Consider the following 66597-nt stretch of genomic DNA (forward strand, 5'->3'; position numbering starts at 1 on the left):
AGTGTGTTACAACAGCATGGTCAGACTAGGTCAACAGTAATGTGGTACAACAGTATGTTCAGACTAGGTCAGCAGTGGTGTGTTACAACAGTATGTTCAGACTAGGTCAGCAGTTGTGTGTGATAACAGCATGTTCAGACTAAGTCAGCAGTGGTGTGATACAACAGTATGTTCAGACGGCGTCAACAGTGTTGTGTTGCAAACAAATTTTGCAAATAGTGATAGTTTTTTTCTATTATTTGCTGTAAACTGAAATCATTGACTATGCAAAATTATTTCACGGGCAGCTAGAAGAGTTAAAGGAATTTTCCGATTTGCTGATGGCAAAACGATTACAAACAAGCATATAAAAATTTTGAATTCAGTAAAGAGGCAGTTTCGGCGGCTCAGAAATGCTGCCTGTTTTATCTTATTATTGTGAGAAGCTTTGAGCAGACAACGAAACTTATGCGTATCCCTGTAAAAATGTACCCAAATGGTAGCATTATAGTAAATATTCATTATTGTTGGGTTAAGCACTGCTGACAGCACATCTGTGTCCACCTCATTGTGGAGTGAATAAAAAGTATCCAGGTTTCTACTAGCCCAGAGCATGGTATCACGTGTTTATACAGCATACATATGCTGTTATTTCAACAATTTCGAAATCTTATTATATATAATACTGTCAAAAGCGTTATTTCTACAAAAGTATAGATAATAAGACAAAATAAGAGCAAACATATTTACCTTCACTTCGCCCAAACGCACAACTAAAACATGAAAGAAACCAACATTCAAAAACAATGCTTGGTATAAAGAAACACTTATTCACTATTTAAACATACACAACGCCTTGATAGCTCGATTACAATGAGATAAGATAGACATTTTTAGCTCAAATGAACTACAATCTCAGAATATTTAAAGGAGGATAAGGTTTTTACAGTGCATTGTCGAAATCAGTTCTTGTTTTGACCATAGCAGCTTATACATGGTCGGTACACCCAGTGAGTGATTAGTATGTACTTACTCATGTTTGATTTCCTAGCAGCAACATTCTTACATAAATGTTTTCAGTACCAGATGACTTTATTAAAATTCAAAATTGTTTCTTCCCGTCATTTATTGATTATCATGAATTAACATTCTCAGGTCATTAACTTTCTACTAAACACCATCATATTGTTGTTTTTAAACTTCGAACCAGAATTGAAGGTCAACAATGTGACCATTGTTTGTAGTGAGTGCGTCAAAAGAACCATGGCACATTTTAACATGTCAATAGCGAATAAGTAATGATAAACTACGCTTTATAGTAACAACAATAACACAATATACACTATAGTGCAAACATAGAAATGTGTACATCAACATACTGTCACAATTATCATACTTACAGACTGATAAAGAGGAGACAACTTAGAAGTAAATAGTTTTGTGTGCAGTTCAACTTCATCCCGCCAAAGGCGTGAAGTTTAAAGCAGTTGTGTAAAAATAGATTGAGAATTTAAAAGCAACCCCAATGCAACCAACAATCCATGAACAATGAAAGGTATTCTAACAATAAGAATTGTTTAAATTTCAGTCGTAGACTAATTGTTATACGCTAGGAGCTTGCATTGGCAAATTGTTTATTAGACAGTTTGGGTTGGGGCCAAAGGGAGAGCTGATGTACATTCGCACCTGGATATAAGTCACTAATAACATTTGAAATAGGTCACATATAAATATGCCCAACTGTCACTCAACTGTCACCAACTTTTAACAATAAAAACACTTTTTTCTAACATTGAAATTACCACTTTTTACAAGCATTGTAATTCCTCTCATAGATGCAGTTCTTCACGATACTAAAGTAGACAAGAAATGCAAGAGCAGTAACCAGGCAGGAATGTGAAGCAAAACATAGTTCATAAAGTGCAGTTCGAAGCAGTAGCTGGTGTTTAATTCAAGTACATTTTTATTTAACTTTTAAAATAGACCAAATGTTTTTTTATTCAAGTCATAGGCTGCTAAAAACTGTTAAACTGTTAAAAGTTGCAGTACATAATGCATGTATGATCAGCGTGGCAGCTCATGGCACTGCCTGAGGTCTCAGCAACACTAAACCACGATGTATGTATAAAACTGCTGCTATAATGGGCCAGGATTGAACACAATTAGTGCAAATACAAAGATGGTATATTTAATTCATCAAAACTGCAAACAAAAACCTGATAGTGCATCAAATTGTTCCAAGGGCAAAATACCTGACATTCTAAAACAAATATCTAAAAAACACAGAATTCGGAGCTCATGTAGATATATGTAGTATAAGAGATTGAAGCCACATGAATTCAAAATATTTTCTTCTACATCTTCTTGCAGTTTCAGCGGCTTGTGTTACTAGTTTTCTGTTTACTGTAGTTCACTGTTCTAGTTTTACTGTATGTTTAGTTTCTAGTTTACTACATGTAGTGCCTACTGTATGTAGGGACTACTGTATGTAGCGACTACTGTATGCAGTGACTACTGTATGTAGCGACTACTGTATGTAGCGACTACTGTATGTAGCGTCTACTGAATGTAGCGACTACTATATGTAGTGACTGGTATATGTAGCGATTACTATATGTAGCGACTACTGTATATAGCGATTATTGTAGGTAGCGTCTACTGATTGTAGGGACTACTGTATGTAGCGACTACTGTATGCAGTGACTACTGTATGTAGCGACTACTGTATGTAGTGACTACCGTATGTAACAACTACTGAATGTAGCGACTACTGCGTGTAGCGACTACTGAATGTAGCGACTACTGTATGTAGCGACTACTGTATGTAGTGACTAATGTATGTAGCGACTATTGTATGTAGCGACTACTGTATGTAGCGATTACTGTTTGTAGCGACTATTGTATGTAGCAACTACTGTATGCAGCGACTACTGCATGTAGCAACTACTGTATGTAGCGACTACTGAATGTAGCAACTACTGTATGTAGTGACTACTGTATGTAGCAACTACTGTATGTAGCGACTACTACATGTAGTTACTACTGTATTTAGCGACTATTGTATGTAGTGATTACTATATGTAGCGACTACTGTATATAGCGACTATTGTATGTAGCGACTACTAAATGTAGCGACTACTGCATGTAGCGACTACTGTATGTAGCAACTACTGTATGTAGCAACTACTGCATGTAGCGACTACTGTATGTAGCAACTACTGTATGTAGCGACTACTGTATGTAGCGACTACTTTATGTAGCGACTAGTGTATGTAGCGATTACTATATGTAGCGACTACTGTATAGTATATAGCGACTATTGTATGTAGCGCCTACTGAATGTAGCGACTACTGTATGTAGCGACTAATGTATGTAGCGACTACTGTATGTAGCGACTATTGTATGTAGCGACTACTGCATGTAGCGACTGATGTATGTAGCGACTACTGTATGATCAACAACCATGATCATATGATAAGAGCTGCTCCATAAAAACCAAGGTCTTACAGCAATCATGATATGCATGTATAATAGAGTGCGACCTCCTAATATACATACATCACGGAATGACCCCATGATATACATACATAATGGAGTGACCTCATGATGCTTATTTTCAAGGTACTATTAACTAGTTATAAACGAAAACCTGCCTATCGACTTAGCATAAACAAATTCTCCTTCCCTAGCATATGATGAGTGAATCCAGTAAAGTTACTACAGCGATTCTCTGCTGTAGGACTTTATAGAGACAAATTCCTACTATCAGTCGAGATCCAGCTGTAGTAAATTACTAGACAGATCCTCGATGCTTACCAACTGAATAGCTGGGGTTAAAAATCATGATTGATTTTTTATCATATTATAATTTTTATTACAACACCTAACCAATCTAATAGACATTTCGTAATATTAAAACACTATTGTATTAAAATAATCCCACAACCAAACACTCGCTTCGCTCGTGTTTGGAAGCTTTATGGTAAATGCATATGCGCACACAACTCCTGAAAATTTTTCATCAATGCTGTACCCAAACCCCTGTACCGAAATCTCATCAAAAAATTTAACCATTTTTGTGTGGAGTGGTTGAAGTATAATAACAATACAAAACACATATAAGCCTATTTAAATATGTTACCAAGTCTTTAAAAAGTGTAGACAATATCCTAAAATTTACCCATCTGATCAGATAATACATAACTAGACAGATTAATTTGGCCTAAAATCGCCATTAAAACCTGACAAGCTTTTTTAATCAAAATTAAGACCGGCCAACAAAACGCCCATAAAGCCATGTGACAGATAGTGGAACCATAAAGCTGTCCGCATTTCATGAGAAAAACGTGCACATTTTACCAGTCTATGGCATTTTTTCGATGCCGAAAGGTTCTGTAATTAACATAGAAATACTGAAAAGTAATCTTTTTTTTGCCGATTTTAAAGTTAACTCTGACATTTTGGACAGTTATAATGAGTACTTTGGTATTCCAACTGATCTCCAAAGCAGTGAAAGTAAAGGAAATTATGTTTTTCTAACGATTCTTATAAGATTATTACAATATTTAATCATAAGAATAATTATTCGTTTTTATAAGATTATTATAAGATTTAATTATAAAAATAATCATTCGAATTTACAAGATCGAAGTATATAGTGAGCGATGGTGTTCAATATGTTACTGTTGTTTTTTTTCCACAGATTTTGTTGATAACGCTATGGCTGTGCCCAATATTGCGGTACTGCTAAGCCATTTTTATTATCTTGCAAAAATATTTAATTATAAGAATAATTATTCGATTTTATGTAAAGGTTTTGTGCGACCTTCACTTTCCTCCACTAGTACAAGACTCAGCGCATTAGTTGATACATATATTTTCTGCTTAGTTCATAAGTTGTACAAGAATGCTCAAGTAACAGGCAATGAACAGGCCCAGATCAGCTCTGCCCTCTAGCACAAATGTTCAAGCTTATATAGCGGGTAAGCCTCGCCTCTCATTCTGCTTGGCTGGACTGGACCCTGCTCGGCTTTGGCTTGGCTTGGCTCTACTCAGTTCGGCTTGGCTCTACTCGACTCGGCTTGGCTCTGACTATCTTAACTCTCACCTCGTTATTTTGCCTGACTGAACACAGCCTGGCTCAGCTTAACTCAGCCCTAAGCTCAGCTCTCAGTGGATCACATTCCACAACACTCTCTCTTCATTGGTGACCACAGTCTCCAATCTAGACCTTGGGAGAGAGCTTATGGTAGCCACTCGACAGACTTCCTCTTCTTCTGTCAGGGTTTTGTCCAGGTCCTCGTCATCCACTTCAAAGACAGCTTTTCCGGGGCAGCTCATGCTGGTCTTGGCAGTGGCCTTCTCCCATTTCTGATCTCTCTTGGGTGTTGCCACACCTACCAGCTCCAGTGCACCCAGTGCTTCCTCAGTTTCTTTCAAGCTAGTTGTGACTGAAGTCAATAAATCCTGAAGCGAGGTGCTACCTTCGCTGTCCATCTTTTCAAGTGCCCTATCGTCATTCAGAGAAAACGAGTGTTTTAAGAGGAATGCTTTGGTTGCGTTCGTGAGGACCATTTTACTGCCTTCCCGTTCAACCTCCTGACCGTTTTCCGACAATTCCATAGAGTAGCATACCCCATTTCTGTACTGTTCCGGCTTCCTAATGGTCCAGGCCGGTCTCAAATTGTGCCGGACTAGAGCTGATGGGATTTCTAGATTTGATGGGATTTCTGGAGTCACAGTTTCTCCGGCTTCCTCATGGTTTAATTCCGGTTCACCAGGAACTTCTTCTCTTAGTGGGACCGGGTTAAGTTTCACTGAACTTGGTCTTTGGCGCTCTCCTTCCTCCGGTCCAGCCGAGTTTTTTTTTTGGGAGTTGTCTCCTGTCTTCGCTTTTCTGTGGTTTTTATCAACAATTTTTCCCAGTTGCCGGGCAGCATCATTGGCACTGGGTCACTCCTGACTTCTTCCGGATTTTTCTCTGACTTGCTGTGTCGAGCCCCTTTCATGTTCGGGCCCTTCTTTGGCTCCGGAGTGGCCGGGGCTGGTCCCAGTCTCTCTGGCCAAGCATGGTAGGGCTTCAGCCTTGCCTCGCTCTAGATGGAAGAATGGCCCTGTTGCTCTACCAGATATGTGTGGTTGCCCCAGGCCATCAGGGCCTGGTATGGTCCCACGAACTTCACCTGCAGGTTGGGATTTTCTCCCCGTCTTCGGCGTTTGTTTGTGAGCTATACCCAGTCTCCTGGGCGTACAGCAGTGGCTTTTTCCGGTTCTCCTGTCTCACTTCTATCTGGCTCTGTTGTAGGGCCTCATCTACTGCTTGTAGCCTTTGCTGCACCTGGCAGGAAAGAACTCGGTCGATGAGGGTTGACTCTCCAGCTGGTCTGGCAAGCTCAGCTTCCATCCCAGCATCAGAAGGTTGGCTGTTTCTTCAGCTGCGAAGTTGGGGTGCCACGGTATGCCCTCATCAGCTGGGGAAGCAACAGATCCCATTTGTCCTGTCCCCGGGCCAAAAGTAATGCCCTCAAGGATTCTCCGAGTCTCCGGTTATTCTGTTCCACGATTCCATTGGCCTGTGGGTGGTAAAGAGGTGTATGTGTCTTCGCCACGTTTCATTGTTAGCACAGTGCGGCATTCAGTTGGCTTTTGAACTGCGCCCCCTGGTCTATGTGGATCAGCTTTGGAAGCCCCAGGTAGCAGAACACTCACTCATCCAGTGCGTTTGTGACCACCGCGGCCGTGGTGTCAGATAGTGACAGTGTTTCCTGCCATCAGGTGAAGTGGTCGGTGAGGACCTGCACCCACTTTTTCTCTCTAGACATTGCCAGAAATGGCCCCACCAGGTCAACGACCACCTTCTGCCAGGGTCGTCCGGTGTAGAGCCTTCTTTTCCCTTCAGCGGCCTTTGTCCTTCCATGCTTTTTGGCCTGGCCCACCTCACAACACTTGATGAGCCGTCTGACTTTGGGCATCAGTCCGGGCCAGTACCAAGTCAGCTGGAGGCGAATTATCGTTTTTCCTACCCCAGAATGAGTCAGGGCGTGCGTTTACCACACCATGGTCTCTCATGGCCGGGGGCAGATGGTGCACCATCTGGCGTGGCCCTGCGGGGCCATGCGCAGGGAGCCTCGCATGTGATGCATTATATCCAGCTCTCTGCTTCCGAATTCCAGGTGTTTCGCTGGCACCTCTTTTCCTGTAGTGATGGCACGGTACATGATGGCCAATGGTCCTTGTCCGGTAGCTTGTTTCCCTGCCAGCTCGCCCTTTAGTCCTGTCATCCCTGGTGTGGCCCGTAGCACCTCGGAAGTACCTTCGGCACCCAGGTTCAATCCTACCACTGTTGGGATGGGAGTCCCGTGCGAATTGCCGCCGGCCCTCTGGGGTATGCGACATTTCCCAGGGTTGATCCTGCCCCATCAAGAGTGGGAGTCCCATCTAAGTAACTGGTCGGTACCGACGCGGCTAATGGCCCTTGTTCCCTTGCCAACTCCTTCCGTGAGGGGCCCCCGTCCCTCTGCTCAATGCTCACACATTGTCGGCAGTCTTCGCAGGTTTGCCTGCTCAACCCATCTGTGTTCTCATGGCGAGTCCCTGACCGATGTTCTAGAACGTAGTGGAACTCCGCCAGCATCTTGAGCCCCGGGCTACCTGGTTCGAGGGTTCCCTCCTCCTACATAGCCACCAGAGTGAAGCGTGGTTTGCTCGTAGAAGGAACTCCTGACCATACAGATAAGGCCAAAAGTGCTTACCTGCCTTGACTACCGCAAGCAAATCTCATCAAGTGACGCAGTAATTGGGTTCCGAGGAGGTGAGGGTTCTGCTGTAGTAGGCAATGACCCTCTCACAGCCCTCTTGTATGTGAGACAGCATGGCCTCACTCCACATCTGCTGGCATCCGTGTCCAGGATGTACTGCCTCCGGGGTCCAGGTAGCCCAAGATCGGAGTGGTGTTGATACTGTCCTTCAGCTTGTCGAAGGCGACCTGTTCCCCTTCCGTCCATCTCCAGAGCTCTCCCAGTCAGCCGGTGCAAAGGAGGTGCTATAGTGGCAACCTCCATGATATACTGTCAGTAGTAACCGACGGTCCTGATGAATCCTGAGAGTTCCTTTACTCCGCGCGTGTTCAGCCACTCTGTGACTGCCTTTACTTTGTCGTGGTCTGTAGAGACTCCATCCTGGCTTACTATGTAACCCAGATAGCGGACCTGGGTTTGCAACAGTTTGCATTTAGATGGTTTTAGTTTCAGTCCGGCCTTGTGGAGTCTCTAGAAAACTTCCTCCAGCCGATGCAAGTGCGTATCGAAGGCCAGGGCGGTGACTATAATATCATCCAGAGACAGTAGCAGCGTTCTCCAGTGGAGGCCATGTAAAATGCGTTCCATGAGCCTTTGGAAGGTGGGTGGAGCGAACGTCAGTCTGAAAGGCAACACCTTCCACTTCCACAATCCGGACCGTGTTGATAAGGCCGACTTCTCCTGCGCTTCTGCATCCAGTGGTACCTGCCAATACCCGCTCACCAGGTCAAGCATGTTGAAGTAGCGCCTGCCAAACAGGGCAACCAGACTGTCATTAATCCTGGGTAGTAGGTAGGCGTCCTGCTCGGTGACGGCGTTCAAATGCCGGTAGTCTATGAAAAAGCACCCATTCCCATCCTTTTTTTTAACCAACACTGCGGTGGAGCTGTAAGCTCCACCGCAGTGTTGGGCTTCACCGGCTTGAGCTGTAAGCTCCTCCAGCTGGTTCAATAAGCTCCCTCTTAAGCAGATCCTGGACATGCCTCTCTGCCTCTGCCTCCTTCGCGGATTCGAGTCTGTGGGGGTTGCCGAACCGGCCGAGTGCCCTCTTTAAGCGGAATAGAATGTTCTACCTTGGAGGTCCTTCCTACATCGTCGTCACCTGTGCTGAACACAGTGGCATATTGACTCAGCAAGGAGGCCAACCTCGCCATCTGGCCTGTCCCCTCACAGTTCAGCCGGGCTGCCTAGAACAACTCCTCAAGGTGAGCCGGCACTCCATTGATTGACGTTGGACCGGCTTCATACAATAAGGGGTCGTCCTCTTCGACCTGCGGGGTCTCTACCGCCATGTAAGTGCCGATAGTGGCTCCGGATCGAAAGGTCAATGGCCGCTCTGTAGCATTCATGCAGCGGGTAATGACCTGTTCATTGGGTCCCAGCTGATTCAGGCGATTTGCTACCGGGGGTCCATCAGAAAATTCTTCGATCAGTTCCATGGGACAGTAATTCCATTTGGTGATGCGACAGTGTATCGCGATCTTCATCTGGGCAGGAACCACCACCCCCCTGATCACCTGTACCTTGCTTTGTAGCAGCCGTTTATGTCAATCTGTGCAGACTAGCTGCCTGCCATTCACTCGAACCACCGGTTGCTCAAACTCGAAAGAGCACTGATGGGCTACAAAGAATGGCATTCCGAGTATGGCATCCTCGCTTAGACGACTGACCACAAAGACTTCCTCCGCCCTTATGTCCCTCAGGCAAATGGTCAAATGGATTATCTCGTAAAAGGGAAGCCCTGTGGAGAGAGTGTTCCATCAGCCAAGAACCCGTGGCTGTCACTCTCCTCGAGTTGGTCCCGTATGGCTCCTGGCAATCAGTCAAAGACCTGCTTATTGATCAGGTTTGTGATGCATCCTGTGTCTAAAAAACACTGGATTGACCGCCCCTCCACTCTTCCTGGGAGGAAATAGCTGGTGGAATGAAGCCGGCTGATAGCTTGCGCCCTAGTGGTGGCTTCCAAGACATCTTCCGTGAGGCCTGAGAGACTTCCTTTTCGCGGTGGTGTGAGATCAGTATTTTGGGCCGTTCCATGTCTGGGATAGACCCGCAGCTCCTGTGATTGCCATCCCCAAGGCAAAGAAGGGGTTGGTCCTGCCACTTTTAAGGCAGGCTTCTGACCATCCGGTCCAGTGGGGGTGGTTCTCAATGTCTGCGGTGGAGAGGATTTGGGGGTCACCTTCCTTCGTTTTGGGATACATCCTTGCCTCTCACACGGAGGGGCATAGGCGGTATCCAGGATAGAGGAAGTGTCCAGACTGGCCTCACTCAGACTGGTAGTAGTTTCATGTCTCTACAGGTTTTTCTTGTGCACGAATTTCCTTGGCCTAGTCTTTGCTGGTTGAGACCAACCGTCGGCTGTCACCGAATCCTGTGTAGTCCCACTGCGTTTCCGGGGTTGTTTGGCCTTGGCACAGCCAGTAGTCAGAGCTACTGCTGCGGCCTCCTTTCATTTCTCAAAGCCAGTTTTGAGTAGCTAGGGCGATTTTCCGTACGTGCCCTGGTTGGCCAAAGCCTCAGCAAAGGGTAGCTGGCTGATTCCTTCCCTCTGTTGTAGTGTGTACCTGCTTCTGGAGCTGTTCCACCTTTTCCATGAGGGATTGGACTAGCCAGGCTAGTCGTCCAATGACATCGGATTCGGCTGAGTTCACCTGGTCAGAGGATCCTCTCTCCAGGGCCCGTACCAAAGATTCAGTGGGTTTGCACTTGCCTCTTTGGATCTGGAAGTAATCATTTCCGACCCATACAGCATCAGCTAGTGTGGGCATATGTACGGCCAACAGATGACACTGCAGGGCAAGGTCCTTTAGTAAGCTGCAAAAGGTCTCCGTGGCTATGCTATTCCAGTGTCGATTTTGGCAGGTTCCCGTACGCGATGTGTACCAGCTTCTCGACCTCCATAGCATGCTCCTGAAGCGTCATTCCTTTCTCTCGCCTAAGGGCGTTAAGCTGGTTTAGTGCCTGCCTAGCGGATAGCTCAAATCTTGCCTGGAAGTCATTGAAAATGGCCTCCTGGTCCTCGGCCCGCCCGCAGTCCTCAGCCTGTTTGCCCAGTGCTTCTCGGAGGTGCAACAGGGTTGCTCCTTTTGTCCACTAGTTGGCGTCAGCTACTTCCATAAAGCGAGCAATGAAGTATTCCACATCTCCCTTTCCAGTGTACTGGGGAGTCCTGAAGGGCGGTGCTGGTTCCTGCACTCTTGGCAGCAGTAATACCCGTTCTAGTGCTTCAACTAGTCAGTCGGGTCCCAGATCAGCGCTTTTTGCTCTCCTATTGGCCATGTTTGGTTTTCAGTAGGTTTCTGCTCCCTTTCCAGAGCAGTGTCCTTACTGAGTCCGTGGCCGTCGGCTCCTTTCTGGGTTTCTTCCTGTTGCCAGGAAGTTCTTCCAGTAGGAGCAGTGTCGCCATTTTTCAGGCAGCCCAGTTCATCCAAAGTCCAGTGATCCTGATGCAAGTCCTGTGGTGAAGTTCTTGGGATCGTCAGAGATCTCACTGCTGCCACCAGTGTAAAGGTTTTTGTGCCACCTTCACTTTCCTCTACTAGTACAAGACTCGGTGCATGAGTTTATACATATATTTTCTGCTTAGTTCATAAGTTGTACAAGAATGCTCAAGTAACAAACAATGAACAGGCCCAGAACAGCTCTGCCCTTTAGCACAAATGTTCAGGCTTATACAGCGGGTAGGCCCCGCCTCTCATTCTGATTGACTGGACTTGACCCTGCTCGGCTTTAGCTTGGCTTGGCTCTACTCAGCTCAGCTTGGCTCTACTCGGCTTGGCTCTGACTGGCTTAACTCTCACCTCGTTATATTGCCTGTCTGAGCACAGCCCGGCTCGGCTTAGCTCAGCCCTAGGCTCAGCTCTCAGTGGATCACAATCCACAACATTTATAAGATTATTATAAGATTTAATTATAAGAATAATCATTCTAATTTGCAAGATCAAAGTATATAGTGACCGATTGTGTTCAATATGTTACTGTTATTATTTTTCTAAAGATTTTGTTGATGATACCATGGCTGTGCCCAATATCGTGGTACAGCCAAGCCATTTTAATATCTGCACGACTAAGTAATAGGCCTACATTTTTATAGGTATACCACTATTTCTATGACAACCAACTAAAATCTGTTTAAACTTTTTAAATTTAACATATTTTTTTGCATGTAAATACAAAAATCTAGATAAATATCACAACTTCTGGATATTGGTTGCAATGACGTTTTGAAATGTATACAAAATTGTGCATTGGTTTTCGTTTCGCAAACTTTAACACCAGTTTTCTCAGCACTATGTTTTCGCACTAATGGCAAACATGCATTCAGTTTATTGACCATAAAATCTGCTGTAATTAAGCTAGAATCAAATTTTTTTTGCAAATAACTGAGAATTTTTTCCTTCTGCTAGTGTAGATAACTCTAAATCTCACACACCCAACTTAACCATGGTTTCTGTGATCATGACCCATTTTTTCACTTTGGTTACAGATCGCTGTCAAAACCATTCTACATTCAACACAACCAACTTTCAAACTGTGTATATTCCACAGCAGCTTGCCATTTTACTTCTAATATTGCATTTCTTCTATTGCAGGGCAGAGATATAAACATATAATCTTTTTTCCTTTCATTATTTCTTTTTGTTGTACATAATAACACCCAGCACATTACAGCTACCATTGCTGCTACCATTGCAGTTCTCCTATTGCACTGCAGTGCCATTTGACTGCTAATATTGCATTTTTTAACCAGCAGTACCCTTTCTTTTTCTCAATATCACTTTGGTCGTGAGCTGTATGAAAGGGAAGTTTCTAGTATAATATCAGAATATTACATTAAAATCCATATTCAACAAGTTTATTTAGTTGTTATGAACATAGTTTAATAAATGCATTTTTAATGCTATCAATGGCTGCCCAAAGTATCTGTCATTAGATTATTAAGCTTCATAGCTGGTCAAATAAAACACAGTGTATGTTTCAGTGTATCAACATTATTGTACTTTTATGACATATATATTAACGCTATGCGATATTCAATGCATAGAGTGTTTTTCATAGAAGTTCTCCTTAACTTGAGATACCTGCATGCGCTGACCCAAGGTATGGTTCAGCATACAATTCTGATTAATATTTATATTTATTCGGGCAACCATCCTAGTTGATGATTACATTGTCTTATTATTACTTATTATATATATATATATATATATATATTATAAATATATATATTTATATATACATATTTATATATATATAAATATATATATATACTCATGCTACAGACAGTACTGTTTCAGCTATTGAAGCCTCATCAGTGCGGCTCAGAGCTTAGGCAAGGGACTAATATATGCATAATAATATGGAATAATATATGCAGGAATATGAGGTAGATTTGCAATGATCCGAAATGCTCTTTTTTGCAACAAAAATAAATCCTTTGCGACAAATCTCGGAGCTAGATTATAATAAATGTGGATACCATAGACAATATGGCAAAATATAAACTGATAATAAAATACAATGATAAGTTTTGAGTTCATGTATGGCTTGCAAAACTGGCGCAGATTCAATGACTTTGTGACCTTAGTACAAATAGTGTCAACATGATTACTCCAAGAAAGTCGATCCGTCAAAACAAATCCTAATAATTTTGTCTCATGTCTACAAGTGATAGATTGACTGTTGAACTTGAGAGTAAAGTTCTTTCGAAGGCTTTCATTAGTATTGTAAAGAAGGAAATGTGATTTTTGTAAATTTATTGTCATATGATTTGAAGTACACCAGTTGCTGATAATTTGTAGGATGGGAATGCAGTTTGCAGCAAGAATTTGCATATTTTTTTTGATAACTTACAAAAACAGTATTATCTGCGTAGGCAAAGCTTTTTGAAATAAGTTTAAGTTGATCATTTATACACACTTAAAAAAATACTTGAGCAACAAGAGATTCCTGTGGAACACCAACATCTATTTCTTTTGTCAATGATTCCTTGTCATTCATGACAACCTTTTGAGGCCTTTTGTAAAAGTACGATTGAAGTATTTGCAACGATTTACTACTAAAACCAGCAACATTCAGTTTATGATATAATATTTTGTGATTGACACAGTCAAAAGCTTTGCTGAAATCCAAAAACATTTAGCAAATATTTTCACTTCTGGTTTCTAGATCTAAACAGTCTGAGATTAGTTTATGAACAGCATCAGTGCATAAATGACTTTTTCTGAAACCACACTGATAAGGATTTAAAATATCATTTGTGAACAAATGAGAGTAGATGCAGATGTTTGTGCTTTTCAAAAACTTTAGATAAAATAGGGAGTTCTGAGATAGGGCGGAAATTTGGTGGGTTGCTATTATCTTTTTCTTTAAACAGTGGAGTAACCCGTGAATGCTTCCATGTTGAAGGAAAAAAGCCATCAATCAATATTCTGTTAAATGTATCAGTGATAATAGGTACAATGAATCGAAAAGTTGCTTTTATCATTTTCACAGAAATATTGTCTAAGCCTGATGCTTTTGAATTTGGTATGTTACTGATATATTTTACAATATCATGAGGAGTAACTTTTGGGAATGCATTCAATGTGGTTTTCAACTCAGTGTTTGACAAGACAAATAAAGATTAGATGGCGGTAAAATTGAACTTGAAAGTTTACTTGCAACAGACACAAAATGTGAGTTAAGTTCTGAAGCTGACAAACAACTGTCACAGCTTTGAGGTTTCTTAGCTTTCACATTCAAAGCTTGCCAAAGCTTACACGTATCACCAAGCTTTGACTGTTTAACAAGTTTGTCAATACATTTTGTTTTTTTTTCTTTTGATGAGATTTGTGAAAAAATTGCGCTGCTTTTCGTAAGCAGTTAAATCTTTGCAGTTTTTCAGTTTTTCTCCCAACTTCATATTTCGCTGTTCCTCTTTGTCAAGCCAGATAGGTAAATATTCTGACTTGACTTTTCTAGTTTTAAGAGGTGCTAATTTATTGACAGTCAAAGAAAACTTTTGATTAAATAAGTTAATCATGTCATTAGTGTTCTTTTTAATCAGAATATCATTCCAACTGATAGAGAAAAACTCGTTTGAAATATTATCAGGAACAAATCTGGAGTAATCTCTATAAGTGATTTTCTGAGGAAAAGATTTAAGTGCAACGCCAATGTTTCTTACAATAAGTACTAAATTATGATGACTCATAGACAATTTAAGTACTCTAGAAAAATTGATGTGAGGTAAAAAAATTTTATACACATGATCAAATAATGTCGAGGTGTTTTCAGTTACTCTTGTGGGTTCGCTAATCAGCTGTTTTAAAGACAGCCGATTACATATTTTCCTTTTTCCTTTGGAACTCTCTCTTTTATGTTCAACAAATTGATATTGAAATCACCCAGTACCAAAGTTTCTTCAGTGTTGCTGCAACACTCTTTCCCAAAGTCTGAAAAAATTTTTATCCAAATTTTGTTATCTACTGTTGAATTTGGAAGTCTATAAACAAAAGACACTATGTAAGGTCTCAAAATAACTGGAATGACTTTAATGGGAAGACTATCAGCACCAACTTCATTAATAGCAAATTCAAAATGCTGGAAATTAATGGAGTGGTGAATATAGCATAATAAGTCACCACCCTGGGTATAGTTCCTATTATTTCTTATCATATTGTAACCAGAAATGTTAAAGTAATCATCACCATGTTTAGCTCCAAGAAATGTCTCAGAAAAACAAAAATAACTTCAACTTTATACTTAAAAGTCAAATACTTGGCTTCATCCATTTTGGAAGATAAACCTCTTATATTCAAGTGGGCAATGCAAAATCCTTTAGAGAGATTCATCATTTAAGAGGTTCAGCATGACATAAACATTGAGTTGATGGTAGACTTATTCCATGTGAGATGGCATTTTGGTAGAATAGAGAGGAAGAAAACTTGAACTTCAAGGACCTCAATTTTTCATCATTATTAAACAATGTTTCTATAGAAGCATCAGGATCAGTATCATTGATATCTTGATTTATTTTGATGTAATCTGCATCGAGTGGGACACCTTTAACAATAACTAAATTCTCTTCCCGAAAATTTAGATCAATGAAGAGTCTGCAAGATGATCCATCAAACAGATCAGATTTCCAGCAATCTGTAACTCTTTTAGCGATGTCCCCGGATCGAAACTGAATCATAATCTTAGGATTGTTTGATTTGAAGTCGTTATGAGTAACAAGTTTAATGATGGTTGGCCCGTACTGACTGTTTATAGTTTTCCGTACCTTGTATTGATTAAATAATTTATGGAGAGACAAGTTTGGTCGAATTCAAACCACAATGCTGTTGATTCCAACAAAAGCAGTTTTCTGTTGTTTAGATTGAGCTGGTCGCTTGACAGCTGTTGCTGGAATACGCTGATCAACATCCATTAGGGTAATATTTGAAGTTGAAGGCATATTTTGCTTGTTGCATGATTTGCTTTCTAGGTTTGAACACACCGTAAGATTGGTTGAATGTTTCCTTGGTGGTTGATGCTGGAAATGAAGATTTTGTCTTGGTATAAAAACCTTAGCATAAGAACTCTGTTGTTCCTTGAGCTCATCAGATAATAATTTTTGCATAGCTAAAAGTTTGTTATCAAAATGATTTGACGACCATGATGAATACCTGATGAATTCATCCTTATGATTTTCTGTGAAATAGATGTTGACAGTAACGTGTCAATTTTTCTTTCCAACTTAGAAACTCTGGTGATTAAGAATTCTACCGTAGTACTCAATTTTGAGCAGATTTTACATGTTTCTGTAGCTTTTTCTGAAGTAGTCTATAATGAAGCACCTGTTGAAAGGCTTCATGGTTAATTGTAGACAGACACAGAGATGATGATTGAATACATGGTGAAGAATTAAATGAAGACAGTGTTGAAAGCTCATCAATGCACTTTTTTTTATTTGCACATTAAGAGCCCCCTCATGATCTTCTGTAAAAGTGGTTAATATCTGTTCATAGTGGAAAAGGAAAATGTCAAGATTTGTAAGCTTGTTTACAAGTATTCTACTCGTAGTGTTGTCAAAGTCCACAGTATACAAGGCTGAAACACTCGAGTGCACTACTAGATTAGAAAGGTATATATTCTCCTTGATCGATTCCACTTTATAGTTAGATGCTGGTCAAATCACGAAACTACGTTTGAAAACCTCATAACCAGCAGCAGTACAATTTATTACCATCTATGGATTTTCAGGCTTACCCAGAATGACATACACTGTAGGTATTTTTAGTGCTTTTGGTATGATATATTTTCTTGTGAAGAGATTTGATCTTGGACAAGATGTATGGCAGCAGATTGGATTTTATTACTCTACTTGTTTCTTCTTCAAAAGTCTGACTGTCCAATTCGTCTATTTGCCCTCCTTTAATAGTCGTTTTAACCTCTTTTGTGACTTATTATCCATTGCTTTTCAGAATGATTTAAAATTTAAAAAAAGCAACAGAGAGAGCACAAATTTTGCAGCCTGTCGTGACTTTGCGCCAAACGCAACTCTTGAACGCAATGAACTCTTCAACTTTTTCAATGCAATGAAAGTCAACTTTATTTTTGCCCAGTGCATGAAGCCAACAAGGTCATAGAAACTATGATAAAATGATAAATATACTAGAAATTCCACTGTCATACAGCCCACGACCAAAGTGATAATGGAAAAAAGAAAGGGTACTATGTTGGTTGTTGAAAAAGTAGTTTTCAGCAGGAATTAACAGAGTATAGTGTAAATGAGACTTGTTTGAAATAGAAATTAAAATGTTTTAGAAATAGCTTGAAAATCTTGGTTTAATACAATAATAAATCACACAAAAAATCACACCTAATCTACTTCTATCTCAAACCCGTTTTACAACAATAAAAAAAATATTAATTTAAGCTGTAGGCCTAATCTGTTGTAATGTATGTAATTCAACAACAATAAGGAAATATGTTTATTATAACTCTGAAATGCAAAATTAGAAGTAAAATGGCAAGCTACTGTGTACTATACACAGTTTGAAAGTAGGTTGTGTTGAATGTAGAATGGTTTTGATAGCGATCTTTAACAGAGAGCAAGTATGAGCATTCACGCGTGTGAAAGTTTTCTGCAAACTGCAGCAAAATAAAAAATGTTGTCGCCATAAAGGGGCGTTGTAGTTCAGCCCTAGCTCGTACATAAGTTGTAAAGAATTTCGGCTAGCGTTTAAAATAATGAAACCTTCGGTGATTGGACAAAAAAACATAGGCTGATAAACTGTGTACCACAATTTCGTACCTGTAATTCGGTCTACGTCTCAAACGGTCTACGTTTATTACAGAAACCTTCGAATAAACTCGATTACAAGTAAACAATGCCATAGACTGGTGAAATGAGCACGGTTTTCTCGTGAAATGCGCACTGCTAAATAGTTCTACTATCTGTCGCACGGCTTTTTTGGCGTATCGTAGGCCGGTCTTAACTTTTATCAAACCAAGCTTTTCAAGCGTTTTGTGGCGATTTTTGACCAAATTAATCTGTCTATTTGTGTATAATCCGATCAGATGGGTAAGTTTTAAGATAATGCCAACGGTTTACAAAGACTTGGTATCGTGGACTTTTGTATCGTTATTATACTTTAACGACTCTACAAAACGATAGTTAAATTTGTTGATGAGATTTCAAAACAAGGGTTCGTCTCATTGTTAATGAATATTTTTCGTAAGTTGTGTGCACATGCATTTATCATGAAAACTCTCAAACTTCGAATCTGCTCGTTTGGTCGTGAGGTAACTTTGCTAATACTAAGTTAATTAATTAAAGATTATTACTAGATTAATGATTTAATGCTTCTGGTCAGTGAAGATCATATTTACAACATGTCAACAATAAATTATAATTATTGATATTGGTTAACAAAGAAATTGTTACATTCAACAAAATCTTAAACTTGAGATATATAGCTTTCTTTACTCACAAAACATAAAACAACACAAAATACATGTAGCTATGCCATCAGCTGACCAACTTATAGTGATGTATATGTATTCCTGTATTGTGTTATAAACTCATAACCAACTTATAGTGATGTACATGTATTCCTGTGTTGTGTTATAAACTCATAACTAACTTATAGTGATGTACATGTATTCCTGTGTTGTGTTATAAACTCAAATAAGCTTGTTTTGCGGTGATTTCTACCTTAAGTGAAGATTATAACTTTGAAAATACAAATATTGCTTCCAACTCTCAGAAATTTAATTTCACATTATTTTTATTTCTGGATCGAATGTGTTAAGTTCTTGTGAATTAAATGTTTTTGGAGTTATGAGGAGATAACTTTCATTTATAATGCACACATCACTTCATATTTTATGTAAAGGTTTTAATAATTCCATGTAAAAACAAATGCATTTTCACTTTTATAAAAAATGCAATTATAGTTATCAATCTATATATATATATATTTCTCAAACTATGTCTGTCTGCATTCCGGCTATAGCCATTATTAGAATAACTGTAGCTGGACAACAATGCTGACGCAAAGTTAAGGAGTATCGTCATTAGAAGGCTAGCAGCTCACTTGAATTATCCATTGGCAATGTGCCAGGCTAATAGCTTGAAAGTTACAGTTGTTTGACAAAGTTTTCAAACCTTTACAGTTGTTTTTTATTTTTCTCCTAATTTATTTCAACTACACAAAACACTTCTCTCATGATATGTAGTTTGAAAGTTAGAATGGAAAATGTTGTTACATGTTAAATACAAATCAATTTTGTGTCTAGACTTTTTATTACCCAGGCAACGCCGAGTAGCACAGCTAGTCATTATATAATAGCACCTAATAGATAACAAGTGCAAGTTGTTTTTGGATAAACATTATTAAACATATCTTACATGCTGCCGTCTATTATGAACACAATACGCATAATGACTGAATGGGATTGGGTATTTTAGTAGAACTTATGAAATCTCAGCCACTATTGAGCTACACCTTTTTTCATGGCCCCTTCAAACAGCATGATAAAGATATTACCAGTGCACTGGCAATATTATATCACCCAAAATCAACTAATCAGCTGACACAAATGCTTCTTACCTAGTGAGGTTGCTACACTAGAGGTTGCAACTATAATCAACTAGCCTAGTAGATTATAGTAGAAAACTTCTTCGCATACATCAAAGTATCAAGACCACAGTTAAGAAAGGAACTACTATTAATATCAGCCTGATAGAGTTATTAATTATTATCTATGATGTTGCATTCAGAGTTTTGACAAAAAACCGTAAAGACTAAGAGTTGAAAAACGGACTTGGATACGAACAGAAACAACGAACGAATTATTTGTTGTTGATGTAATCAAATCATTATCAGTACGGTTTTGTAGACACTTTTTTACTGATCACTTACTAATATGGATTCTTAAAGATCAACGATGTTAAATAGTGACGGCCATATAAAAGTGGCGCTCAATTATATATAGTACTTTATTGGCAATAATTTCATTTCACAAATAGAAATTATTTTTAAATTAGGCCATACAACAATAGTAAAACAAAAAAAGGGGAAAAAAGCAACAGTTAGCCATTAAAATTGAATAAATACTCTGGCAAATAGTGTTTAAAATGCCTTTCTCTGCTAAGAGAACGGATATTTAGTGGAAGATTGTTAAAGCAGCTGGCAATGATATTTTCAAAATGATTGTTAGTGATTGTATGCAATCTGTTCATGTCATGTAAGTTGAAATTAGTTGAGAACCTGGAACTGTCACGTAAAAAACGAGGACACAAACCATGAAAAAATCTTGAAACATTGAATTGAAGTAAAATAAATATTTAGCATAGGCAGAGTAAGAAGACGCAGAGATTTGGAAAGATCATTTGTTGGAATAATATATGCAGGAATATGATGTAGATTTACAATGAGTCGAAATGCTTTTTTTTAGACAAAAATAAATCCTTAGTGACATATCTTGGAGCTAGATTATAATAAATTTGGAAACCATAAATAATATGGCGAAATATAAACTGATAATAAAATGCTATAGCAGATTTTGAGTTCATGTATGGCTTGCAAAACTGGAGGAGAGTCAATGACTTCGTGACCTTACTACAAATAGTGCCGACATGATTATTCCAAGAGAGTCGATTTTTCAAAACAAATCCTAACAATTTTTTCTCATGTCTACAAGTAATGGATTGACTGTTAAACTTAAGAGTAAAGCTGTTTCGAAGGTTTTGATCAGTATTATAAAAAAGAAAGCGCAATTTTTGTAACATCTATTTCTTGTGTTTTCTATTTCCAACATATATTTCTTGTGTCAATGATTACTTGTCATTCATGACGACCTTTTGGCGCCTTTGGAAAAAATAGGATTGAAGTATTTGCAACGATTTATTTCAAAACCAGCAAGTTCTAGTTTATGATATAATATTTTATGATTGACACAGTCAAAAGCTTTACTGAAATCCAAAAACATCAAGCAAATCATCTCACCTCTGGTTTCTATATCTCAACAGTCTGAGATTAGTTTATGATCAGTATCAGTGCATGAATGACCTTTTACCAATTAAAGAATGGAGCTCAATTTTTCAATCTCCCATAGTGGCAGACAAATAGAGCGGTGTTCAAATAAAAGTTGCCTTCAAATACAGGTTTCATGGTATACATACATGTATTAGCTTATATTCACCATGTAATAGAGGTTTTATGGTATATATACTAGCTTATATTCACCGTGTAATAGGGGTTTTATGGTATATATACTAGCTTATATTTACCATGTGATAGATGTTTTGCGGTATATATACTAGCTTATATTCACCATGTAATAGAGGTTTCACGGTATATATACTAGCTTATATCCACCATGTAATAGAGGTTTTATGGTATATATACTAGCTTATATTCACCATGTAATAGAGGTTTTATGGTATATATACTAGCTTATATTCACCATGTAATAGAGCTTTTACGGTATATATACTAGCTTATATCCACCATGTAATAGAGGTTTTATGGTATATATACTAGCTTATATTCACCATGTAATAGAGGTTTTATGGTATATATACTAGCTTATATTCACCATGTAATAGAGGTTTTACGGTATATATACTAGCTTATATTCACCATGTAATAGAGGTTTCACGGTATATATACTAGCTTATATCCACCATGTAATAGAAGTTTTATGGTATATATACTAGCTTATATTCACCGTGTAATCGGGGTTTTATGGTATATATACTAGCTTATATTTACCATGTGATAGATGTTTTGCGGTATATATACTAGCTTATATTCACCATGTAATAGAGGTTTCACGGTATATATACTAGCTTATATCCACCATGTAATAGAGGTTTTATGGTATATATACTAGCTTATATTCACCATGTAATAGAGGTTTTATGGTATATATACTAGCTTATATTCACCATGTAATAGAGGTTTTACGGTATATATACTAGCTTATATCCACCATGTAATAGAGGTTTTATGGTATATATACTAGCTTATATTCACCATGTAATAGAGGTTTTATGGTATATATACTAGCATATATTCACCATGTAATAGAGGTTTTATCTACTATATAAACGGTAATTGTTGTCTGCGTGTGTATGTAAGTGTCCGCTTTATAGAGTACCGTATTTTCGGACTATTGGCCGCTACTTTTTTCTGACGGTTTGTTAGCCATGCGACTTATATAACGATGGGGATATTCTGTTGTTTTTTCTTTCACCGGTTGGGCGCATTAATGAAAATCTCCAGTTAGTGCGCCTCTATACATAACCTATTCATCATTTTACACAAAAATCACATGATCTCTGGAGTACTCTGGTTAGTGCGCCAACTGAATCAATATGAGTAGTATAAATAGATTATAGAGTGGTCTTTCCTTTTTCGATTCGGTCGTACGAAACAAGCTTAATTAATATGAGTAAGTAGTAATATTAAAATAGTAGTAAATATTAGTAGTGAATTAAATAAATTTTATTACTCATTAAATAAATTAATGAGTAGTAAATTACATCTAATTAATATTTACTGCCAACGTGTACCGGGAAGGTCAAGTGAACGTTTGTTTCTTGCAACCCCTGGAAAAATGCTGTTCTCACATCTGTTCTTTGTTTCTACATTGAAAAGGTGAGTACTTCTTATTACAATATTATTACAATCTTTTTTCAATCTCCATCTAGAACATTTGTTTTGGTTATATCGTAAATTTTGCCAACATGTTAACAAACACTGCTATGCAAAAATTCATTGTATCTATACTCTGTGCATTGATAAAGCGATGTGAGGCTACGAAGCGATCCCCTACAATGTTCCTTATTCTTACAAAGCCAATACTTTCACTACCATCAGAGTCAGTGCTGCTATTGCTATTTTAATTATTTGTGTAATCACAAAAATCTGAATCGGCTGTAATCGGCAATAGCTCATCAACATAAGTAGTTATTTGTTTTCTAACTCGGACGCGTTTAATGAGCTTGCACAAAAAATCTTCGTTTTTAAGTTGGAAACTCTCAAACAAAGATTTAAAATTAAATTTTAAGCTAATTTTATAGAGAAATCTTAAGACAACACTGTCACTACCATAAAAGTCGTAAAGATCGTTGGTTATGTTACCAACGAATAATAAAATTCAGTTACTAGCAATTGCTGGGAAAGTCGCAAATATGCGTCTATGGCGGTCGACCATAGAAAACGCATAAACGAGTCTACTTCAGAGAAAGTTTTAAAAACATTGGATTTGCCACTGTTTTTGATAGTAAACATGTTCATTTCCTTCCGCAGCTGAGTTACTTTTACTTTTTTTCCAGTTACGAGTACCGCAGAACTACAGAACTTGCACGGGTACTGCTACTGCGTTTTACTTACTAAATTTCTACTTCAAAAAAGCAAACACTTCTCATTCAATGTTGTATTGTCTATGAATTGCCACACATCCACTACTTAAAAACGTTGGATTTGCCACTGTTTGTGATAGTAAACCTGTTTATTTCCTTCCGCAGCTGAGTTACTTTTACTTTTTTTCTAGCTACGAGTACCACAGAACTACAGAACTTGCACGGGTACTGCTACTGCGTTTTACCTACTAATCTTCTACATCGAAAAGGTTAGTACTTATTCAATGTTCTATTGTCTATAAATTGCCACACCTCCACTACTTAAAAACGTTGGATTTGCCACTGTTCATGATAGTAAACATGTTCATTTCTTTCCGCAGCTGAGTTACTTTTACGTTTTTTCCAGCTACGAGTACTACAGAACTACAGCTACTACAGAACTTGCACGGCACTCTGAGCATTGCAATAGGCGACGGTGAGAAGAGAGCGAGCAGCGTATATTACAAAAAAGCACACCATCTCATTCACTTTTAGAAACGCTTGAAGCAGTACAATGCCTCCCAAAAAGCCTATTTCCCAAACACAAGAACAGATTGATTCCCATAGAGAAAGAGACCAAATTCGCAAAGCAGCAGCTAGACGAGCAGAAACTGCAGAGCAAACACAGCTACGCCCACAGCAAAACAGAATAGCTACTGCATCTGCTAGAAGTGCAGAAACTGCAGAGCAAACACAGCTACGCCTACAACAAAACAAAATAGCTACTGCATCTGCTAGAAGTGCAGAAACTGCAAAGCAAACACAGCTACACCTACAACGAAACAGAATAGCAGCTGCTAGAAGAGCAGAAACCGATGAACAAACACAGGTACATCGAGGGCAGGCCAGAATAGATGCTGCAGCTGCTAAAAGTGCAAAGACTGCTGAGCCGACCCAGCATCGACTCAAATGTCTCAGAGCAGCCGCTACAGCGGCCAGACGTGCAGAAACCTCCGAGCAGATGCAGTGGCGACAAGAACTTGATGCACTAGCTACAACAGCTGCTCGGCGAGCTGAATTTTCAACGCAGATGAAATGGCGACAACAGCAAGATGCACTAACTACAGCAGCTGCTACCAGGCGCCGTGTATGGACAGAAAACTTCGCACTTGACTTCAGTTCTGCAACACAGCACAGGGCCACATTTTTCTATGGGAAGAATGTCTAAAAATGCTCCAGATGTAATGCCTTACGTTGGAAAGGCGAGAGGCCATATATGTAGTTTATATAGTAGATTTTATTGATAATAAATTTTATCAACAACCACATTACTGCTGCACAGTTTGTATATACCATGTCAAAACACAGGCTATAGACAAAGAACTGGTGAGTCATGATTAGTGTTTTAAGCATGCAGAAGTCTCAATTCAATAAATGCTGGCAATAGCTTAGCAGTGCAATAGCAAAATATTTTCTAAAATTTCTTAAAATATGTAAAACTTTTCAATACTGCCAGTTTGAAGAACCTCAGTTTGCCTAGCAATGTCAATTTCATTATCAGTTCTATGTACAAAATTAAAATAATTCCAATTTGAGTGGTTCGAGACTGATGCATTGTAGACTAGCTGTAAAACTTATTGCAGATTTCCATTGTTCTCTCCAACATTATTGACATGTACGACTGCATATGTGTATGCAGTCTGATCAACACAAAAATTTCAGTAGACTGCATATTTGGAGTTGTTTTACAGTATGAAAGACAACTCTCAATAAAACTATTGCTTAACGTAAATTTGTTCCCGAACACGAGTAATGCAGCTAGTATTTTATATATATATTGTATATATATTGTAATATGAAATATGTGTAAAATACATTAAAAAGCATAAATTAGAGCAGTGTTTTACTAACAGCAGTAGGATGTTTAAATCCGGCTTAGTTTTCTCAGAACGCTCCCTTTACAGATTCGTATTTAAACTAAAACATGGAGGAACTCTATTTTTTGCACAAAACTATAGATGCTACTCACAGGCATTCGTGTAACTAAGCACCAGAATAATTATGTTGCACTTGAAATATGATAATTTTAACAAGTTATGCAAAAGTTATTAGTTATAATTTGTACCTAAATCAAGTCTAGGGAAGAATTTTTTAACTATTTTATGCTGAGTATTACTAAAACTTTACCGGTTATCACAAATGTTCCGAGCAGACGTCACTAACTGCGGCAACAGATAAATTTTATTAAATTGGCCGCGTATTTACTGAATGTTAACTTGGACATAGCCACTTCACTCAGTTTTTGTTGAGAAAGGTTTAATAATGGAACTGTTAATATTATAAGGTATGATAGAATAATATCTGCACACTAAAAAATAATTCATAATACATAAATGACTATGAGAGAGGATGGACAAACATGTAAGTTTGCACAAGTGTTAATATAATACCAATAACTTGTATTAATGTTAAACAGCTTTCACACAGTTGAACTTCTACCATATTTGCTGTATTATTTACTAAAAGTAGTGGGCACCTCTTTAGAACTAAAAAGATTCATGATAAAATTCGGATGCAGATCGGTTACTGGAGTGGAGGCAGTGAGTGATTGTAGGTGCTAGCAGGTGGTTCATTTTGGAACGAAAATATTCGCTATGTCTGTCTCAAAAGTTGCTATAAGCAGCATACACACAAATCCACAGATCAGTCCAAAGTTCTGTAGGAGGAGTAGCTTCCACGGTCTTTTATTATCATTTTTTTTTATTTCTGGAAGCTACAAAAGAATATACACTAATATAAATCAGGGAATAAATAAATGACGTGTTCAAAGGAACACCCTAACCTCAATTTATGATCACTTCTACAAACAAAGTTTTCAGCACACCAAGTAAAATTTGAACCCACATTTATTTCAATATACAAGCTGATTTCCAAAATACAACGTCCAAAATTGCTCGTAACACTACAGTTTGATAATTGATAAAAAGAATATATGGCAAACATTAAAAATAAAATATAAGAATAATTAAAATTACGTAAATTAAGTTAAAGACGGACTTACTCAAAAATTTTACTAGATTTTATCAGAAAGTATCGGTATTTTTCTATTATTTGCGATTTTTTTATGTTTGATGGGATCTGACAGCCAGGATGTTTATAGATTAAAATCGATAAAAGTTGATCGCGATTAAAATGATCAGAAGTTGATATCGGCTATTCATTGCAGTTGCAGCGTTACAAGTTTGAATTCTGTCAGTCTCTTTGCAACTATCGACATCATAATAGCACTTTCACTTGATCTGAGCTTTTTTTAAAGATGAAGTTTTGCGATTTTACTTTTAAAATACCCTGGTAGTCAGACAATCTCAAACATTGAAAACAGTCGCAAGTGATAGAAACTACCAATACGTTCTGATAAAAGTTAATAGTTTTGTGCAGGTTCATCTTAAACCAGACACTATTTTTATATTATTTGCGATTGATCTTGATGTTGGATGACCACCAGAATGTTTTGAGATAAAAATCGACTAAAGTTGATCGCGATTAAAATGATCATTACAATTAAAAAATCTATTACATTTTTGTGCAAGGTCATCTTTGAGCAGACATTAAAATGGAATGCTACAATATCTGATGGTAGTTGAGATATGAGTAAAAAGGTAGAGCAGAATTGTCAACAAATCAATAATCACCCTCACCATATCTACGAGACCGACATACAAAAAGATGCCTCCTGCAAATGCGAATAACCACTGAGTTGCTGAAGTCACATATCTTATAAGTACGCCTATGATAACGCCGAGGCATTGAAGAGAAGCGCTCATCAAATTACACATGTACGCCTGCTTTATGGACATGCCAGTCTTGAGCAGCATGGCAGAGTCTCCTGTAAAACAGATGAAACGACATTGTAAGGTAATCAGCAGTGTATGGAGCAGTGCCTCGTGTAACATACTATCACACCCTGTAGCATGATATGCTCTTGCCAATATCCCCCTGCCATGATTTTTGGCCGATAAAATCAAGAGGTCAGATAAAAAACGTGAAATCATGGCAGACGGCATAAGGAAATAGAAGAGAAAACAACCATTGGCAAATTCAATTTGCCTGTAAGTTATGGCGACATAAATTCACTATTCTAATTGGTGATGATAGTGATAAGCATTACAGAACTTCAGCTTTACATAAGCTTAAACAGTTTATGTAAAAATATGATCAAGTACATATATATTATGTATATATATTGTATAAATATATATTATATATATAATATAGATATTATATGTATGTATATTATATATATAATGTATTGTACACTTATGACACCTTAACTGGTCATGAGCCCATGACATGAGAATTTAGCTACAAAGAGTGCATTATGTTGCAACAGTACAAGACCCAACTCAAAACACCTGCCTTAAGATATCAGAACAAAAATAACTGCACCGGCTTAGAAGCTTGATCAGCAATATTAATAACTTCAATAACAAGCTAGCGAACAGTTTGACTCGGTTATATTTACTATAATGAGAGCCGTGTTTGTCCGACAGCAGAGGCCACACTCAGGGCATTAGGAAAAACAATGTGTTGTACTGGAATCAAACTCAGACATTCAGCTTCGCAGCCATGCGCACTACTAACTGTGCCGCTTGACCACCCTACTGCTTTGCAAAATAACTGTGCGTATATCTATTACACCTGACGATAGCTCACAGTGCACCGGACTGCCAGGGCGCTAGTATAGTATAAAAGCGGTTAGTTTGTGCAGACTAAAAAACCTGCTTTCAAACATCCAAAATGTCTTTCATGTCAACCTAGTGTTTTGGTAATTAAAATATTCTTTAAAGTTGGAGTTGTTTACACTACATTGACAATGCAATTACTAGCTAGTAGTGGATTAAGAGCGGATACTAACCGAGCTCATGTGGAAGTTCATGACAGAGCACAGCTAGAGATGTACTCATTCCTCCTGAAAAACTTGATGCAAATGCAGCACCTAAAATCAAGGAATGAATTACATATTGCAATGAGCTATTCACAAAAGGTAAGCACACTTGGGCAAAGAGCAAGAACTGACACAGATACAAGCCACTCAAACAACTATTTGGTAGCTAAAAATGTACTACTGGATACGAGCTCTGGCTTGCAAGAAGTTAAGAGAGCAACATAGAGCTCGCGAGTATAAGAGAACGTATAGTCACACGCAGAGCGCAGATGCTCAGAAAGGCTAACCAGGTCAATGCTACTGTGACTAAATGTTTTAACATGATTTACACTAATAGGTAAATAAATACTTATCTTCCAGAAACATGGTCGAAAGTTTAGCATTGTTGACTATTTTCAGTTGTGAAAAGTACATGATTTTAATACTAGGTTTATCGATGTTACTAACTTTTAAAACCAAAACAATGCGCTTCGCGATATTAAAACTAGCCAATGAGATGATGAGCAAGTATCAATATGTTTTGAGCTATTGACAATGCCATCAAATGCGTTGGAGCCAAGCTTTAGCCTGAATAGTCACAGTTTTAGGCTGGTTCATACTATATCGCCGTATCTCGGCACTGATGCCACAATACTTCGGTGATCACTGATGATAACAGTTTTCACACTATCGCAAAAACGATCTGCGTTTGCATCATAAAATACTTCGTGACGTAGAGTTCAAATTTCTCTTTTTAAATTTTCACTAAGGAACCTTATTGTTTTGTGTGCTGGAATCAAAAACTAATCCTGCAGCGACTATCATGAACGGATATGAATAAATCACGCTATCAGCGACCGTGAATTACCATCGCCGAAATGGTTCACATTTGAAAGGCGGTCGTCGATGAAGTATCGGGAAAGTTTGACAGCTGCAAACTTTCTCAATGTGTCCGCGTTGCTTCGTCGGTGCCATCGATTCACGGTTCCCATAATCGACGATAAGTGCTGAAATAAAAATTCTGCCTAACGGCAATTTAGTGTGAACCAGCCTTTAGGACAAACTGAAAGGTGTGATGTGCAGCAGAAAGTATTATATGAACTGGAAGGTACGATGCACAGCCGGAGGTGGTACACGAGCCAACAAATGCCAATGTATCGTATAGCAAAATTTCACTATGCAACTGCTTGGCTATGACAACATATTAAAACTGTTTGCTGAAGCGTACAGAATAGACAAAAATGATAACAAACTCTTAGTATATCAAAGGCAGCGATGATATTCTAGAGGTTTTTGCCACAGCATTACGACAGTGACCCCATCGGCACAATCAATGTCCACTGCAAACACTAGCTTATCAAACAGAGTTGTAGCTAGTGCGTTCTACTTATGATCACTGTTAGATGTTCAGACAGGAAGTGCCTTTTATTTAATCAGGTCAAGGTTACAACAATGTGTACTAACAAGGTCAAGGATATTCAGTATAATAATTGAGTTAGTAGAATAGTAGATGAGTTAGTTATGTACAGCCAACAATCACCATGTTCATAGCGGGGAGCATTGCAATCAGTATCCTCCCCTTACATTACGATTGAGAGCTCATTTACTTGGAAAAACAAAATATTGATATTGCCTTTGGCAAGACATATTGTTTGACTTAGCTAATGCTGGCACGCACTGGTTTGGTGACACTGCAACTGTTAACATGCCAAGGCAACGTGAAGCATGTCATATTTTGGAGACCGCTTGACACTCTCATTCTGACATCATAACAAAATCTATTATCTTCATCGATTTCATAGACATTGAGCTGACAACCAGAACAGGTGGCAGATCTTTATATTATTGTCACTACCTCCCTCTATGCTATTACATCTCGGATTACGATCAAATTTTTGTACGAATTTTCCAACATGATGTAAGGGTAACTGGACTTTTGGGCGACAGTCATTAGGGCAACAGACACTTAGGCGACACTTTCGGTTCAAAAGGCGACAACTTCAGACGGAAAGGCGACACGGCAGACAAACCGGCGACAATTCCTGACTGAAAGGCGACAAATTGGTTTGTTGTTTGGTTGAAGGCAAGGTAATGTACTGACAAACTATGAGAAGCTGTCGTCGTGTGTAATGCTTACGTATATTTTTGAAATGTAACCTTGACAGTGTTATTGTTTTTTTACAAACGTTTTTATAAATCGAAATAGCAACATGTATTTTTAAACGCCATTGGTGGGATTTCTCTGATTATGCTAGCCCAGACAGTTAACAAAATATTAAAGTTTTTCTAAAAATGCATCTAGCTTATTCAATTAAAACACCAAAACTTGTTTTTGTATCAGTGTGTTTGTTCACAACTGTTCGAAAAGTCCGTTCTCGGCTGAAATGTCGTCAATCTTGTCGCTGATTGTTGAAACTTTAGAGGTATCTTACCTCGAGAAGAAATAATTTATGGTTTCGATCGTCGAAATTCACAGTAGCTGGGAGAAGAGTTTGCTCTTTGTGTGAGATGAAAAGACAATTCCCTAGTATTGTGATTTCTCATTTACTTGTGGAAATAATGATTTCCTTCTCCTTGTTTCTTTACAATTATGATAATAATTCAATGTCATTATAATACAGACTCAAGAGGCGGTTCACACTGATCTATGTTTGTCGAGATTTTATTTGAGTATGAAGAATGAAGGCTTTTTCTGACATAGGTGTCTAAGATATATCCATATTTTACTAACTTCTGCAGCTTGTTGCAAGAAGACTAAACAGCATCACAGAAAGCTTATGGAGAAATGATCCATTCCAAAGCATAGAAATCAACCGGTCCTGATGCCATGTTACCTTTAGAGTCACTTGAGATATTTGACCAAATTACCCTTGTCACAGATCCCGATGGCACACACAACCTGTAGTTTGAGACAATGAGGAGTGATCAACACCTCAAAGATCTTTGTGATATATACTCAGTTGCAGGTTAATGCTGCCACGTGCCACATCATATACTATATTTTGCATTCTAACATGCACTGCGAATCTTTTTTATACACGACTATTTTAACAAAGGACAGAATTCAGAAAAGATGGGAAGATATTACATAGACAGCCATCAGCTTGAACTTTAATGACAACTTTATTAAATAGTGGTGTAGCGAATTTCCTGCAATTATTTTTGTGTATGATTGGAAGTGCAAGTGCATTCGAGTACTTGCAAGTTACTGTGTATAATTATACTCCTGTAATTCAAATTATCTTTTCATTTAAGTTTTAGAATTAGCAGAAAGTAATATTCAGTTGCCAATTTATAACCGTGAACCTGATCTCGTTATTCTAGATAGGAAAGAGAAGTTCTATTGCTAGATGGGTTTATCTACATATATAGGATCAATCAGAATAAAGTCATTGTAAAAAAAATTAATGCTGCAAATTATTGATATACGTATTTTTGAAAGTTATATATAATAAAAATCAGCTTTACTATTTGTATAAATATACCAAAAAGCAAATTTATTAAAATGTATCAAGCTAAACTCATATGTATGTATTTATTTTTATACTGCAATCAGAATAAGAATATACATTAATTTGAGAGCTACTACTGAGGGTCCTAATACATGATACATGAGCCAAAGATAGTATAATGACTCATAAACAGCGGTATGCTAGTGATTCAAGAATGCATCGCTTCAAAGGAGTTAAAAAAGTTGGTACCTCTATGATGTCATAAATTAGGCGGTAAGGAATCTCAGACTCTTGCCACACTGATAAGCAACTAGCCAGTTTTTCCAAGCATTCAAGGAAGGAAGTGAAAAAGAAAATAGTGACTGGCTAAATGACTTCTGAGTGTGTAGAGTTGACAGACTCTAGAGTTAAATTTGTGGAAAAGGATGAACAGAAGAATAGTTGGGCGATTAAAAGCAGATTAATCTCAGTAGTTTTTTTAATAATAACCATCTCAATTAAATAATTATTGGGTACATTCATTAATACAATATGAAATTCTACTGTGTGTAAAAGAATAATGTAATCAGATTAATGAGGATATAAGCAGGTAATAGATGCCAAGGAAATAAGGTGGAGCAATGTGTGAAAAATATACTAATGCAAGATTTCCATCTGGGCATCAATAAAGTAAGCAGGTAATAGATGCCAAGGAAATAAGGTGGAGCAATGTGTGAAAAATATACTAATGCAAGATTTCCGATCTGGGCATCAATAAAGTTGGCGTCCTGTTAATGTTCACTACTAATTCACAAACATAACAGGCCATAACAGGACTTAACGTTTTGAATTAATCCTGCCCTCAGAATTGTCGCCTCAATGTCCAGAATTGTCGCCTGTTTGTCCGCTGCGTCGCCCTTCCGTCTGAAGTTGTCGCCTTTCGAACTGAAAGTGTCGCTTAAGTGTCTGTCGCCCTATTGACTGTCGCCCAACTGTCCATAATTCGATGTAAGACTTGAGCAAATTGATCTCGACAAAGCAATTTTAACACATGACATTCAAAGTTTGTAAATTGATACGTAAGCACATTTGTCTTCATATACTCTAGCTTGTCATTGCTAGAACAATATTTAACAGTCTTTCATATACACCTTTTTTACTTCTAAAATAATGGATCTCAAATTGGCTAGCCTGAGAGTAGAGTAGTGAAAAAAGAAAAAAAGAATGCTGTCTATATAATTACAAAGACAAATAATAGAAAAAACATAAGTAAATATCGTCAGATAGATTTTTTTCAAATATACAAAGCCGTGCAGTAGTTATTGTGAAGTGAAATAAAAAACAACAATGAGTGTAGATGGGTAGGCTGGTCATGAGTCTAGATGGGTAGGCTGGTCATGAGTCTAGATGGGTAGGCTGGTCATGAGTCTAGATGGGTAGGCTGGTCATGAGTCTAGATGGGTAGGCTGATCATGAGTCTAGATGGGTAGGCTGGTCATGAGTCTAGATGGGTAGGCTGATCATGAGTCTAGATGGGTAGGCTGGTCATGAGTCTAGATGGGTAGGCTGATCATGAGTCTAGATGGGTAGGCTGGTCATGAGTCTAGATGGGTAGGCTGGTCATGAGTCTAGATGGGTAGGCTGGTCATGAGTGTAGACGGGTAGGCTGATCATGAGTCTAGATGGGTAGGCTGATCATGAGTCTAGATGGGTAGGCTGATCATGAGTCTAGATGGGTAGGCTGATCATGAGTCTAGATGGGTAGGCTGGTCATGAGTCTAGATGGGTAGGCTGGTCATGAGTCTAGTTGGGTAGGCTGGTCATGAGTCTAGATGGGTAGGCTGATCATGAGTCTAGATGGGTAGGCTGGTCATGAGTCTAGATGGGTAGGCTGGTCATGAGTCTAGATGGGTAGGCTGATCATGAGTCTAGATGGGTAGGCTGGTCATGAGTCTAGATGGGTAGGCTGATCATGAGTCTAGATGGGTAGGCTGGTCATGAGTCTAGATGGGTAGGCTGGTCATGAGTCTAGATGGGTAGGCTGGTCATGAGTCTAGATGGGTAGGCTGGTCATGAGTCTAGATGGGTAGGCAGATCATGAGTCTAGATGGGTAGGCTGATCATGAGTCTAGATGGGTAGGCTGATCATGAGTCTAGATGGGTAGGCTGATCATGAGTCTAGATGGGTAGGCTGGTCATGAAAATTGAATATCAAGTAAAATAAATTAAACATGGAATCAAAAATATGTAATAGTTCATCTATAAAGTTTTTTATACACTGTACTTTAAATTAGACAAGCTACGCATTTTACTTACTCATCTCTTATCTCCTGTACTGCCAGGGCTACACCTCAACGACTTTAATATGAGAATGAAGTGACAACACAAATCTCTTTATACTGATGACTACTGTATTAATTCAGTTTTTTTACATATAATTTAGTTTTTTACATTTCGTTTAAATAATTTATTTTATATAATAAATTCCTTTTAATGTTACATGTACCTGCTTAAATTATTATCATCAATTTTTGGCTGTAGAACAAATTAAATGAAACAAAATGCACTTTTAGGTCTGAAATGCAATTTTCTCAAATTTTCCGTTGCATGTTAGAAACATTCGCATGCTAAGGACATCTCGAAAGTCAAGACCTGACATTGGTACCATATGACTTCTCAGTTCTCATCAATCGCTAAGCTATCTGTGAAGTTATGCAGTCCATCTCCCATAACAACCATGTAGGCTACAGAGGACCACGAGTTTAGTACGGAGTGGCTATGACCATGCCCTTCTTCCGTAGATCCGCTATCAACTGACTTGCTCGGGCTAACTGTTGAGACTTCTGCGAGGAGTTTGTTAGCGGAGTTGGGAGAACCACACTGTATGAGGGGCACAGTTGCTTCTCCAGCTGTCATCTACAATCGCACGACACGTATTTACACTGACAAAAGCTACAGCTGACCTTTAAATAGCTGGAATTACATCGCTAGTTGGGCTACAAAATGGACTCTCTCTATCACGCAAATTAATTATTTCCAATGACAAAGCTGAATACCTTGTATAAACATCATGTAATCTTTGTGTATATTTTCACGAATAACCTTTTTACTAACAAAATGAATCTGGCAAATAAATTCGGGTGCTGGTCTCTTTGGCTTTACGAAGTAGACACTTCTATAATGTTAGAATTCTTTTACGTAAACTCCACTTTAGGTAAAGAACATGTGTAAAGTTTTTGCTTCGTGCCAAGCCGTTCCAAGTTCCGCAATTCAATTTGAATAATGGGATTCTCTAGTTAGCGTTAAAAATTTTCCCGTACTTGTGAGAACAAACATCTTGTAGGTGTATCTCTATTACATATAATAGTACTCTGAGAGTTCAGTGTGCTGTGAAAGATCATCATGTGTGTGGATAAAGTGCAGAGAATAACTATGTGCACAGTTATTTCAAAATACTTGAAGGAGGTTGACTTGAGCAGGTGCTAGTGTCTTTGTACCAAGCTGAATGTCACGAGCTGGAGTCTCATGGAAAGCAATATTTTATCCTAACCTCTAACCCTGGTATGGGATGGACGGACGAACAGAAATAACGCTTATTATAATAGTGAAGATATAATTTTGTTTTACTTTGTTTTAGATGTATATAATATCTTTCCTTTCTTCTTTTGCGACATAAAAAATCAACTTAAATTGAAGGCGTGTGTTTTCCTTAACATAGAATTACCGTAATCATTGACCCTAAACCAAGTGAACGTGATAAAAAAAGAAAACGTTGTCAATAAAAACCAATAATACCACAGTAACTGTCAAACCACTAAAATAAAAGAGTTACGTGTGATTTTTTCCATTTTGAAGGGCCATAGAGTTGAGTTTGGGAAAATCTTGGAATAAATTAGGCAATTCAAATTTATTTTTAGATTCTGTTGAGTGAGTGCCTGAGTTTTCTGCTTTGAGTATTCATTCTGAGTAGAGATCATAGGAATCAGTGATGTAGTATTCAGATTAACATATAATGTATTTATTTGTACAACTATCGGCTTTTGCAGTAGGCCCTATAACAGGAAGAGGAGTTAAGTCGGCAGATAATTAATCTAATAATCTGATTGGCTAATGTAGATAAACATATAAATGTAATGATATGGACAATATATGGAGTTGTCTATACGGAGAGGGTAACTCCTAAGTAGTCAGTCAGCTGTAGATTGTCTCCCAATAGATTCGTACCATGTAAAATCCCTTTAACGTAAAAGTTTTCGAAATGAATTATTTATATTGTAGGAGCGTCTACTGTACTTCCCTTACTAAAGCGAGTTGCAAAAATTATGAAACAGTTCTGCACAACAGTTATTCTATCGTGTCACCTGTCTTGTCACAATGTGAAAGCATTGTAACAGCAAATTCGGACATTAAAACATTATGACGCTAAAACATTATGAAATGTTTTAGCGTCCCACATTTTGATTCACTGATAGTTGCACATCATTGACTGTCATCACATTGCACAACAAAGATTGCATTTGACAAAAAGTGAGGCTATTCTAAAAATTGATGTGAACATAAAATGGATCAAAATTGTGTTAGTGTCCACACCATTAGTATGTTATGATCACATGTGCGCATTTAGCAATCACATTCTTTATTCCTTTACACAACAGCTAACTCCTTACCTGCTTAGAGTTTGTCACTGGCTTTTCAATAACCTGGTTTAACATTGGCATGCTGAGATGCTTGGGAGAAGCGGTGTTCTCTGGGATACACTGAAACATGATGGACGAATAAGCATTGACAATGAACCCTTGTGGGAATATCTGAAGATTTAAAGGCACACAGCGTGCCAAACTATCAACTTTTTGTTTTTGTATTTTGTCGTTATCTGTCTGTTCTCATAACGGATTCTTATCCGAAATTATTTACAGTTTTTAATTAAAATTATAGAAAAATTAAAAGATGCAAAAATAGTTAAAGATTTAAATTTAGAATATTAATGTTAACAATGTAACAGCAATTTTAACACATTTAGAAAACAAAATTTGAAATTAGACTTGGAAGACCTGCGAAAATTGACAAAATCTACAATTTGATCAAGGCCCTAAAAAAGTGCGCAAGTGCGCAACACATAAGTGCGCAAACTGCAAGTCACGTGGTAACGTATCATTATGTTCTTATGCTTCGATAAATTCAGAGTTGCCTGCTTCTGATAAATTCGCACCCCACCGTTTCAACGATTCGAAGTTGCACGAAGCATTTAGATCTTTCCAAGATTCGCAATGTATTCCTCAGAACAAGACTTGTTAAAGTAAACTGGCTTTCTCAAAGCGACTGCCTTCGCACAAACTTAGCGACGCAAAATGGTGTCGAATGAGTTCAGATTTTACCGTTTCTATGCTTTGGAGTGGAAGCAACTCTGAACCGATTTGAAACATGGAAATGTAGTATATGTTAGCATCACTGTGCGAATGAATTGATAAAATTACTTCTCAAAAGTATTTGAGTTATGAATGCATAGTTGTTAGTCACAGCCCTGCATACAAACCCCAGACTTACTGGAAAGTGGCAACTCTTGGTTCGTGGTGGAACTTTGCTATGGTGGCCTGCCAAATTTACCAGATCTGTCAAATTTCTGCAAGGAGTACGGGTAGAAACATGCAGATTTTTGTGGGCTTCATTCGCCATTTCTCAAATTTCTGCCACATGGGAATAGATATTACAACGGGAAAAGGAAAAAAGCACTGGCTTAACCTTGTAGTATAATTTCCCAACTTGGGATGGCTGGTTCAATGCTATCAGATGCTTCTTCAAAACACAGGTAGTGATTCAAATAAAACACAGCTGTATTTAGAATTTAATGTACACAGCTTTAAATTTGTTAGTATTGCAAGAAATAACTGTTGACTTTTGTATGCAATTATGGTGTATAAAAAATCAGAAACTAAATGCATTGATTTTTTTAAAAAAAATTTTTACCTGTTTACATCATTTCTGTTCCACATGGTATTACTTTAAAGCACATGTTAGAGCTGCTGTAAATGCATGAATTATAAAATAAACAAGCAAAGATTATTTTTGAAAGTTCTTCTTTCTAAGCATTACAATTCAACAATTTTTTTATGAAGAAAGGAAAAAATGATAATCTATGACACACTATGGACAATTAACAATGACTGACTTACAACAAATGTTAAACTTATACCCAATATCAAACCGAAATTCTATACTTAGTGTTAGCAGATGCTTTACATATGTTCCAATAGTTGGACAACTCCAACTCTTCCCCAGTTGAAATTTTGTTCGTTGAAAGTCTTTTGCTAAGCTCTAAAACGATCTCAGTAATTTCAGAATACCAAATCTCACTCATTTGACTGACAGATGATTAGGTGATGATTAATCGACAGACAACGAAGAAATCATTTGGAGAGACCATGGCATGAACAGCCCAAGCCTTCTCCAGTCCCAGTCGTAAAGTTGATAGAAAATGAGGTGTTAAAAGATTAATAAGACCTATTCAACAGCTAGGCTGCCCTAGAATTAGACGCAGTTACTGTACAAAAACAGTTCATACGGTGTACAACTGAACACTTCTAGACATGGATAGGTAGGATGCAAGGAGTGTACTACAGAATGAAAAGTTGAATGAACAGAAAAAATTTTGTCAACATCTATTTTAGTTAAATAAAAATCCTTACTAATGATCCACTTTGAAAGTGTAGACTAATACAGCTGGTCTTATATCAAATACATACTGTAAATGTAACCTCATCCAGCAGGCATCTTGTTTCACAGATACATCATAGCTATGAAACTGTTTTTGTAAGTCATTTGGCACAGCTTAAAATATTATTTCAGCTATTACACTAAGAGCAAGAAAATGCAAACTTACCCGATTTTCTGGATGACGTTGACACATTAATAGACAATAATTTACCATTAAATGGTTTTACTCTTAAAGTACTAAAACTAAACATATTGCATAAATTTTAAGTAAAAAAACATGCATCTCTTTTCCTTTTTGCTCAGTTTAACACTTTTTAAAGTTACTTCTGTTTTCAATTAACACAGACCCTATGTCAACCCGACTATGAAGATATTCCTTTAAAACAGTGGTTCTTAACCAGGGTTCACTTGAGCCATACAGATTCAGGGAGTCAGTCTCAGGGGTTTGATGGAGGTCTCTCAAAGGCAACAGCTGAAGTCACACTGATTTGCAAGGTCGTCTTGATGAAAAGATATCTAATTTGTTGTAAGACATGTTTGTGTATTATCGTTGCATGTATTGTGTAGGTTCTGTTCTTTGAACACAGTGATGTTAATGCACAATTCATTTTGTGCACCAGTAAAAGATATACACATGTATTTAATGGGATAAAAATCTTACCTTAAATCTGAACCATAAGTCGTATTTCAATTTTCAATAAAGAAGGGGTCAGTGAAAGCGCATAGGAAACTACGGTGTTTAGTATGGCCAACAAGGTTATGAACCACTGCTTTAAAATAATGCTATTAACGTGAAGGAGAAGTAACAACAAAAATTCTTCTTTGAGTATTATTATTTTATTTGTTTGTTTATTTCTATATAAACTAGTTTCCTATATTGTTTCATATCATGTATTTCTAACTGGGAAGGTTTGTGGTTCAATGGTTAGGGCACAGGCTGGTGATCATTAGGTCAGGGGTTTGAGTCTGACATTACTATTGGTGGTATTAGGAAGGGACATTACCATTAGTGGTGTTAGGAAGGGACATTACTATTAGTGGTGTTAAGAAGGGACATTACTATTGGTGGTGTTAGGAAGGGACATTACTATTGGTGGTGTTAGGAAGGGACATTACTATTGGTGGTGTTAGGAAGCCACATTACTATTAGTAGTATTAGGAAGGGACATTACTATTAGTGGTGTTAGGAAAGGACATTACTATTAGTGGTGTTAGGAAGGGACATTACTATTGGTTGTGTTAGAAAGGGATATTACTATTGGTAGTATTAGGAAGGGACATTACTATTGGTGGTATTAGGAAGGGCATTCGACCTATACCAAATCTTATTAGCTAATGGCCACAATAAAACCTATACTACGAGGAAGACCATTTTGCGGTGGCGACGCATAATGACAAACGTATTCTAAATACTATATACAAAGGCCTAAAATAAAGTTCGTATAAAAATATTCGCTCACGCATGTCGCAGTTTTGATATTTGAAAAACATCTCCAAATAGAATAGCTTTGTAAGAAGAGGTTTGACAGTATTTCGTAATCGTTACAGCCATGAGGTTTACCGAACTTTGCTTGGCAAAAATGCGAACTGTGGAACTTATGTATCATGAACAAGTTATGGATAAAACGGGTGTAGCTTTTTATCCAAAATTCAATAAAATTGGTACTCTAATTTAACTCAAATTTATTTGTATTAGCAAGTTCTTTTACACATAAATATCAATTCACACCCAGGCATGTATGGTATGCTTCAAGACATTATTCTCGGCAGAGACCAACACCAGAGCCATCGAGTGTAAGAGTTGTGCCATGCTAGTAACGCAAAAAAAATTGATCACGTGACCATATGGTCGCCATCTTAGTTCCATTTACCGTATTGTACTCAAAGTGATATACGATATTTATTATAATTATCACTTTGATTGTACTGTTCTATTAGGATTTCAGTTGTTATTGTGGAAATTAAGGGCTGTTAGTTCACTCAGCCTCATCTAAACCTAGATTTTTTGTGATGATTGGAACGCTAAGTCATTACTATAGTTTAAACGCGGAGCTAAGTGGCAATTTTGAGCATTATTTGAGAGAGAACTACACCTATTCATACATTGATCATGCTGATTTGTTAATATTTTATATCTCAGTGTAATCGGTGTGTGTATGTATGTGTTGAACTCAAAGTGCAACAAAGAGGTTACTAGAAGTTGGCAGTTTAGTAGTAGCAGCAGTCAACTTTCCTTCAATCAACTTGCTTGTGGCATTAGATTAAATCAAGGAGTTTCACTCCATTAATAGATCAAAATGGTTAACTGCTGGGCAGTAGGATGCACAAACAGATCTGAGCACGGCTACACAATGCATTGCTTCCCAAGAGATGCCCCATTGCGAGTTAAGTGGATACAAATGGCGAGACGAGAGGGTACCATCACTTCTTCATTACGACTTTGTCACGTAAGTATTATATTTACAGAATTCATTGATAGTGAACATAGCTTCCGCATGATTTGACTGTTTATTGAAGTTAACTATAAATACCAGCATAGACATAATTAAGGCCTAACTAATATACAGATATTACTTTTCAGGACACTTTGAAGATCAGATGTATGAGCCTAACCGCAAAGATGGCTTGAAGAAACTTCGGCATCTTGCTTATCCCACTCTGTTTCCACATCGTTCGGCTCCCAAAAGACAAAAGACACCTTTAAAATGAGGTGCAGATGACTCAGGGCCATCGATTGCTTATTCCTCTGACCACGACTATGCAAGCAGTAAGCCATGCCCAACGCCTGAAGAAGAACCTAATGTTTCAGTTCTGGAGGCACCATCTTCTCCTGGTTTGCAAATTTGTTTTGTTCATGTTTGCTTTGACATACAATTACATTTATCTTGAGTAATATGTGTTTATAACATTTTCTGTTAGTAGGCTTGCGATGATCATGCAAGTAAGTATAGTCAGTGGAAATGTGTGTGAGGAGTGCTGGGATTTAATTTATTCTTCTGGATGGGACTTAACCATTGCCTCTGTGCATTACTAATTCTTTGTGTGTCTTCTTTCACATCTAATTTGTACACTTTGCTAATCCTAATATGCACAACTTAACAGAACTCATAACTTGTATAACCACCTTCTGATTATATGTTCCTCTATCTTCCACTCATCAAAACTTAACTACAGCGCCTAGATATACTGAGCTTGCATTGACAAAATTATTTCATTTTACTTTTAGTGGAAATGAATACAACTAGCATTAATGAAGATGACCAGGATACAATAAACACCTTGAAGAGAAAGATTTCTTCAGTAGAAACTCAGAATGCTAAGGTATAAGACTTTTGTAGATTTTATAAGCTATATTTGATACTGATGTGTATTACTTGATGTTTGATGTAATGGGTATATATTAAATTTGATTTACTATTTTTGTGTAAGGTACGAAAGAGATGCTTTGATCTTCGAAAGAAGCTCAAGCAGTCGGAGTCAGCTGTAGGTAAAATGTTTAATGAGGATCAGCTTGAAGCGCTTCGACGAAAGTCTACAAGAGGACTTAAATGGAGCCCGGAAACCATTAAAAAAGGTCTGCAACTAAGATTTGCATGTGGTTCCACAGGCTACAACATGTTGCTTGAGCAGAATCAACCACTTCCTTCTATTAGAACACTCCAAAGACATATGCAGAGAGTTCCATTTTCATCTGGTGTACTCAAGGGGGTGTTTGAGTATATGAAAGTTAAGGTAAAGTTCCGTAATTACAGACTAAGATGTGGTGCTTCGCTCTCTAAAAAACCCATGGTGATTAAATCAAAAATGGCTATTTAAAATTATAGCATTATCTTTGGCTCAAATGTGAAATATTTTTGGTGCGACTAAAGGGCTTTAGTGTTCACAGGTTGAGAAAATGTCTCCCTTTGATAGAGACTGCTGCCTCACACTAGATGAGCTGCAGATTACTCCAGCTAAAGAGTACGATCGAGCTAGCGGAAGCATCATGGGTGATGTAACTTTACCTGGACACAAAGGAAAAGCCACACATGGGCTTGTTTTCCTGTTGGCAGGTATAATCTTAGGTCTTAGATTTATTAACAAACAAACAGAAATCATGTTGCAAATCGTTTTTCATGTCGGTCATAGAGAGTATGCATCCTCGGGTTTTGGGCTAGCTTGCAAGTCAGAAGTCGTAGGTCAATATGTGGAATTTGATTCAAGTCACAATTGTTGACTCGTTTTTGTTGCTTTTATTCCTGTTATTTTAGATATGTTGCAAATTAATTAGTTTACTAAAGTTTGTTAAACAACTATGTCTATGCTTGCAGGGCTAGCAACAGGGTGGAAACAGGTAGTAGCTTATTACTTTACAGGTAATTCTGTGCGAGGAGCTGTTTTCAAGCCAATCATCTTGGACATTATCAGCTATGCTGAGAGCATAGGTTTACATGTAGTATCTGTTACCTCAGATATGGGTTCCTCTAATCGAGCTATGTGGGCAGCCTTTGGTATTATCGTTAACAAGTTTTGTAAACCTTGTACAAGTGTTACGCATCCTAGTGATGCTAGCAAACATCTATATTTTCTTGCAGATGTTCCGCACCTTATCAAAAACCTGAAAGCATCTTTGCTCAGTAATGGGTCATTCAAGCTTCCTTCAGATATTGTTCAGATGTACAATTTGCCTTCTGATAGTGTCTCTATTAGGCCAGTGAAAAGGTTGATTGATTACCAATGCAGCAAAGGGTTGAGGCTTGCTCCTAACCTTTCTGAATCTGCTCTAGAGCCTAGTCACTTTGAGAAAATGAAAGTGTACAATGCATTGAATTTTTTCAGTCATAGTGTATCTTGTGCATTGAAACTCATGGTTGAATATTCGAAAAGCCCAGATTCTGAGCTTAATGTTCTCTATGTAGAAGGTGAGATAGATGAGTTTGAGTCAACAGCATGGTTCATAGAAAAATGTAGCAAATGGTTTGACTATATGTCGAGTAGGCAGCCAGTAATGGCTTTATCTAACAATAATATGGAATCGTACAACTTAGCTGTAGAGTCACTTAAAGAGTTCATTGTAGTTATTCAAGGTTTGAAGGTAGGTGCAGGTGATTGGAAACCCGTGCAGACTGGTGTGATTCTGTCCACAACATCTATACTTGACATGTGTGAGGGATTACTCCAGTCTCACAACTTTCTTCTCACTTCAAGATTTACTCAAGATTGTCTTGAGAATCTATTTAGCTCAGTTAGGATCAAGAATCCAGTTCCAACACCCCTTGAGTTTAGAAATAATTTGAAAATTATTATGACGGCTCAATTTTTGAAAGTCCCTCAAACAGGTAGCTATGATATTGATGAAAGTGACTATCTTGGTAACCTATTAATTTCAGATACTCAGCCCGCACCAGCTGTCGATCAGACAACATCGCAATACATGATGTCATTGTCTTTAGAATCGAACATTTCTGATGATGAGAAGAATTCTCTCTACTACGTTTCAGGCTACTGTTTAAAGTCTCTTAAAAAGCGAAAAATGGTTTGCCAAACATGTTTTCAATCTGCATCAACTTCAGATGCATTAGATGGGGTCAGTAAGTTGGTTCAACTTAAGGACTATAAAACGGGGGCTTTATGCCGTGTTGCTGAACCCGTATATAATGCTATGCTGAAATGGGAAAAGATTTTCAGGGCTAATGTAGAACAAGCATCACATAGAAACATCCGGAGAGCTCTGATCGATGGCTGTGGTAGGGTTGCCAGCATAGAGGACATTGTGCTCAAGTGTCATAACTTACCATCTAAGTTGCTTAGCACTTTTATAGACACTAGGCTTAGGTTTTTTTGTAAAGACCAAACAAAAAAACTAGGTCAAAGTCAAACTGTAGGATCTACCAAGGGGAGCCGCTCTACATTCATAAGGTCAATGGCCAAAAAGGCAAAGTAATCATCCATACGTTTACTTCGGTTCATGTTTCCTAACCTAGTGTCTGTAGCAGCTCTACTAGTAGGTGCTAACTGCTATAAATCCGTATTAACAATATTTATATATGTGACATTACTGTGTTTCTAGGATGAAGGTTTCTAGGAGCTCCACTACTAGATGCTAACTGCTAATAAACCCGTATTAAAAATAATTATATATGTATGTTTCTAGCAACTTCATTAAATCGACCGTATATATTATATACTTGATATATTTGGCCTTATTTGGTGCATTTGAATATATATAATTATGTTGTTTGCAAACCCTTGCCCAACCACATGACATATGTAATTTGTCTGTTTAATTTTACTGCATTTAAATATGTGTGTGTACGTATGCATGTTATTTGCAAATATATGTGCATGTGTAGAAACCTCAACTCAGTTTTTATGGACTTGTGCTCTCTTTTTTGCTTGATTAGAGGCAATAAGGCAGTCAAAGATACTATATCATGTTAACTGAAGTATCATATGTTAGCAAGGGTTGCCTTTCATGCAAACCTATTGGCCAATATTCACTTACGTGACTTTTTATTGGCTAGCAAAGACCATTGCCTATAACAATGAAATGAAACCATTGTGCAAAGTGGAACTAAGATGGCGCCCGTAAATTGTTGGTGGCGTAACTCTTACACTCGATGGCTCTGGAACACCCTAACCTCAATTTATGATCACTTCTACATACAAAGTTTTCAGCACACCAAGTAAAATTTGAACCCACATTTATTTCAATATACAAGCTGATTTCCAAAATACAACGTCCAAAATTGCTCGTAACACTACAGTTTGATAATTGATAAAAAGAATATATGGCAAACATTAAAAATAAAATATAAGAATAATTAAAATTATGTAAATTAAGTTAAAGACGGACTTACACAAAAATTTTACTAGATTTTATCAGAAAGTATCGGTATTTTTTTATTATTTGCTATTGTTTTTATGTTTGATGGGATCTGACAGCCAGGATGTTTATAGATTAAAATCGATAAAAGTTGATCGCGATTAAAATGATCAGAAGTTGATATCGGCTATTCATTGCAGTTGCAGCGTTACAAGTTTGAATTCTGTCAGTCTCTTTGCAACTATCGACATCATAATAGCACTTTCGCTTGGTCTGAGCTTTTTAATAGCGATCAAGTTTTGCGATTTTACTTTTAAAACATGCTGACAGTCAGACTACCTCAAACATTGAAAACAGTCGCAAGTGATAGAAAATACCAATACGTTCTGATAAAAGTTAATAGTTTTGTGCAGGTTCATCTTAAACCAGACACTATTTTTTATTATTGGCAATTGATCTTGGTGTTTGATGAGAACTGACCACCAGTATGTTTTGAGATAAAAATCGACTAAAGTTGATCGCGATTAAAATGATCATTACAATTTAAAAAATCTATTACATTTTTGCGCAAGGTCATCTTTGAGCAGACATTAAAATGGAATGCTGCAATATCTGATGGTAGTTGAGAAATGAGTAAAAAGGTAGAGCAGAATTGTCAACAAATCAATAATCACCCTCACCATATCTACGAGACCGACAAACAAAAAGATGCCTCCTGCAAATGCGAATAACCACTGGGTTGCTGAAGTCACATTTCCTATAAGTACGCCTATGATAACTCCGAGGCATTGAAGAGAAGCGCTCATCAAATTACACATGTACGCCTGCTTCATGGACATGCCAGTCTTGAGCAGCATGGCAAAGTCTCCTGTAAAACAGATAAAACAACCTTGTAAGGTAATCATCAGTGTATGGAGCAGTGCCTCATGTAACATACTATCACACCCTGTAGCATGATATGCTCTTGCCAATATCCCCTGCCATGTTTTTTGGTCGATAAAATCAAGAGGTCAGATAAGAAACATGTGAAATCATGGAAGACGGCATAAGGAAATAGAAGAGAAAACAACCATTGGCAAATTCAATCTGCCTGTAAGTTATGGCGACATAAATTCACTATTCTAATTGGTGATGATACTGATAAGCATTACATAACCTCAGCTTTACATAAGCTTGAACAGTTTATGTAAAAATATGATCAAGTACATATATATTATGTATATATACTTGTATAAATATATATTATATATATAATATAGATATTATATGTATGTATATTATATATATAATGTATTGTACACTTATGACACCTTAACTGGTCATGAGCCCATGACATGAGAATTTAGCTACAAAGAGTGCATTATGTTGCAACAGTACAAGACCCAACTCAAAACACCTGCCTTAAGATATCAGAACAAAAATAACTGCACCGGCTTAGAAGCTTGATCAGCAATATTAATAACTTCAATAACAAGCTAGCGAACAGTTTGACTCGGTAATATTTACTATAATGAGAGCCGTGTCTGTCCGACAGCATAGGCCCCACTCAGGGCATTAGGAAAAACAATGTGTTGTACTGAAATCAAACTCAGACATTCGGCTTCGCAGCCAGGCGCACTACTAACTGTGCCGCTTGACCACCCTACTGCATTGCGAACTACCTGTGCGTATATCTATTACACCTGACGATAGTTCACAGTGCACCGGACTGCTAGGGCGCTAGTATAGTATAAAAGCGGTTAGCTTGTGCAGACTAAAAAACCTGCTTTCAAACATCCAAAATGTCTTTAATATCAATCGAGTGTTTTGGCAAACAAAGTACTTTTTTTAAGTTGGAGTTGTCTACACTACATTGACAATGCAAGGACTAGCTAGTAGTGGATTAAGAGCGGATACTAACCGAGCTCATGTGGAAGTTCATGACAGAGCACAGCTAGAGATGTACTCATTCCTCCTGAAAAACTTGATGCAAATGCAGCGCCTAAAGTCAAGGAAGAAATTACACATTGCAATGAGCTATTCACAAAGGTATAAGCACGCTTGGGCAAAGGGCAAGAACTGAGACAGATACAAGCCACCCAGACAATTTTTTGGTAACTAAAAATGTACTACTGGATACGAGTTCTGGCTTGCAAGAAGTTAAGGGAGCCACATAGAGCTCGTGAGTATAAGAGAAAGTAGAGTCCCATGCAGAGCGCAGACGTTCAGAAAGACGCACCAGGTCAATGCTACTGGCTCCAAATGTTTTAACATGATCTACACTATAGGTAGGTTAATACTTATCTTCCAGAGACACAGTCGAAAGTTTAGCATTGATGACTATTTTTAGTTGTGAAAAGAACTAGGTTTATCGATGTTACTAACTTTTAAAACCAAAACAATGTGCTTCGTGATATTAAAACTAGCCAATGAGATGAGCAAGTATCAACATGTTTTGAGCTATTGACAATGCCATCAAGTGCATTGGAGCCAAACTTTAGCCTGAATAGTCACAGCTTAAGGCTGGTTCACACTATATTGCCGTATCTTGGCGTTGATGCCCCAATACTTTGGTGATCATCGATGATAACGATGTTCACACTATCACAAAAACTATCTGCGTTTGCATCATCGAATACTCCGTGACGTAGTGTTCTAATTTCTCTTTTTAAAATTTGGCGAAGGAACCTTATTTTTTTTGTGTGCTGGAATCAAAAACTAATCCCACAGCAACTATCATGAACGGATATGAATAAATCACGCTATCAGCGACTGTGAATTACCATCGCCGAAATGTTTCACATATGAAAGGCGGTTGTCGATGAAGTATCGAGAAAGTTTGGCAGCTGCAAACTTTCTCGACGTGCCCACTATGCTTCATCGATGCCATCGGTTCACGGTTCACATAATCGACGATAAACATCGAAAGGAAAATTCTGACTAACAGCGATATACATGTATTGTGAATCAGCCGTCAGGACAAACTAAAAGGTGTGATGCGCATCAGAAAGTACTACGTATATGAACTGGAAGGTACGATGCACAGCCGGAGGTGGTACACAAGCCGACAAATGCCAATGTATCCAATAGCAAAGTTTCACTATGCAACTGCTTGGCTATGACAACATATTAAAACTGTTTGCTGACGAGTACAGAGTAGACAACAATGATAACAAACTCTCTCAGTATATCGAAGGCAGCAACGATATTCTAGAGGTTTTTGCACAGCATTACGACAGTGACCCCATCGGCACAATCAATGTCCACCACAAACACTAGCTTATCAAACAGAGTTGTAGCTAGCCCCGTTCCACTTATAATCAGCATGTTCATAGCAGGGAGCATTGCAATCATTGTCCTTCCATTACATTATGATTGAGAGCTCATTTACTTGGAAAAACTAAGTATTGATATTGCCTTTGGCAAGACATATTGTTTGACTAAGGTAATGCAAGCACGCACTGGTTTGGTGACACTGCAACTGTTAACATGGCAAGGCAATGTGAAGCATGTCATATTCTGGAGACCGCTTGACACTGTCATTCTGACATCATAACAAAATCTATTATCTTCATCGATTCCATAGACATTGAGCTAACAACCAGAACAGGTGGCAGATCTTTATGTTATTGTCACTACCTCCCTCTATGCTGTCACATCTCAAATTACAATCAATTTTTTATCTGAATTTTCCAACATGGTGTAAAACTTGAGCAAAAATTGACCTCAACAAAGCAATTTTAACACATGACATTCAAAGTTTGTAAATTGATACGTAAGCACATTTGTTTTCATATATTCTAGCTTTTCATTGTTTAGAACAATATTTTACAGTCCTTCATAGACACCTTTTTTACTTTTAAAGTAATGGATACCAAAATGGCTAGCCTGAGAGTAGAGTAGTGAAAAACGGAAAAGAAGAATGCTTTTTATATAATTACAAAGACAAATAATAATAAAAAATAAGTAAGTACCGTCGGATAAATTTTTTTCAAATATACAAAGCCGTGTAGTAGTTATTGTGAAGTGAAATGAAAAACAAAAGTGAGTGTAGATGGGTAGGCTGGTCATGAGTCTAGATGGGTCGGCTGGTCATGAGTGTAGATGGGTCGGCTGGTCATGAGTGTAGATGGGTCGGCTGGTCATGAGTGTAGATGGGTCGGCTGGTGATGAGTGTAGATGGGTCGGCTGGTCATGAGTGTAGATGGGTAGGCTGGTCATGAGTGTAGATGGGTCGGCTGGTCATGAGTGTAGATGGGTAGGCTGGTCATGAGTGTAGATGGGTTGGCTGGTCATGAGTGTAGATGGGTCGGCTGGTCATGAGTGTAGATGGGTAGGCTGGTCATGAGTGTAGATGGGTCGGCTGGTCATGAGTCTAGATGGGTAGGCTGGTCATGAGTGTAGATGGGTCGGCTGGTCATGAGTGTAGATGGGTAGGCTGGTCATGAGTGTAGATGGGTCGGCCGGTCATGAGTGTAGATGGGTAGGCTGGTCATGAGTCTAGATGGGCCGGCTGGTCATGAGTGTAGATGGGTAGGCTGGTCATGAGTCTAGATGGGTCGGCTGGTCATGAGTGTAGATGGGTCGGCTGGTCATGAGTGTAGATGGGTAGGCTGGTCATGAAAATGAGTGTAGATGGATAGGCTGGTCATGAAAATGAGTGTAGATGGGTAGGCTGGTCATGAAAATTGAATATCAAATAAAAAAATTAAACATGGAATCAAAAATATATAATTTAAGTTCATCTATAAAGTTCCCATACTTTAAATTAGACAAGCTATGCATTTTACATACTCATCTCCCATATCCTGTACTGCCAGGGCTACACCTCAACCACTTTAATATGAGAATGAAGTGACAACACAAATCTCTTTATACTGATGACTACTGTATTAATTCAGTTTATTTACATATAATTTAGTTTTTTACCTTTTGTTTACATAATTTATTTTACATAATGAATTTATTTTAATGTTACGTGTAACTGCCTAAATTATTATCATCAGTTTTTTGCTATAGAACGAATTAAATGAAATAAATTGCACTTTTACGTCTGACTGCACAACATTGCTATATCATTGTTACAGTCAGACCACTAAATATAAATTCAATTTATCCCAAGATCTGCTTCACAGGTTAAAACTACGACAATGGGTCGATTGTTACCATAAAAAACAGACTGTATCCATTTAATTAATTTCACAAGTAAACAACATATAATAATGTAAGTGTTTTTCCGCAGATATTTGCAGAACCTCTCAATTTTTTACATTTTTTCCGAATTTTTGCATTCAGCCCTTTCTCTTCCATTTAGGAGACTGCAATGCTTCAAAAACCGAACATGGCATGATGGAAATTATTTTAGGTGTGGAGTTCAAATTTCCTCAAATTTTCCGTCGCATGTTGGAAACATTTGCATGCTATGGATATCTTGAAAGTCAAGATCTGCCTTCACACCAATCGCTAGGCCATCTGTGAAGTTGTGCAGTCTATCTCCCATAACAACCATATAGGCTACAGAGGACCACGAGTTTGGTACGGAGTGGCTATGGCCATGCCCTTCCTCCGTAGATCCACTATCAACTGGCTTGCTCAGGCTAACCGTTGAGACTTCTGCGAGGAGTTTGTTGGCGGAGCTGAGAGAACCACACTGTATGAGGGGCACAGTTGCTTCTCCAGCTGTCATCTACAATCGCACGACACGTACAGTATTTACACTGACAAGCCAATGCGTTAGGTGACTCTTAAATGGCTGGAATGATATTGCTAGTTGGGCTACAAAATGGACTCTCTCTTTACCATGCAGATTAATTATTTCCAATGACAAAGCAGAATACCTTGTATACCCATCATGTAATCTTTGCATGTATTTTTACGAACAACTTTTTTACTAACAAAATGAATCTGGCAAATAAATTCGGGTGCTGGTCTCTTTGGCTTTACGAAGTAGACACTTCTATAATGTTAGCCTTCTTCTTGTAAACTCCACTTTAGGTAAAGAACCCGTGAAAAATTTTTGCTTTTTATTACGTAAAAAATCCATATAACATAAAGCGCCGATCCCGTGCAAGTTCTCCAATTTTATTTGAATAATGAAAATTTCTAGTGAGCCTTAAAGATTTTCCTCTTCCCATACTTGGGAGAGAATACGTTTTGTAGGGATATCTTCACTATATATACTAGCACCCTGACAGCCTAGTGTGCTGTAGGTGATCATCATGTGTGTAGATAAAGTGCAAAGAATAACTATGTGCACAATTATTCAGAAATACTTGAAGAAATTTGACTGATGCAGGTGCTAGCGTCTTTGTACCAAGCTGAGTGTCACGAGTTGGAGTCCCATAGAAAGCAATATTTTATCCTAACTTCTAACCCTGGCATGGGATGGACGAACGAACAGAAATGATGCTTATTATAATAGTGAAGATATATTTTTGTTTTACTTTATTTTAGATGAATACAATATCTTTCCTTTCTTCTTTTGCGACATAAAAAATCAACTTAAATTGAAAGTGTGTGCTTTCTTTAACATAGAATTACCATAATCATTGACCCTAGACCAAGTGAACGTGATAAAAAAAGGAAAAAGTTGTCAATAAAAACCAATAATACCACAGTAACTGTCAAACCATTAAAATAAAAAAGTTATGTGTAATTTTTTCCATTTTGAAGGGCCATAGAGTTGAGTTTGGAAAAATCTTGGAATAAATTAGGCAATTCACATTTATTTTTAGATTCTGTTGAGTGAGTGAGTGAGTTTTCTGCGTTGAGTATTCATTCTGAGTAGAGATGGTAGGAATCAGTGATGTAGTATTCAGATTACCATATCATGTATTTATTTGTACAACTATCGGCTTTTGCAGTAGGCCCTATAACAGGAAGAGGAGTTAAGTCGGCAGATAATTAATCTAATAATCTGATTGGCTAATGTAGATAAACATATAAATGTAATGATATGTACAATATATGGAGTTGTCTATACAGAGAGGGTAACTCCTAAGTAGTCAGTCAGCTGTAGATTGTCTATCAATAGATTTGTACCATGTAAAATCCCTTTAACGTAAACGTTTTCGGAACGGATTACTTATATTGTAGCAGTGTCTACAGTACTTCCCTCCCTTACTAAAGTGAGTTGCAAAAATTATAAAAGAGTTCTGCACAACAGTTATTCTATCGAGCGCCCTGTCTTGTCGCAATGTGAAAGCATTGTAACAGCGAATTCGGACACATTATAAAATGATTTAACGTCCCACATTTTAATTCGCTGATAGTTGCACATCATTGACTGTCATCAAATAGCACAACAAAGATTGCATTTGACAAAAAGTGAGACTATTCTAAAAATTCATAAAATAGATCAAAATTGTGTTAGTGTCCACACCATTAGTATGTTATGATCACATGTGTGCATTAAACAATCACATTCTTTATTCCTTTACACAACAGCTAACTCTTTATCTGCTTAGAGTTTGTGACTGGCTTTACAATAACCCAGTTTAACATTGGCATGCTGAGATGCTTGGGAGAAGCGGTGTTCTCTGGAATACACTAAAACATAATGTCCAAATAAACATTAACAATGAACCCTTGTGGGAATATCTGAAGATTTAAAGGCACACAGCTATCAACTTTTTGTTTTTGTATTTTGTCGTTATCTGTCTGTTTTCATAACGGATTCTTATTCGAAAGTATTTACAGTTTTCAATTAAAATTATAGAAAAATTAAAAGATGCAAAAATAGTTAAAGATTTAAATTTAGAATATTAATGTTAACAATGTAACAGCAATTTTAACACATTTAGAAAACGAAATTTGAAATTAGACTTGGAAGACCTGCGAAAATTGTCAAGATCTACAATTTGACCAAGGCCTTAAAAAGCTTAATTGCCGCACACATAACTGCGCAACAGCTTAATGAAAGTCATATGGTAACGTATCATTGTGTTTCTATGCTTCGAATGAATTCGGAGTTGCCCGCTTCTGATAAATTCGCACCCCACCGTTTCAATGATTCAAAGTTGCACGAAGTATTTAGATCGTTCCAAGATTCGCAATGTATTCCTCAGAACAAGACTTGTTAAAGTAAACTGGCTTTCTCAAAGCGACTGCCTTCGCACAAACTTAGCGACGCGAAATGGTGTCGAATGAGTTCGGATTTTACAGTTTCTATGCTTTGGAGTGGAAGCAACTCTGAACCGATTTGAAACATGGAAATGTATAGTATATGTTAGCATCACCGTGCGAATGAATTGATATAATGACTTCTCAAAAGTATTTGAGTTATGAATGCAAAGTTGTTAGTCACAGCCCTTCATACAAACCCCATACTTACTGGAAAGTGGCAACTCGTGGTTTGTGGTGGAACTTCGCTATGGTGACCTGCCACATTTACCAGATCTGTCAAATTTCTGCAAGGAGTGCGGGTAGAAACATGCAGATTTTTGTGGGCTTCGTTTGCCATTTCTCTAATTTCTGCAACACGAGAATAGACATTACAACGGGAAAAGGAAAAAACCCTGGCTTAACCTTGTAGTATAATTTCCCAACTTGGGATGGCTGGTTCAATGCTATCAAATGCTTCTTCAAAACACAGGTAGTGATTCAAATAAAACACAGCTGTATTTAGAATTTAATGTGCAAAGCTTTAAATTTGTTAGTATTGCAAGAAATAACTGTTTACTTTTGTATGCAATTATGGTGTATAAAAAATCAGAAATTAAATGCATTGATTTTTTTTGATTTTTTTTTCCAGTTCACATCATTTCTGTTTTACATGGTATTACTTTAAAACACATGTTAGAGCTGCTGTAAATGCATGAATTATAAAATAAACAAGCAAAGATTATTTTTGAAAGTTCTTCTTTCTAAGCATTACAATTCAAGAACTTTTTGTATGAAGAAAGGAAAAAATGGTAATCTATGACACACTATGGACAATCAACAATGACTGACTTACAACAAATGTTAAGCTTATACCCAATATCAAACCGAAATTCTATACTTAGTGTTAGCAGATGCTTTACATATGTTCCAATAGTTGGACAACTCCAACTCTTCCCCAGTTGAAATTTTGTTTGTTGAAAGTCTCTTGCTAAGCTCTAAAACGATCTCAGTAACTTCAGAATACCAAATCTCACTCATTTGGCTGACAGATGATTAGGTGATGATTGACCGACAGACAACTAAGAAACTGTTTGGAGAGAGACCATGGCATGATCAGCCCAAGCCTTCTCCAGTCCCAGTCGTAAAGTTGAAAGAAAATGAGGTGTTAAAAGATTAATAAAACCTATTCAACAGCTAGGCTGCCCTAGAATTAGACGCAGTTACCGTACAAAAACAGGTCATACGATGTACAACTGAACACTTCTAGACATGGATAGGTAGGATGCAAGGAGTGTACTACAGAATAAAAAGTTGAATGAACAGAAAAAATTTTGTCAACATCTATTTTAGTTAAATAACAATCCTTACTAATGATCCACTTGAAAGTGTAGACTAATACAGCTGGTCTTATATCAAATACATTCTGTAAATGTAACCTCATCCAGCAGGCATCTTGTTTCACAGATACATCATAGCTATGAAACTGTTTTTGTAAGTCATTTGGCACAGCTTAAAATATTATGTCAGCTATTACACTAAGAGCAAGAAAATGCAAACTTACCCGATTTTCTGGATGACGTTGACACATTAATAGACAATAATTTACCAATGAATGGTTTTACTCTTAAGTTACCAAAACTAAACATCTTGTATAAATTAAAAGTAAAAAAACATGCATCTCTTTTCCCTTTTGCTCAGTTTAACACTTTTTAAAGTTTCTTCTGTTTTCAATTAACACAGACCCTATGTCAACCCGACTATGAAGATATTCCTTTAAAACAGTGGTTCTTAACCAGGGTTCAATTGAACCATACATATTCAGGGAGTCAGTCTCAGGGGTGTGATGGAGGTCTCTCAAAGGCAACAGCTGAAGTCACACTGATTTGCAAGGTCAAGTCTTGATGAAAAGATACATGTATGTAATTTGTTGTAAGACATGTTTGTGTATTATCGTTGTATGTATTGTGTGGGTTCTGTTCTTTGAACACCGTGATGTTAATGCACAATTCATTTTGTGCACCAGTAAAAGATATACCCAAGTATTTAATGTGATAAAAATCTTACCTTAACTCTGAACCAAAAGTCGTATTTCAATTTTTAATAAAGAAGGGGGTCGGTGAAAGGGCGTATAAAACTACGGGGTTGAGTATGGCCAACAAGGTTATGAACCGCTGCTTTAAAATAATGCTATTAACGTGAAGGAGAAGTAACAACAAAAATTCTTTTTTGAGTATTATTATTGTATTTGTTTGTTTATTTCTATGTAAATTAGTTTCCTATATTGTTTCATATCATGTATTTCTAACTGGGAAGGTTTGTGGTTCAATGGTTAGGGCACAGGCTGATGATCATTAGGTCAGTGGTTTGAGTCTGACATTACTATTGGTGGTATTAGGAAGGGACATTACCATTAGTGGTGTTAGGAAGGGACATTACCATTAGTGGTGTTAGGAAGGGGCATTACTATTAGTGGTATTAGGAAGGGACATTACTATTAGTGGTGTTAGGAAGAGACATTACTATTAGTGGTGTTAGGAAAAGACATTACTATTAGTGGTGTTGGGAAGGGACATTACTAATGGTAGTATTAGAAAGGGATATTACTATTGGTGATGTTAGGAAGGGACATTACTATTGGTAGTATTAGAAAGAGATATTACTATTGGTGGTGTTAGGAAGGGACATTACTATTAGTGGTGTTGGGAAGGGACATTACTATTAGTGGTGTTGGGAAGGGACATTACTATTAGTGGTGTTGGGAAGGGACATTACTAATGGTAGTATTAGAACGGGATATTACTATTAGTGGTGTTAGGAAGGGACATTACTATTAGTGGTGTTAGGAAGGGACATTACTAATGGTAGTATTAGAAAGGGATATTACTATTGGTGGTGTTAGGAAGGGACATTACTATTAGTGGTGTTAGGAAGGGACATTACTATTAGTGGTGTTGGTAAGGGACATTACTATTAGTGGTGTTGGGAAGGGACATTACTAATGGTAGTATTAGAAAGGGATATTACTATTAGTGGTGTTAGGAAAGGACATTACTATTAGTGGTGTTAGGAAGGAACATTACTATTGGTAGTATTAGGAAGGGACATTACTATTGGTGGTGTTGGGAAGAGACATTACTAATGGTAGTATTAGGAAGGGATATTACTATTCGTGGTGTTAGGAAGAGACATTACTAATGGTAGTATTAGAAAGGGATATTACTATTGGTGGTGTTAGGAAGGGACATTACTATTGGTGGTGTTAGGAAGGGACATTACTATTAGTGGTGTTAGGAAGGGATATTACTATTGGTTGTGTTAGAAAGGGATATTACTATTGGTATTGTTAGGAAGGGATATTACTATTGGTAGTATTAGGAAGGGACATTACTATTGGTGGTATTAGGAAGGGCATTCGACCTATACCAAATCTTATTAGCTAATGGCCACAATAAAACCTATACTACAAGGAAGACCATTTTGCGGTGGCGACGCATAATGACAAACGTATTCTAAATACTATATACAAAGGCCTAAAATAAAGTTCGTATAAAAATATTCGCTCACGCATGTCGCAGTTTTGATATTTGAAAGACATCTCCAAACAGAACAGCTTTGTAAGAAAAGGTTTGACAGTATTTCGTAATCGTTACAGCCATGAGGTTTACCGAACTTTGCTTGGCAAAAATGTGAACTGTGGAACTTATGTATCATGAACAAGTTATGGATAAAACGGGTGTAGCTCTTTATCCAAGATTCAATAAAATTGGTACTCTAATTTAACTCAAAATTATTTGTATTAGCAAGTTCTTTTATACATAAATATCAATTCACACCCAGGCATGTATGGTATGCTTCAAGACATTATTCTCAGCAGAGACCAACACCAGAGCCATCGAGTGTAAGAGTTGTGCCATGCTAGTAACGCAAAAAAATTGATCACGTGACCATATGGTCGCCATCTTAGTTCCATTTACCATATTGTACTCAAAGTGATATGCGATATTTATTATAATTATCACTTTGATTGTACTGTTCTAATAGGATTTTAGTTGTTCTTGTGGAAATTAAGGGCTGTTAGTTCACTCAGCCTCATCTAAACCTAGATTTTTTGTGATGATTGGAAGGATAAGTCATTACCATAGTTTAAACGCGGAGCTAAGTGGCAATTTTGAGCATTATTTGAGAGAGAACTACACCTATTCATACATTGATCATGCTGATTTGTTAATATTTTATATCTCAGTGTAATCGATGTGTGTATGTATATGTTGAACTCAAAGTGCAACAAAGAGGTTACTAAAAGTTGGCAGTTTAGTAGTAGCAGCAGTCAACTTTCCTTCAATCAACTTGCTTCTGGCATTAGATTAGATCAAGGAGTTTCACTCCATCAATAGATAAAAATGGTTAACTGCTGGGCAGTAGGATGCACAAACAGATCTGAGCACGGTTACACAATGCATTGCTTCCCAAGAGATGCCCCATTGCGAGTTAAGTGGATACAAATGGTGAGACGAGAGGGTACCATCACTTCTTCATCCCGACTTTGTCACGTAAGTATAATATTTACAGAATTCATTAATAGTGAACATAGCTTCCGCATGATTTAACTGTTTATTGAAGTTAACTATAATTACCAGCATAGACATAATTAAGGCCTAACTAATATACAGATATTACTTTTCAGGCACACTTTGAAGATCAGATGTATGAGCCTAACCGCAAAGATGGCTTGAAGAAACTTCGGCATCTTGCTTATCCCACTCTGTTTCTACATCGTTCGGCTCCCAAAAGACAAAAGCCACCTTTAAAATGAGGTGCAGATGACTCAGGGCCATCGATTGCTTATTCCTCTGACCATGACTATGCAAGCAGTAAGCCATGCCCAACGCCTGAAGAAGAACCTAATGTTTCAGTTCTGAAGGCACCATCTTCTCCTGGTTTGCAAATTTGTTTTGTTCATGTTTGCTTTGACATACAATTACATTTATTTTGAGTAGTATGTGTTTATAACATTTTCTATTAGTAGACTTGCGATGATCATGCAAGTAAGTATAGTCAGTGGAAATGTGTAAGGAGTGCTGGGATTTAATTTATTCTTCTGGATGGGACTTAACAATTGCCTCTGTGCATTACTAATTCTTTGTGTGTCTTCTTTCACATCTAATTTGTACACTTTGCTAATTTTAATATGCACAACTTAACAGAACTCATAACTTGTATATCCACCTTCTGATTATATGTTCCTCTATCTTCCACTCATCAAAACTTAACTAAAGTGCCTAGATATACTGAGCTTGCATTGACAAAATTATTTCATTTTACTTTTAGTGGAAATGAATACAACTAGCATTAATGAAGATGACCAGGATACAATAAACACTTTGAAGAGAAAGATTTCTTCAGTAGAAACTCAGAATGCTAAGGTATAAGACTTTTGTAGATTTTATAAGCTATATTTGATACTGATGTGTATTACTTGATGTTTGATGTGGTATATATTAAATTTGTTTTACTATTTTTGTGCAAGGTACGAAAGAGAAGCTTTGATCTTTGAAAGAAGCTCAAGCAGTCCGAGTCAGCTGTAAATTGTTTAATGAGGATCAGCTTGAAGCGCTTCGATGAAGGTCTACAAGAGGACTTGAATGGAGCCCGGGAACCATTAAAAAAGGTCTGCAACTAAGATTTGCATTAGAGTTGCCCCGATTCTAATATTGGAATCGGTATCGGTGCCGATATGGGTGTTAAGTATCTGAATCGGTATCGGCCGATCTTTTCTTAACAAATCGGAAACTTCAGATACTTTTTACACGTCAACTATTTAGCAGAAAATCGTATTTTAGCCTGCTACACTAATAACAAATCATCAGCTGCAAGTTCCTTCGTTTTACCAAATGAATTCCGAGCCTGTCACACAATCTATTTCATGTCTATAGCCTAATAAACATCCGCACAGCTGAGAAATATTTTGGCTTTAGTCAGAACGTAATCACAAAGTGCGGTATTGCTCAATTACAGCAATATGATTTCTTGCAGCCAATCGCGAACAAAAGAACAATCATGAGAAACATGAATGCGGTGTAATGTTTCTATTTACTAGCATTACGAAAGTAATTTGAGCAGCCGATGCATAAACCCATAAAGTTATCTATCTGTCTATTGATTCTGACTATATGATGTATTGTTTGTATCGCATAAATTAACCTCAGTGGCTTATCGGTATTTAGCCTGTCCTCCGTCATCTGTGGCAAGTGGACCTTCAGTACTACTGGCTACATCGATAGTGATAAAAGATAAAAGACCTCTCACTGAGATAATTGAATCACTAATGGTAATTAAACGAAACATTTATTTGCTCTAAACAGTGCAGGCGCAGCAGTTCGTTCAGCAGTAAAAGAAAGACTCAATTATCACAGATAAAGCTGTAACACTAACAGTAATTACCATTATTAATAACAGATTTCAAGAACCATGGACTGTTTTGTTACTAGATGCATGGTATGGCAGTATATGAATGTATATAGGCCTACATGTATGTCTTTTTTCTATAAATACAAACAAATAGTACATGAATACTTATATTTTCTTTGCATTATATTTATATTTGCATAATAAAATTAACAATTATCTATGCAACCCAAAAGATCTGAATCGGTATCTGAATCAGATTATTTTTTAATAGGAATCGGGATATCGAATCGGTATCTGAATCGGCTGGTGAAATTAGAATCGGGGCATCTCTAATTTGCATGTGGTTCCACAGGCTACAACATGTTGCTTGAGCAGAATCAACCACTTCCTTCTATTAGAACACTCCAAAGACATATGCAGAGAATTCCATTTTCATCTGGTGTACTCAAGGGGATGTTTGAGTATATGAAAGTTAAGGTAAAGTTTCGTAATTACAGACTAAGATGTGGTGCTTCGCTCTCTAAAAAACCCATGGTGATTAAATCAAAAATGGCTATTTAAAATTATAGCATTATCTTTGGCTCAAATGTGAAATATTTTTGGTGCGACTAAAGGGCTTTAGTGTTCACAGGTTGAGAAAATGTCTCCCTTTGATAGAGACTGCTGCCTCACACTAGATGAGCTGCAGATTACTCCAGCTAAAGAGTATGATCGAGCTAGTGGAAGCATCATGGGTGGTGTAACTTTACCTGGACACAAAGGAAAAGCCACGCATGGGCTTGTTTTCATGTTGGCAGGTATAATCTTAGGTCTTAGATTTATTAATGCAAACAAGTAAACAGAAATCATGTTGCAAATCGTTTTTCATGTCGGTCATAGAGAGTGTGCATCTCCGGGTTTTGGGCTAGCTTGCAAGTCAGAAGTCGCAGGTCAATATGTGGAATTTGATTCAAGTCACAATTGGTGACTCGTTTTGGTTGAAATGTCAGCAATCACGCTTTTATTCCTGTTATTTTAGATATGGGGCAAATTAATTAGTTTACTAAAGTTTATTAAACAACTATGTCTATGCTTGCAGGGCTGGCAACAAAGTGGAAACAGGTAGTAGCTTATTACTTTACAGGTAGATCTGTGCGAGGAGCTGTTTTCAAGCCAATCATCTTGGACATTATCAGCCATGCTGAGAGCATAGGTTTACATGTAGTATCTGTTACCTCAGATATGGGTTCCTCTAATTGAGCTACATGTATGTGGGCAGCCTTTGGTATTATCGTTAACAAGTTTTGTAAACCTTGTACAAGTGTTACGCATCCTAGTGATGCTAGCAAACATCTATATTTTCTTGCAGATGTTCCTCATCTTATCAAAAACCTGAAAGCATCTTTGCTCAGTAATGGGTCATTCAAGCTTCCTTCAGATATTGTTCAGATGTACAATTTGCCTTCTGATAGTGCCTCTATTAGGCCAGTGAAAAGTTTGATTGATTACCAATGCAGCAAAGGGTTGAGGCTTGCTCCTAACCTTTCTGAATCTGCTCTAGAGCCTAGTCACTTTGAGAAAATGAAAGTGTACAATGCATTGAATTTTTTCAGTCATAGTGTATCTTGTGCATTAAAACTCATGGTTGAATATTCGAAAAGCCCAGATTCTGAGCTTAATGTTCTCTATGTAGAAGGTGAGATAGATGAGTTTGAGTCAACAGCATGGTTCATAGAAAAATGTAGCAAATGGTTTGACTATATGTCGAGTAGGCAGCCAGTAATGGCTTTATCTAACAATAATATGGAATCGTACAACTTAGCTGTAGAGTCACTTAAAGAGTTTATTGTAGTTATTCAAGGTTTGAAGGTAGGTGCAGGTGATTGGAAACCCGTGCAGACTGGTGTGATTCTGTCCACAACATCTATACTTGACATGTGTGAGGGATTACTCCAGTCTCACAACTTTCTTCTCACTTCAAGATTTACTCAAGATTGTCTTGAGAATCTATTTAGCTCAGTTAGGATCAAGAATCCAGTTCCAACACCATTTGAGTTTAGAAATAATTTGAAAATTATTATGACGGCTCAATTTTTGAAAGTCCCTCAAACATGTAGCTATGATATTGATGAAAGTGACTATCTTGGTAACCTATTAATTTCAGACACTCAGCCTGAACCAGCTGTCGATCAGACAACACCGCAATACATGATGTCATGGTCTTTAGAATCAAACATTTCTGATGATGAGAAGAATTCTCTCTACTACGTTTCAGGCTACTGTTTAAAGTATCTTAAAAAGCGAAAAATGGTTTGCCAAACATGTTTTCAATCTGCATCAACTTCAGATGCATTAGATGGGTTCAGTAAGTTGGTTCAGCTTAAGGGCTATAAAACGGGAGCTTTATGCCGTGTTGCTGAACCCGTATATAATGCTATGCTGAAATGGGAAAAGATTTTCAGAGCTAATGTAGAACAAGCATCACATAGAAACATCCGGAGAGCTCTGATCGATGGCTGTGGTAGGGTTGCCAGCATAGAGGACATTGTGCTCAAGTGTCATAACTTACCATCTAAGTTGCTTAGCACTTTTATAGACACTAGGCTTAGGTTTTTTGTAAAGACCAAACAAAAAAAACTAGGTCAAAGTCAAACTGTAGGATCTACCAAGGGGAGCCGCTCTACATTCATAAGGTCAATGGCCAAAAAAGCAAAGTAATCATCCATACGTTTACTTCGGTTCATGTTTCCTAACCTAGTGTCTGTAGCAGCTCTACTAGTAGGTGCTAACTGCTATAAATCCGTATTAACAATATTTATATAAGTATGTGACATTACTGTGTTTCTAGGATGAAGGTTTCTAGGAGCTCCACTATTAGGTGCTAATTGGTAATAAACCCGTATTAACAATAATTATATATGAATGTTTCTAGCAACTTCATTAAATCGACCGTATATATTATATACTTGATATATTTGGCCTTATTTGGTGCATTTGAATATATATAATTATGTTGTTTGCAAACACTTGCCCAACCACATGGCATATGTAATTTGTTTGTTTAATTTTACTGCATTTAAATATGTGTGTGTACGTATGCATTGTATTTGCAAATATATGTGCATGTGTAGAAACCTCAACTCAGTTTTTATGGACTTGTGCTCTCTTTTTTGCTTGATTAGAGGCAATAAGGCAGTCAAAGATACTATATCATGTTAACTGAAGTATCATATGTTAGCAAGTGTTGCCTGTCATGCAAACCTATTGGCCAATATTCACTTACGTGAATATATTTATTGGCTAACAAAGACCATTGCCTATAACAATGAAATGAAACCATTGTGCAAAGTGGAACTAAGATGGCGCCCGTAAATTGTTGGTGGCATAACTCTTACACTCGATGGCTCTGACCAACACCATTGCCCTTATAGCAAGTGGTTATACCTGTCCTTTCATCATCATTTAAGCTGGTATAACCATCAATTTTCTCATTGTATCTGAAGCCTTCAGAGTTTAAATCACTACCTTCATCCGAATGATTATCATATTGATCAGTCCCAAAATCATCGACAAAGATCAAAAAAAATTCTAAATTTTTGTTTAAAACATCAAGTTGAACGTTGATTTGTTTCTTCTTCATCCGTTTTTAGTAGGGATGAAATTTTCATTTTTCTTTAGCTATCAGCATAACACAATGCCAACTCAGATCATCATTTTATATTTTAATCATAGATAAATACATTACTTACAATATCTAGGTTTTAATTACATTGATATCCGTTTCCTGTGTTACTAAGCGGCAACTTTATCAACTTCTACTAAAAGCGAGATACAAGTAAATGTAATTTGATAATGGAACCATTAAAAGACATTTACCTTGTTTCTCTAGCAATAGGGTTAACCAGAATTTAGCTCACAAACTAACAATTGGTCTCAAAGAATCACGTCTTTCGGTACTCAACCTCAATCCAAAATAAACCAGAGTAAAGCAGAATAAAATGGTGTATCCTCAATGTTAGTACTAACCAACAGACTAGATTCTAACTTAAATGTTTCTTATGTATTTACTTTGCTGTAGACAAGGTAATGGGATATCAAAAAAGTATAATTTGATACAGTGAAAGAATGGCAATTAATATTTTTTACCACTTTTGCACCACGAGCTGAATGCAAACAGTGTCTGTGTGCACGTGCACGCGTGTGTGTATGTGTGCGTGTATGTGCGCGAGTGTGTGTGTGCGTGCATGTGTGTACGCGTGGGTGTGTGTGCGCGCGCGTGTGTGTGTGTGCGTGTGTGCGTGCGTGCGTGCGTGCATGTGTGAGTATGAGTGTATGTGTGAGTATGAGTGTGTATGCAAGTGTCATACAAGTCATTGTTTTATTTCATCAATTATTAAAAATATAAACACAGAGAGTTAGTAAAATATAGTATAAAACAAAAAGCAAATTTAATTACAATATTGATGAAAATATAAAAGCCTAATTTCTACATATTAAGGTAGGATGAGCCCCACACGCGCAGTAGCACTGTAGCTAGTCAAGGAGCTGGGCCCACAAAAGTTGGCATAATTCAACAATGAAGATGACATTTACCATCTCATTGAAAAGTAGACAGATCTTGGTTTATTTATGTTTGACAAGTAGCTCCTGAAATTTCTCATACATCTCTTTCAAAGTTACTAAGTGTTGAAATTTTACACAATTAATGTTCATTGGCAGAGCACAAAATAAACAAGCTCATTGTGTTGTTATGAATCGTACGTGATGCTATCATTTTTGCATGATCGCATGAGTCATACATGGTGCTATAAGTTATGAGTTAGGTTACAGGGGCCTGCAACCTTTTCCACTCAAAGAGCCATTTGGATCCATTTCCAGCAGGAAAGAACGCATTGGGAGCCACTAACCCTCTTTGATATCTTATATTAAAAAAACTACATGTAACGTTTTTGTTTAGCTTTTAAGGCTTTTATACCATGTTTACACCGTAAAACGGAAAGGTGTGACATGTATAATGAGTTAACTGCTGAGAAAACAAAATTACACTTTTGCAAAGAGCAATAAAATAGCTAATAATAACTTGAGCGTAACCTGAAAATATTACGTTGTTTTTAAGGTTACTTTCAAGAAAAATTGCAACTTAACCTTTAATTTAGTTTTTCTTTTAACAAAACGTTTGCAAAAGTTTACAACACAATTTCTTTGCAAATTTCTCATTATGCATTAAGCAAACTGGTGAACCAGTGTCATCAGCAGTAAAAGCAAACAAATTAGCCCACCTAAAATTAAATGTTCCATATTACTCTGTCTCTTTCTTTAGTATTCGCCATAGTTTGCTTACTTGGAGTAAAAAAAATCAAGAAGTGTCGTGTTGGCTGGTGTAATTTGGCAGTTTTATTGGCGCATAAATGATGACGCATAACAAGCGATAATGTTTAATTTATCCTCACAATTACAATTTTTTGAATCATTTTATAAAATATAGTGATGAAATTTCTATATTGTTATGAATTACTTGGCATATGGTAAAAAAAGAAAAAAGGAAAAAATCTGAAGTCAGAGGGAGCCGCAGTGAGGGGATGAAAGAGCCGCATGCGGCTCCGGAGCCACAGGTTGTTGACCCCTAAGTTAGTTGTATATGATGTTATAAGTTGTACGTAATATGATATTCATTGACTTTAAATGTCTACGCATAGCATACACAAGTTCAGTAAACAAACATTTGAATTACATATTCAAAATATTAATTCCCTGTGTGGCCCTTTTTGGGCCCAAGCTTTAGCTCAGGTGTATCAGTTTCAAGTGCAGAATGATGCCACGCACTTACTGTATACTCTGCTGAAATCTCATGCTGTGTGTTGGTGTTTCCATTACTACTGTACTGGCTCATAGTGTATGGCCTTAAGGACTTTGAGGAGCGTGACAATTGGTCAAAGTTGTGTCATCTACCGAGGAGATAACTCCAAGTTTGATTTGCCGGCTCCCGCGTCTTATCATATAGATTGTAGCTGGCAAAGTGCCAGTTAAGGGCACCAAAAGAACAAGAGCGCTAGCATGTTTATGGTCAAAGTTGTGCCCCTTATTGAGGACATAACTCCGTGTTTTATTTGCCGGCTCTTTCATCTCGTCAGATGGGTTGTAGCTGGCAAAGTGCCAGTCAAGGGTAACTAAAAGAACACTAGCGTATCTATAGAGCACACTGTTAAATGAACACCATGCTTGGGTTGGTTGTGCAAACACGACCAGAGTATTGGCTCAATGCTAAATCAATTGATTTATGAACAAAAGTGCAGCCAAGCTTAACTTTTCTATAAGCAATGCAAGGGGAAGTCTGCGTTTAGTTCCTTCTTTGGCATTCATGCGTTCGCATTCAATGGAGGTACGTCAGGCTTGTATTGCAAAGGTAGAATCACTGAACCAATTTTTATTCTGTAGGTACTTGCTAAAGCATTACTTTGGTAATGGTTGAAATTTTTAAATACTAGTTGCAGTTGCTAGTAACTGTACATACTTGTACATAATAGTTATAGCTAATAGTTATCAAGTACTGCCTATTTAGTAAGCTGCCATGTGCTTCCTGCAACAGTCATAATATTTAATTAATAGCTCAAAAATAGTACTGTGGGATGAGAGGTTGAAGTAGCAATAGTTCAGG

At 37.5% G+C, this 66597-nt stretch overlaps 2 protein-coding genes across 2 annotated transcripts; both read right to left on the reverse strand.

Annotated features, from left to right (window-relative positions):
- Positions 1-25435: 25435 nt before the first annotated feature.
- On the reverse strand, positions 25436-51116 carry LOC137387607 (zinc transporter ZIP6-like). Its single transcript, XM_068074074.1, has 4 exons — positions 50910-51116; positions 47374-47454; positions 46154-46341; positions 25436-26375 (listed from the first exon to the last, which is right to left on the reverse strand). The coding sequence occupies exons 1-4, from the start codon at positions 50959-50961 to the stop codon at positions 26232-26234; spliced, it is 465 nt and encodes a 154-aa protein (XP_067930175.1). The 5' UTR covers positions 50962-51116; the 3' UTR covers positions 25436-26231.
- Positions 34634-37630, reverse strand: LOC137387018 (uncharacterized). The gene is made up of 3 exons (XM_068073302.1): positions 37502-37630; positions 36625-36714; positions 34634-34873 (listed from the first exon to the last, which is right to left on the reverse strand). The coding sequence occupies exons 1-3, from the start codon at positions 37628-37630 to the stop codon at positions 34634-34636; spliced, it is 459 nt and encodes a 152-aa protein (XP_067929403.1).
- Positions 51117-66597: the final 15481 nt, after the last annotated feature.

Source organism: Watersipora subatra, chromosome 2 (assembly GCF_963576615.1).
Source record: "Watersipora subatra chromosome 2, tzWatSuba1.1, whole genome shotgun sequence".
Lineage (NCBI taxonomy): Eukaryota > Metazoa > Bryozoa > Gymnolaemata > Cheilostomatida > Watersiporidae > Watersipora > Watersipora subatra.

What these genes read in the sequence shown, in the direction of transcription:
- LOC137387018 (XM_068073302.1), bottom strand. Translation starts at nt 37,630, where the DNA reads ATGGCGAATGAAGCCCACAAAAATCTGCATGTTTCTACCCGTACTCCT. An exon ending in CCAAGAGTTGCCACTTTCCA is followed by an intron (nt 36,715 to 37,501) that starts GTAAGTCTGGGG and finishes ATCATGTTTCAG; the next exon opens with TGTATCCCAGAGAACACCGC. An exon ending in CAGTGACAAACTCTAAGCAG is followed by an intron (nt 34,874 to 36,624) that starts GTAAGGAGTTAG and finishes GTGCGATTGTAG; the next exon opens with ATGACAGCTGGAGAAGCAAC.
- LOC137387607 (XM_068074074.1), bottom strand. Translation starts at nt 50,961, where the DNA reads ATGGTTGTTATGGGAGATAGACTGCACAACTTCACAGATGGCCTAGCG. An exon ending in CACAGATGGCCTAGCGATTG is followed by an intron (nt 47,455 to 50,909) that starts GTGTGAAGGCAG and finishes CCTTGACTTTAG; the next exon opens with GCGCTGCATTTGCATCAAGT. An exon ending in TGAACTTCCACATGAGCTCG is followed by an intron (nt 46,342 to 47,373) that starts GTTAGTATCCGC and finishes TCTGTTTTACAG; the next exon opens with GAGACTTTGCCATGCTGCTC.